This window comes from Notothenia rossii (genome assembly GCF_949606895.1).
Source record: "Notothenia rossii genome assembly, chromosome: 8".
NCBI classification, from domain to species: domain Eukaryota; kingdom Metazoa; phylum Chordata; class Actinopteri; order Perciformes; family Nototheniidae; genus Notothenia; species Notothenia rossii.
Window position 1 is genome coordinate 51,627,468 of NC_136906.1, and position 72,089 is coordinate 51,699,556.

The following is a 72,089-nucleotide window of genomic DNA, read 5'->3' on the forward strand; positions in this document are numbered from 1 at the left end:
GGCCTAATCCAAAATATACGCGCTCTCGCTAAACGGTACTACGACGCGGGTTATCAAGTGGATAGCTCAAGGCAGCAGTGTCCTATCTAGTTAGGTGCGCGTTCACATGAAAGGGGTGGTAATTGGAGCATTCGACCAATCACAAACATAGAGAAGCGTACTGACAGCGCAGCATCATACTTTCTGAATGAAAAGTCAACTATAATATTAGACAAATATGAAGAAGTTAAACTTTAAACATCCATGACTTAAACACTGTATCCAGGATAAAAGCCACATAGTTGCACCTGCAAGGTGAATACAGCTGGTAAAAGAAAAAGTGTTTGAATGTGTACATTAACAGGTTTATGATATCACTGCCCCGTCTAAGACACGATTGGATCTCACTTTAATTACATTTGTCTCGAGTGTTTCGTCAACTTAATGTGTTGCTTAAAATAATACTTCTGCATACAGTATGTGACACTGTTAGTGTTGCACGGCCAGATACGGCTCAGCTGACTCAGATAAGGAAATATATGATACAGATGTGATATGCCGCGGACTGTACTTAATGTTACCCTTATCCGGTTACTTATGTTGTGGCAGATATTTAAGTGAGCTTTCTTAACGCTAATGTTATAATAGTCAGATTGCTCTGAAGATGGGAGGTGATATTCTATTAATGTTCACGTTCACACATTCTGTGATTTTTGCCGGCCGTCTTTCCTGCAATGGCAGCTTATCTGTATTTTCTTTCTCCTGTAACATTACTTGATCGCTTTAAGATCTGCACACTGAGCTCTGATTATCAATACTCATATTGCCCGAGGCTCGGGCCGAGGAGGTGGAGTTGCAGCAATCTTTGACTCAAGTTTACTTATCAATACTAAACAAAAATTAAATTATACCTCCTTTGAAAGCCTCATTTTCAGTCTTACGCATCCGACCTGGAAAACTTTGCAGCCAATCTTATTTGTTACAGTGTACCGTGCACCAGGTCCTTATTCAGAATTCTTATCAGAATTCTCTGAGTTTTTATCAACTTTGGTACTTAAAACAGATAAAGTAATTATCGTAGGTGACTTTAATATTCATGTTGACGATGATAAAAATAGCCTTACTGTTGCATTTAACTCTATATTAGATTCTGTTGGTTTCTGTCAGAGTGTAAATAAACCAACACACTGCTATAATCACACTCTTGACCTTGTTCTGACTTATGGTATTGAAATTGAGCAACTATTAGTCGAACCGCATAATCCTGCTTTATCCGACCATTTCTTAGTAACTTTTGAAGTACTGTTACTAGACTACAAAGCATTAGCCAAAAGCTGTTAGTCTGTTAGTGCTATAGCCAAATTTAAGGAAGAGATTCCGCCAATATTTAACTCGATAGCATGTCTGCATGTAGGGGAGGAAACGTATTCAAAATGTACACCACCCCAAATTGATCATGTTGTTGATAGTGCTACAGATGCGCTGCGAATAAAATTAGACTCTGTTGCTCCTTTGAAAAAGAAGAAAATAAAATAACATAGATTAGCTCCATGGCATAATGCCGAAACCCGCAAAATAAAGCAAAAGTCGAGACAACTTGAGAGGATATGGCGTTCCACTAAACTTGAAGAATCTCGTTTAATTTGGCATATTACTCTCAATGAATATAAGAAAGCACTGCGTAAAGCGAGAGCAGCCTACTACTCTTCATTAATAGATGAGAATAAGAATAATGCAAGATTTCTTTTCAGCACTGTAGCCAGGCTGACAGAGAGCCACAGCTCGACTGAGCCTTCTATTCCCATAGCACTCAGTAATAATGATTTTATGTGCTTTTTTAACGATAAAATTGTTACTCTTAGAAACAAAATCAATGAGCTCTTGCCTTTGACCAGTATAGTGTTATCAACAGCTCCCGGAAACGTAAGTTCTAATATTACACTAGATAGTAAACTAGAATGCTTTTCAGCCATAAACCTTGAACAATTAAATTCAATGATTCTCTCTTCTAAACCATCAACGTGTATCTTAGACCCGATTCCAACTAAGCTGTTAAAATAAGTTTTTCCATTAATTAGCACTTCTTTATTAAATATTATGAATATGTCTTTATTATCAGGCTGTGTTCCACAATCATTCAAAGTAGCAGTGATAAAACCGCTTCTTAAAAAGCACAACCTCGATCCAGAGGTTTTAGCCAACTATAGACCTATTTCTAATCTTCCGTTCCTCTCAAAGATTCTTGAGAAAGCAGTCGCAAAACAGTTGTGTGATTACTTAAAAAACTATGATTTATTTGAAGATTTTCAGTCTGGCTTTAGAACACAACATAGCACAGAGACAGCTCTGGTTAAAGTCACAAATTACATTCTAATAGCCTCAGACAAGGGACTTGTCTCTATTCTTGTCTTGCTCGATCTTAGTGCTGCATTTGATACTATCGACCATGATATCCTATTGCAAAGACTAGAGCACTTAGTTGGCATACAGGGAACTGCTCTAGGCTGGTTTAGGTCCTATCTATCTGAACGCTCTCAGTTTGTACGTGTCAACGATGAATCTTCCATGCAAACCAAAGTTAGCCATGGAGTGCCACAGGGCTCAGTGCTTGGACCTATTTTGTTCACACTATATATGCTTCCGTTAGGCAATATTATAAGGAATCATTCTGTAAACTTTCATTGTTATGCGGATGATACTCAACTATATTTATCAATCAAGCCTGATGAAATTAATCATCTAAATAAAATTCAAGACTGCCTCAAGGACTTAAAAACGTGGATGACCTTACATTTTTTGATGTTAAACACGACCGAAACGGAAGTTATTGTACTTGGCCCGAAGAATCTACGAAACAAATTATCTAAAGATATATTAACTATGGATGGCATTAATTTGGCCTCCAGTGAGACTGTAAGGAATCTTGGTATTATATTTGATCAGGATTTATCCTTTAACACCCACATAAAATCAATTTCAAGGACCGCCTACTTCCATCTACGTAACATTGCAAAAATCAGGCATATCTTGCCTCAAAACGATGCAGAGAAACTAGTCCATGCATTTGTTACTTCAAGGCTGGATTATTGTAACTCCTTATTATCAGGGTGTACCAAGAAGTCAGTCAAGTCGCTTCAGCTGATTCAAAATGCTGCAGCTCGTGTACTAACCAGAGTTAGGAAAAGGGACCACATTACTCCTGTTCTGGCTGCCTTACACTGGCTCCCTATAGAACACAGGATAGAATTTAAAATTCTTCTTCTCGCCTACAAAGCCCTTAATGGGCAGGCGTCATCTTACGTGAAAGAACTCATTATACCCTATTGTCCTACTAGGGCATTGCGTTCCAAGAATGCAGGGTTGTTGGTTGTTCCTAGAGTCTCTAAAAGTACAATGGGAGCCAGAGCCTTTTCTTATCAAGCTCCACTTTTGTGGAATCAGCTTCCAGTTTGTGTTCGGACGGCAGACACCCTATCCGTTTTTAAGAGTGCGCTTAAGACCTTCCTTTTTGATAAAGCTTATAGTTAGGGCTGATTAGATTCAGCCCCTAGTTTTGCTGATATAGGCTTAGTTTGTCGGGGGACATCTTACTTCTTCCTTCTCTCTGTCTATACCTGTGTACTCTCATGTTCCGATTAACCCAGCTTCCCCAAATGTCTTTCTTTTTGGTGTCTATATACGCCGGGATCCGGAGTCATGGATGATCCTGCGGTCCTGTGTCATGGATCGCGAGTCCTGGATCTTGAGTCGTGGCTGTGGTCCTGGATCATAAGTCCTGGATGGATATACTCGTGGATTCATCTTCCTATTATACACACATGCATTTCCAAACATTTGGACTACCTATGTTGCAAATGTATTATCTTTTCAATTTACACACGGCATCTATTGCATGTCTGTCCGTCCTGGGAGAGGGATCCCTCCTCTGTTGCTCTCCCTGAGGTTTCTCCCATTTTTCCCTATAAACTGTGGGTTTTCTCTGGAAGTTTTTCCTTGTACGATGTGAGGGTCTAAAGACAGAGGATGTCGTATTGTCATACTGATATTCTGTACAAACTGTGAAGTCCACTGAGACAAATGTAACATTTGTGATATTGGGCTATATAAATAAACATTGATTGATTGATTGATTGATTGATTGGTCAGCAGGCAGTGCTTTCACTGAGTTGAGCTCTTAGCCTGCAACCTAACCTGCTCCGGGGCAGGTTAGCCGCACAGCCTAAGTTACCATGGAGATCTAGCCCGCTAAAAAGAGAACCAAATTCGTAGGACGTAGGAAACCCAAAGTTTTCCCTGAAGTTAGCCGGATAGCGAAAATCCTGCTTCGTAGTATACCCCCCTGGTCGTGGCTGCTCTTCGCGTTGCGTCCTCCTGCCAGAGAGAGAGAGAGCGAGATCCGGCCCAGTCCTTTATCCGGCTAGCTCCAGCCGCCAGGTGTCCTCAATCCCCGTGAGCACAAACAGAGGAAGAGTCATTAAAGGGCCACACACACACACACACACACACCCACCACCAGAGATAGTGAGGCAGGGGTCGTCACACCCCCCCCCCCCCCTTAAAGTCGGTGTGGCACCACAAACCAACCCCATCCAAAACCAAAGCAAAAAGTAATGGAAAACAAAACCACACATATGGCACTCCCAGGGGCGGATCTAGACAAATATTCATGGGGTGGCAAGAGGGTGGCAGGAGAATTTCAGTGGTGGCATCCCCCTGGCAGAAGTATATGCTGATTTAATCGCAGTCATATCAATCAATGTTAACTTGGAAAGCCACAATATTGATATTTTAACTCAATAACATTAGGTGACATTATTGTGGCACATCAGTAAAGCCTTAAATATAAATATATAAGGTGGCACACGTAATTTTATGAATTTTAACTGAATGAGTTGGTTTAACTCTTAGACCAGCAGGGGTACCAAATATGCAGACTGCTGCAATAAGTACATTAATGAACTGTCTCATCGATGTGTGTCTGTATGAATATGATAATATTAACAATCATATTATTCCTATCAGCTGTCAATCACTGTTATGATTCACATATTCAGTGTTATTATTAAATAAACTATATTTTTTGGAGGAGTTAATGATGAACGTTCCTCAAGATGCTTGCTCACCCTCCTTCAAATTTGAAAGACCAGTAATTACTATCATAATTCAAAAGAATCAAAGGAACAGTTCAGCGCCCCACAACTTCATTGCAAACAGTTACAACCTTGACTTTACATCAGAAAGAACAAACATTAAAGAAATGACTAACTGCATCAGTTAGGGTTAAAAAAAAAACGTGTATTCAGCTAAAACATACATCGCTGCAGTTATTATCCAGTGGAATGCCCGTACCTACTGGCCTAGTTAAATCAAAGTGGTTACTTTTTTTTGGCTGGGCAGTGAAGTTTTACACACCGTCTTATTTGACTTTCTCAGGACTTGAAACCGTTTTTTGGGGGCAGACCCCCACAAAGAAGAAACATATATTTACACATGTAAGGTCATCTTCTTAAACAGTTTATTATTCTCATCGACTCATCCATGAGCAGAGCATCAAGTTGGCATGCCTATAACAGCTGAATGTGGCGATTACCATCTTGATCAGCAAAACGCCACACAAACTTATTAAGATTTAAAGCTATGGTGCGTTTTGATTCAATGCTGAGTACAGCCAAACTTGACAGGCTCTTCTTTGTCATAGTAGACCGCAAACAGTTGCGGCGCCAGAGTATTTTTGTTGGGTAATCTATGGTAGGGCTAACCCATACAGTGGTGGGGCTCAAGTCAGTATTTGCAATGTAATTACATACACGCTCCCCTTGACAGTGAAACGCCACGCGTGAGGTTTAGATTATTTTCCTGTCTCAATCCAAATTGAACTGTATGAAATAAAAAGGCACATTTGTCTTGAAGTAAATAAAAAGGGCGACCTGGAGCCAATCCCGCAATTTCCCCACAGGTGAAAGAGTTGAAAACCCAACCCCTGCAAGGGGGCCTGGGGGGATTCTCCCCCAGGAGATTTTTTGAAATACTAACATCAAATACGCATTCTGGTGCTCTCTTGAGATGAAAAATAAATAAATATTACTACACGACATATTTTAAAAAATGGTTGGTTGTTACTTTGTTCTGAAAGCTGAACCTGCTGCTCCTCACAGAGAGGAGAAGGAAGAGGCTGTGTTAATTACTTTACATTGTGGATAAGGGTGGATAGCCCCCATTGTTCTGTGTGTCAAAATGAAAGACAGCCCACACACCTATCAATCATCAAACCGTGGGGTCTTATAGTTGTACCGATGTATATAGAGATGTACTACAGCAAAAGTATTCTCCGTCGGGACTTCCTGCAACAAGACCACGCCGTTATCGTGATTCTGATTGGCCAGAAGACATTATCAAAGATGTTCTATTGAGAAGACGATCACTACGTGACAAAAGTTTTCAAAACCGTTTCTAGTCTTCGGTATTTCCAGACAAGTGGCTACTGAAATCAATCTTACTATGCTGTCTGTGCAATTTACTCCGCACGAGTTGGCAGACTTTATTTTGCTTACTTTAACATCATTTTTCATGGTGGGGCTAAGCCATTTATTGGTATGGCTGTAGCCTACCCCAGCCATACCCTGACCTCAAATACCTCATTCCTTCTGTCTACTTGTATCCGAAATGCTTCTTGTTTTGCGCTGTCCTCCCTTTCAAATGAAATACTTAGCCTGAAATGGGGAACCAACAATAGGCATAAGTGATATAACCTGGTCACCTGGATTAAACTTCTGTCGTGCCGAACGACGGTCATAAAACTTCTTCATTTTACTTTGAGACACTGACAGCTTTTCCCGTGCCATACTCAAAGCAACAACCAAACGACGTCTGAAGCCATTCACATAATCCACCAAGCTCCGTGGTGGCTCAGTGTCAACACAACCCTCTTTCAGCACTGCCAAGGGACCCTGTACAGCATGTCCGAAAACCAAAAGGTCTTTCAACAAAGAATCCTGACGTTGCTCCTCTCCCACCTCATGGTGTGTAAGTAATACCGAAAACTCAGACAAAGATGGAACCTCTACTGTGTCAGTTGACTTTCCATCTGGTAGCAAGTCATGATCCCTTTTGGCCCGAGCACGTGTGATCACACACGATGCCGTGAAGTCTGGCACCACTGTAGAGCGCTTCTGCTGGTCTGATTGAGTCAGGATCTGAGAAGCGCTCTACAGTGGTGACTAACAACACAGAGGGAACATCAGCCCAGACTCTACCACCTGCCAAATCGTTACCCAGAATGAAATGTATCCCCTCGATTGGAAAAGCTGGACGTACACCAATAGCTACCTCCCCTTTAACAAGGTCACAGTCAAGATACATCTTATGAACAGGAACAGGGAAAACCGTTAATCCCATCCCCCGACTCCGAACCGTGTCACCAGTGTGACTTTCCTCAGACAAAGGCAGAACAGAGTCAACGATAAAGGAGTCAAATGCATGCACCTGTATCCCTCAAAATGTTAATTGGAACTCTGACATTGCTACCCACCAATGACACCAAGCCCTCTCTTATAAAAGGATCCTAGGACGCCAAAACCTCTGATCCCCATAAGTGGTCCATAAGCACCTCGTCAACACAGCAGCTTTTCACAGGAACAGAGCAGAGCAGCTAACCAACGTTTTAAATGAACAGACAAATCCCTCGCCATTTCCACATATGTTTGACCCTGTTTTTTCTCCAAGGACCTAAAACGCTGTCAATAAGCCTCAGGAACGAGTTCATATGCTCTAAGCTCCGCCAATTTTATTTTAACATAGCTAGAGCTATCCTCCGGACATAACACGGAATATGATGACTTTGATCTTCCTGTGAGCACACACTGAAGCATCAGGGCACAGTCTGCATCCAGCCAATCCCGAGCCTTAGCTACCCGTTCAAAAAGCAAAAAAAAAGTGTCAGGATCACTTTCATTAAATTGCGGTAACAAGCGCAAGTTGTTAGCATCGAACCGATGAGGAGACCTGGGCACCTGTTCACCGTGCCGCTCACCCAACACCGCACCATCTCTGACCATATAAAGACGTTGTCCTTCCATATCCAGTTTGGCTTTCTCAGTCTCCTGCCGCATCCGCTCCACTGCTTCCTTTTCAAACTCCATCTCATACCTCATTTTGTCATGACTCAGCTGCAACTAGCCTGCAACAGCGGTTTTAACAACACCCCTCCTTTCTCTGCCGGAAACACTCCGTTTCACCTACAGTAATGCCGACACAATAGTGTCGGCATTAGGTGAAGAGTCTTTTATAGTGCTTTTTAGCCTCTTATCGCCTACGATTTCCACCGAGAAATGTTCAGCAATAACGAGCAGCTGCTCCATTGAGAAATTGCCAAGGGCTTCCTGAGACGGAGCCCTGATAAATGCGTCTACATCCGCCATACTACCACACAACACCGGAGCTTACACTGAGACGAAAGCAAAAATAAATGATTGGAGTTCCCCCACTAACTATGACACCTGCTAACTAATCTCCTCCCTAGTCTTCATGTAGTTACTTGCGGCGGGTACTTATGCACTGGAGACCGCTGGCCCAGCAAAGCGACTAGCAAGCTAGCAACAATACTGCGACCACGGCCATGCCCCCAAGCCGAGGCTTCAGCCACTTTCACCACAACATTAAACACCCCGCCCAACGATCCCAAGGGAACCGTCGCTACAACCTACCAGGGGAACCTCCGCACAAAAAATTAACTAACTCCCAAAACAACCTTACTTTACTGGAATGGACGAGCCCCCAGCTGTCATGGCTTGGCTCTCAGCCACAACAAACACGCGACAGAAACGAGGGCGTGCATAGAAAAAGAGAGTTTATTCACTGCTGTTGAAGGACACAAACAGGCGAAACAAACAACGAAACAAGAGGTCAGCTGGTCGTGGCTGGTCTTCGCGTTGCGTCCTCCTGCCAGAGAGAGAGAGAGCGAGATCCGGCCCAGTCCTTTATCCGGCTAGCTCCAGCCGCCAGGTGTCCTCAATCCCCGTGAGCACAAACAGAGGAAGAGTCATTAAAGGGCCACACACACACACACACACACACACACACACACACACACACACACACACACACACACACACACACACACACACACCCACAACCAGATATAGTGAGGCAGGGTCGTCTCCAAGCGGCAAACTCTGGGGAACAGCCGGGACGCCAATACGGAAGTGCAACACACTGCAGTTCATACATGGGCCGCTAGGGACTGACTGCAGAAAGGAGCAATTTCCATAGACCCCCATGTTAGAATGCCCAACTTTACAGCAGAAAAAAACATGTTTCTACCCATGGATGCAATAAATATTATTATCGATATAGTTAAATTCCACCTTCATGATTATGAATCTGTCAATGAATTGTTTTCTAACACGACCCTTTTATTTATATTAGGTCTTAACGTTTTTGCATAAATTAGGGCGTGGTCACTTTGATGGACATGTACATGCCTCACTGTCAGCTAACAGCAACTTGTCCACTCTGCTGGCTTCAACCATAGAGGCTACAACGTTAGTTAGTCATAGTACTGTACTTGACCCTTTAGCTTTAGCCGTGTTCGTGGTGATTGTGCCTTTTAGGGAATATTGTTACAAATACCAGACAATTAAAATGTTGTGCTGTGCGCTTGAATATACTAACAGAATTTCCATGAAGGTTAAAATGATAATATTATACATGTTAATCCCGTTCGCAGGTGTTTGTGTGCTTGGTAGCTTAGCTTGTTACTTATTAGCCAGCTCAGGACGTAACCCTTTATACATACATATACATTTTAGTTTATGATTCAGCCTTGGGTAAGACTTTTATAGTCTATGGCTATGACGCCCATAATGCTAAACTGGAGCAAATGTTAATAGGGGACCCAATTATCCCAGTGGTGGCCGCCGGAGCTAACGGAGCCGCAGGGGGCTAGCTCCAGCCGGCGTCCCGGAGCTAGCCCACTGCGGCTCCGTTAGGTCCGGGCGATAGAGTCCGTCGTTATAACTGGAGATCAAGGAATGCAGCGAAACGCAGACTTGGTTCGCCTGCTGTAGTATGTTAGAAATTAAAATCAATGTTTTGATGGTATAATGTAGCTTAAACATACCGTCAGTTTAAACGCTCTTTTATACTGAAAAACCAGAAATTCTTGTGCACAAGCAGTTAAGCTTTTATTCTGAAAATCCTTCATCTACGGTTAGCATGTAGCATTTGGCTAATATACGATTTCCTAGAGATGAATTGAGAAGCGAAATGACTTGGTGTGGTGAAAACCGAAACCTACTGATTTAACACTACAACGATAGATGTCGAGGTACTACCATGTTGAATATTAAATGAAAGTACAGTTTATTTGAATACATTATTGTTTACAGACGAGAGTAGCATGTGACAACATCCGGAATGACCGGAAACCAAACGAGCCGAGAAGTATTGTTTAGAGTATTGATTACAGCGTTTAGAATGTGTTAAATGAAAAGTGATGAAAGAGAATATGAGGAGAAACTGCGTGTTAAGCATATATTGAATGTGAAAAGAACCTATCCTCTGTTGAAATGCAATAACGGACATTGGAGACGAGGTGAGCCGGCTGGCGGGGAGGAGCCAGCAGAGGATATATATAGCAGCGCCGGAGGAGAGATCCGCTGTCTTCTTCTTGCTCAGGAGAACCAGATCACAGCTGTTTTCTGCCGGAACAATATTCTGTCTGTAACACTACCGCGCCTTTTTTAATTAAAGTATCCCATTTGAATCTTTTCAGAGACTCCATTTAGTCTCATTTTAAAGCTTCTCTCCTGGACGCGAGAATAAAGAACACATTTAACAATTGGCGAGCTAGCCAGGATCTCGCAAAACCGGGAGAGACTACAGCAGGCTGCTTGCTGGACCCGCTGGCATCCGTTCAGCACACAGAGAGCTCAAATCAACTAGGTATGGAGAAACCTGTTATACCGAATTCTTCAATAGTTAATGTAGGACAATGTTAGTTCTGTGTGTTTGACGGCGGCCAGCGGATCCTGAAAATAGCTGTGCAATTTAAGTTAAAACAAGCCTAAATTGATAAATATTGGTAGCATACCACGTGGCGTTGCTTTGTTACAGGCAGGGTGAGTTCAATTTCTTTTTTTCTATTTAACCCTGCATGCTATTCGTTTGTCTGTTAGTACATGTCGGCTAGAGGCCAATCACTATATGTGTCTTTTGTGGCGTTTTACGTGAATGGTTTTAGGCCATTAAGCAGTCGGGACTGCTTGAGGCAAAGACACAGCCAAAGTTTGAAGCTAAGGTTATTGGAGTGAGTGTTTTGTGTAACAACAGCGTGAGGCTGTTTTAAAAAAGTCCTATTTCAAGGAAAAGGCCTGAGTAGTTTGAAGCTCTCAGTGGTTACACCATTCTGTTTTTCAAGACATTGCGTTGTGGATTACGGCAGGAAGTGCGACATTCGTGCGTTAGATAGACGATATTCTTCTAATTGTGTTTGCTTAGCGTCCTATTTGTCCCATAAATAGCGTGTTTAAACAGAAGAGATGACCATACAGACTCTTAAAGTCAAAACATTTACGTACATGGGTAGAGGGCTATAATGTAAGGGTATGAGGCCCATTTATCATTGTAAACTAAATGGAAATGTTATTTTAAACTACAGTGTTGTGTGTTGAATTTACTAGACAAAATATCACCTCACCAATTTCAACTCCAGGTGTTTTCTCAAATCCCTTTGTTCTTCAGGTCAAAGGTTGGAAAACCAGTTGCCATTTTGTCTTGACCTCATGTTCACGGTGAGCCACACGGCAGTCACCATTTCATGAAATGCTAATTGAAGTACTCTGTTTGCTTTAACACACTGAGGCTAGGCATTCCATCTTCTAAAGAACATCATACTTCTTGTTAGAGTTAGAACTATTGGAAGTATTTCTTCTTTGCAAATGTGTTTTGGCGGTTATGTGTTGTGTTGTTTAACCATAGTGTAAATTCCTATTTTAAAGATATTTTTGAGGAAACTAAGTTTCTCCTTGTTAAAAACGAGTCAGTTTTGAAACAGCTATTCCCTAGTGGATTAAGCTGGAATTTAAAATAGCGCACTCTGGTGGTAGTACAGAATTATTACCCAAATAGCGGAAACACCATAACATTGTGAATATTCTTCTTTGCAAATGTGTTTTGGCGGTTATGTGTTGTGTTGTGTAACCATAGTGTAAATTCCTATTTTAAAGATATTTTTGAGGAAACTAAGTTTCTCCTTGTTAAAAACGAGTCAGTTTTGAAACAGCTATTCCCTAGTGGATTAAGCTGGAATTTAAAATAGCGCACTCTGGTGGTAGTACAGAATTATTACCCAAATAGTGGAAACACCATAACATTGTGAATTTGAACCAAATTCATATTTCAAAGTCAAAACCATACACGGTACAACTTTATTTTAATATTTCATATTTTAATTTTGCATATTTTTTAAACATTAATTAACTTTATTAATATTTTACCTTAAACTTAAAAAAAAAAAAATCTATAAAAATAATAAAACTTTGAGCAAAAAAAAAAAAGAAAAAAAAAAGTTCGGACGAACAGCAACGAAGGTGCTAGTCAGAAGATTAGTGCTTCATCTTTGATAGGTTAATAAATAATTAGAGAACATGTCACCAAAACAAACTAAGTTGAGACTAGACGCAGGGCCAGGCTCAACTGCAGATATCAAGGAAAGGGTAAAAATCAGATCAGATGCCATAACAGCTCCAAATCTTAGACAAAAAACATGGAACCACATGGAGAAACTGTTGGAACAATGGCAAACAAGAGGACTGTATCCAGCTGATGATCAACCAGCACCAACGAAAGCCCATAGAAAAGCAGTAATTGACCATGAAAATGGAGAATACCTGCGAGAATAACAAGCATGGATCAAAGCCGGACAACCCTCTTGGTATGGACCTGTAAACATTGCTATGAACAGAGCTGAAAAAAGAAAAGCTATGGTTGCAAGTCTGGTATTCCATCTGGAAGATGCCAGCCAAGGATTGACAAACAGCTTACATGTGGAAGAACTCGGCAGAATAATGAAAAAGGGACTCACAGAGACATGGAAGCATTAGTGTCAAAGCTACCTCCACTCACGAAAGGAGGTCAGAAGTGGGTGAATGATCTGAAGAGATACACAGCCCAGGACCATCTGTGCTTGGGAGACATGAGGGCCTTGCTCGGACGGATTGAAAGACGACTTGAAGTGAAAGCAATAGATTCCGAGGCCAATTGCACAAATGACCCAGATGACACTCCATTCAACTACATCAGGTCGAATTATTGGGCTGCTATTCGTCACATCTACCCAACAACACGGAGTTTACATGCCCTCAACAGCCTGAGAAAAGAACCGGGGGAAGACATACGCCTTCCTGAAGAGATGTGAAGGAGTGTGGGAGGACTCCACTGGAGAACGACATGACGTTTCACCGTCTGTCGTAATGCTGTGGAAGAACGCGGTCATTAACGCCCTTCCCCAATCAGTGCAGGCAAGCCTGGGAGATGTGGTGGCATTAGACGCTATACCCATTGAAGAATGGAGACAACATCTCATTTACAATGATATGAAATACCAAGCAACCCAGAGATGTCAAAGACGTACAGAATTTCCAAACATGAACCAAATGCCGCAGACAGCCTGGTATCAACCACAACAATGAGGAAGCTTAGAGGACCAGACCATCAGGTGATGCATCTTCAGCACTAGAGTATTTGGAAATCCAGCTACATAGAGCCACATATGTCACCACAGGAGGGAGAGGTTGAATGTTATTTAAAAGATAGTGAGTAGAATATTGCATTTACACAGAGCATCCACAGATTAGAAGTAGCAGAGTAGAACATTTAGTAGACTATTTTTGTAATTATGAGAAGGAAAATACATTACGAGTGATGTTGTTCCCCCACACAGAAAACTATTGTGTCCACACAACTAGTGAGGCCAAGAAGACGGGCTTCCACCCAAAATATGCAAGGGGCGGCGATACACCTGACGTGAAGCTGTCCAGACCTGAAAACAGAAACTCGATTCTGCTGTGGTGAAGTCTGGCTACAAAGGGAGGTGTCCGATAGGGTCGCTTGTCTCAAACCAGTGAAGAAGTCAACAAGAACCCAGCTGAACTAGAGAGTGACTGTTAACGGGAGAACAGTGACGGAGCGACGGAGACTGGCCCAACATTTTCCAGCCAGTACATAGATGGACCCCGTCAGAAGACCGGGGCTGTGTTTAAAGGGGAACTTCATTTATTGTTAGCCAGAAGTGCAGTTTTTAATCAAACAATTATTTGATTTATGGAGTCAGATTACATTTTTCTCATAAACACAATTTTATAATCGGTCTGAAGTATCTGTTTTAAGGCGTGAGCTGCAGATTAAATAACATAACACTGATTGAGAGCTTGGATGAAGAAGTTGTAGGGTTTTTACAACAGTTTCAAGAATCAGTCTTTATTTATTTGTTCTTGAGTAACTTTACTGATTTATAGTGTAGTGCGTAAGGCAATATCTCATTTGAGTGAGGGGCACCAGCCCTTCATGCAGGTCACTCTCTGAGAGAGTAGTTCATATTTTCCCTCCAGTTTGGAGAAATATTATTTTATCATATGTTAGTTCAGCAGTGTCAACCAATCCTCTAATCCTAGAATTATTGAGACGCATTAGCGACACCAGGGGTATTGTTTTTCGCAGCAACGATGATGCATAATGCCATGACAAAAGCCATTATTGAAACAAGTCAACTATTAGAAGTGCTAATTGCTGATTTTTTTTATAGTGAATATGCATTTATACCATCAGAAAACCATAAATCATACGATATTTTTGTACCCCTTGTGGGTACACGGAGAAGTTATATTTATTTAATGCAACGTTATGGGTTTTACATGTCCTGTTCAGAATAGGGTAATCATTGCAATATTAATTGAGCATTTTATGCTCAAAGGAGGGAGTGTCATGATTATACAGATATGTTGATTTCAGTGACGTTGTAGTTAATAAATAATAACATGTAGTCAACAAGAGGTATGCCGAAGCTCGGGCCTTCTCCAAGGAGGGAGTGGTCCAGTTTGAGATATTAGACAAATAGAAGTGGATGAATATGTCAGAACTCTGAGTAATATTATGCAAGTTTTGTCTACACAGCAGGCTAGGAAAACTACAGAGATACCAGACGAGACACCAGAAGAGACTCCTGTTCGGCCAGGTGATTGGGTGAGGGTGAAGGTTCACAAAAGACAGTGGGCTCATCCCCGGTGGACGGAAGCGTGAAAGGTTGTAACAAACTTCACACGCGCTCCGGTTTAAAGGTAAAGAAAAAGGAGCAAATTGACACCACCTCACACATTGTCACCCTTCACTGGCAACTTCCAGAACATTATTGGGAGTTAGGACTGATTTGGCAGAGCTGGAACAAAACAATAAATAGAAATAAGATAAAGATAGAAACAGCTCAAAAGACAAATTGTCTATAGATTTTTATAGATTGTACATTAATGTGAAAACCTATTTTTTGTTTTACATCTGTAAAAAGAGTCCAATTTGTTATGTTATTTTTGTACTCATTATTTAAATTCTGTAACGGACACAACCAGGAATAAAATAGAGATGATGACGAGAACAAAGCCAAACCAATTGTGGGGTCCCCTAGGGATAAGACTCAGAATAGCATTGTTGATTGTGCTCATTACACTTGGCACCTTTCTGGTTGGAAGGGGAGTACAATATTATGTAAGACATGGATCCATTAGTTCACTCATAGAATGCCCACATCACTAACAAGACTCCAGCTGGGTTTCAGAGACTTTCACTTATCCCCAGAGCCAAAAGATCAGCTGAGCAACAAGAGGAGGAGTTAGAAATACTCGGTCCCAAACAAGAGGCGGTTATAATCAAGATGATTCACCCCCTTATATGCAGTTCTTGTATCAAATGATGAGATGGGTTTAAGTGATTGGGATATGTAAGTGATGGGGATTTACAGATTAGGGGAATCTCTAAATACACTGGATCCATGTTTTAGTCTGTACCAGAAACACCCCCTGTTAAGCTATGAACAACCGATCGGTGACCTGAGCACAATTATTGAAAATGATTGTTAGACACAGGCTACTAACCCACAAGTACAGCTTTGTACTTTCAAACTCTATGAACAAGATTCCCCAGCAGATAGTGGCGACATTGCAGATATGTCCAGTCACAAAAGTTACTAAGGTTCTAAATAACAGTGAGATTTAAAGTGATGGAGAAAATATGGAGACGTTCCTTTATAGTGTGTGAAATATGTGGTGCTTGAAACATCTATGTATTTAAATGTATAGAAGAAAATGGTTTCCTGAAAGAGTTAATTGGAATAAACATGTTACAGTGGGTGAAGGCAATGTTTAGGTATATGGTAAAATTATTAGTAGACATGAATTGTGTTTAGATGACATTTAACAACTAAGATGGATAGTAAGATTAGGAAAATAGAGTGGAAAAGGTTGGATTTATTTTACCTCAGTGTGTTAGAATTAACTATAGATAATGCGTCCCGAGATCTCTCTCTCTCTCTCTCCGCCTGTCAGAACGCTACGACCCCATCGTCCAGGCAGACAAAAGACCTCACCACGGAAGACTCCTCCTCCTCCATAGAACAGACAGAGAACCAGAGCTGAACCAACAACTCCAACGCTGCATCCAGAACTATCTCCACCTGAGGCACCAAGAACCAAAACCAGGTGACATAAAAAGGCACACTCTCATCGGTCCCCCACAGGACATGAAGTTCCAAGCTGAGCCACAAGATTTGGGCACAAGAGCAGAGTGTGGGACATGAGAGCGGAATACGCCCTCCATGCAACAAAGTAGAGACTGTAAAGGAGGAGATGAAAAGCAAAGCAGATGGGACACTGAAGAGAGTTACAGCGGAAGGATCCAAGAGCAGATGGACTGAGGAGAAGGTGGACGGAGGAGAGGAAAGAACGGAGGAGTTGGCATGGTCCGGCAGAATATGAGGGGGTCGTGGCTTGACAACCAGAGGGGGAGAGAAGGAAAACGGGAGTGAGTTTACACATAAACACACTTATTCACCAACGAGAAATACGTAAAGAAAAAGATTTATCAGCCATGAATTAATCAATTGGTGAATTTATAAAGAAAAAAGAGGAAACTATTAAATAACCCTAAAAACACACTGAGGGTAGAACATATTATTCAATCTTTTCATCATATGAACAAATTATTCTTTAAGAGTTTTTTTATTCATGTGTGAATTTGGGGAAGATTGAACTTGTTACAGTATAGACCTACAGTTTAAAGGAATGGTTTTAGTAACCACTCTATAAAAGCAGACAAATCTTTATTTGTATGGAAAATGTTAAAGGTAGAGCTAGTACCAAGCCAAAGATGGTATTCCAATCTAGAGTATTGATTTCTCCATTGTGGCATGGTTATTACCTCAGGAGGGAAGATTAAGGTGGAAATAACATTTGTTTTTCGTCCAAGATGTAGAGTTTTAAAATGACACTGGGCAAAGAGCGAAAGCAAAGTTTAATTTAAAAAAAAAAACTAATGTAGTTGGGAGTAATACATGCGGGGCCTTGGATCACTCATTGTGATGGTGCATATTTGTTACAACAAACATCGTTTAGGGAGAAGGGGTCGCTCCTAAAGGTCATCCATTCACCAGATGACCTGACTTTTAGAGATGTTATTTAAAGGAGAAACATATCTGCCATAGGTGTAAATTCCTGAATTAAACTACAAACCATTAATGAAATGAACTTCTGTTTTTAAAATCCTTGTTAAAGGAGGGAGTAATTATCACATGCTCGGGCACCCAAGGTTCCACACACTGTAAAAGGGGTTAGCATAGTTATTTAAGTAGACCATAATTGAAAATAAATTGGTATAATGAGTTATTGATATTCCACAAGTTTTCACACCATTTCAGGGACTTTATCTCTGCATTAGAACAGACCACCCAAAGGTACTGAGTAGGAACTTTTAAGTGATGAAACTCTACAACTGTTGTAACTGACCAAAATCTTCTCCCAGAAATGACTGTCTAGAATGCCGTACCCCAGAGTAGAACGTACCGATTGATCACGACGGCCCCTTCTAGAGAACATATTACTTTCATACCTTAAATGGTATGAAAGGAGGGAGGGTAAATTTCTCAGGAGGAGACGGTTACAAATGCTAGCAGAACAAGACGACCCACCCCGTATACAGATGTGGATGACAATGATGAGTTAGTTTAAATGATACGGATGTTCGGAGATGAGATTGATCAATGAATGTCCAGCCGATGTGATTCTTTAAATGATGAAATCATGTGAAGAAGTGAGCAAAATTAAAATGGAGTGAATCCATTTCAATTTACTTCATACTATTCCAAGATAGTATATTTTTAATATTTTTATTATTCCAATTAATTTTACACTATTCTAAGATAGTCCATTTTATTTGACTTTATTATTTTATACTATTCTAATATGGTAGATTTCATGTTGTATAAATCATTGCTATTCTAAAATGGTTTGTTTCTTTTCACTTTGTAAAAACAAGTGCCTTAACACTGAGCGTGGTATGAGAACGGTTTCTGTGAAAGGAGGGAGGAAGAAATGTTCTGATACCAAGCCATTGCTGCTATTTTGAAGAATGATATTGAATGTAAACACTAGAAGTTATGCACAAGGGAAAACTTTTATGTTTGAACACAGACAAGAATTTATTTTGTATTTTTGTAAAGCCGGCTGTGAAACCATTCCATTCGATTGTATGTTTGTTAATATGAGATATGTAATATGCAAAGTTCAGATGAAGAACTCATTGATTTCAGTATTATACACACCTTTTAGGTGTGTAAGGAGGGACTGTTAGAAATTAAAATCAATGTTTTGATGGTATAATGTAGCTTAAACATACCGTCAGTTTAAACGCTCTTTTATACTGAAAAACCAGAAATTCTTGTGCACAAGCAGTTAAGCTTTTATTCTGAAAATCCTTCATCTACGGTTAGCATGTAGCATGTGGCTAATATACGATTTCCTAGAGATGAATTGAGAAGCGAAATGACTTGGTGTGGTGAAAACCGAAACCTACTGATTTAACACTACAACGATAGATGTCGAGGTACTACCATGTTGAATATTAAATGAAAGTACAGTTTATTTGAATACATTATTGTTTACAGACGAGAGTAGCATGTGACAACATCCGGAATGACCGGAAACCAAACGAGCCGAGAAGTATTGTTTAGAGTATTGATTACAGCGTTTAGAATGTGTTAAATGAAAAGTGATGAAAGAGAATATGAGGAGAAACTGCGTGTTAAGCATATATTGAATGTGAAAAGAACCTATCCTCTGTTGAAATGCAATAACGGACATTGGAGACGAGGTGAGCCGGCTGGCGGGGAGGAGCCAGCAGAGGATATATATAGCAGCGCCGGAGGAGAGATCCGCTGTCTTCTTCTTGCTCAGGAGAACCAGATCACAGCTGTTTTCTGCCGGAACAATATTCTGTCTGTAACACTACCGCGCCTTTTTTAATTAAAGTATCCCATTTGAATCTTTTCAGAGACTCCATTTAGTCTCATTTTAAAGCTTCTCTCCTGGACGCGAGAATAAAGAACACATTTAACAAGTATTAGCTAAATAAATTATGTTGAACAAGGCTTATTAAGCTGAACATCGCCACAATTGTTCTGCTATGTATCGGTACTTCTTTTCTTAACGTGTGAATGACAAGCATTAAGAATAACAAAATATAGCTAATTCTCTTGCAGATTGTCTCATTTGATTATGAATGTAACGTTTATATAGGGGAACTATACTGTTAGCAGTAACTTGATATGCATGTATTTCATGTTGGCTTAGCTTCTTAGCCTGAGCTAGCTCTGTTTACTTCCAGTTCGGAGGCAGCAGGTCCCGCCTCGGCTACGCCTCTTTGCCCTTATTTGGAGCAGGCGGGATTAGACTCTGACGTCGCTGTGGAGCCGTTAGTGGCCGACTCCGCCTACTAAGGGCTTCTCGGCAACTCTGCAGAATGCTATAGGTGACGTCACGGACACTACGTCCATTTATATAGTCTATGGTCGTCACACATGTCACATAACTGCATTAGGTAGACCCTCCAGGAAAACGCGATTCTGCGATCGCAGAATTTACCGCATAATCAGCAAAATGGCGCAGATTTTTAAAAGGCCGCATATTTATCAAAAGGCCGCATAATCCCCGCATTTTTCCACACAAAGTTGAGAAAAAAAAAAGTTAACTCGTCTTGACGTGACGTCATCAGCTCGCGCATCACAGAATGTAAACAACACTGTATAGAGTGAACGTATGGAGCTCACACGATAGAGAAAACACCAAGATGAAAAAATCTAATCCATCTCATTTACAGACGAACATTTCTACTAAAGACCGGGCAAAAAGTGGAGGGAAACTATTCTGCACCCCGTGCAACTGTGTGTTGGAGCATAAGAGAAAACCGACGGTGATGACCCACTTTGATTCATTCAAACATTCGAAAATGCTTTCTGCTGCTGCGGACAAGAAAGCCAAACAACTCACGTTCATCAACCTCCAAAACCATTTCGAGGGCTACAAGAAACGAAGTGAGTAGCCTACAAGATTGAAGCTGGTCAGATAATGAAGGAGTAAATGAAAACAGAATGAGGCGGAGAAGTGTGTGTGTGTGTGTGTGTGTGGGGGGGGGGGGGGGGGGGGGTGAGATTAAAATAGCCCAATTGCTTTTACAATAAATAAACATTGAATGTGTTTAATTGAATAGTAATAATAATAATAATGCATTTTATTTATATAGCGCTTTTCACGACTCAAAGACGCTTTACAATATGAGGGAGGGTAGACAAACAAGGACAGGCAAACAAGTAAGTATAGTAAAATAAATAAAAAGGCAGTCAAGAGGAAATTGATTGAGAGGAGGGGGGCTTATGGGTAGGCAGAGTTGAAAAGATGTGTTTTGAGGCGGGACTGAAAGACTGTGAGGGACTCAGAGTCACGGAGATCTTGGGGGAGGGAATTCCAGAGCCTAGGAGCTGCCACTGAGAAGGCTCTGTCCCCAAAGCTGCAGAGTGTGGATGTGGGAATGGATAGGAGTCCGGCTGCGGTGGATCTGAGGGACCGTGGGGGTTGATAAGGAGTGAGAAGGTTTGTGAGATAAGGGGGGGCCAAATGGTGGAGTGCTTTGTAGGTGAGGACCATCATTTTGTAATTGATGCGATGGGAGACAGGAAGCCAGTGGAGCTCTTTGAGGACTGGGCTGATGTGATGCCATGATTTGGTATGTGTGAGGAGACGTGCAGCTGCATTTTGAACCCGTTGGAGTCTGTTGAGGGATGTAGTGCTGATGCCGTAAAGAAGTGAGTTGCAGTAGTCAAGGCGGGAGGAAATGAAGGCATGGATTAGTCGTTCGGCTGCGGGGTGGGTGAGAGAGGGTAGGATTTTTGCAATATTGCGGAGGTGGAAAAATGAGGTTTTGACTGTTTGGCGGATGTGAGGTTTGAGGGAGAGGGTGGGGTCAAAGATTACGCCAAGGTTGCGTGCCTGATTGGAGGGGGAAACAATGGTGCCATCGATGGTGAGTGTTATGTTAGTGACCTTGCTGAGGGTGGATTTGGAGCCAATTAGGAGGAGTTCTGTTTTGTTGCTGTTCAGTTTGAGGAGGTTATGTTGCATCCAAGTTTTAATAGCTGTCAGACAGGAATCAATGTGGGTAAGGGGTGGGTTATGGAGGGATTTGGTGCTGAGGTAGATCTGAGTGTCATCAGCATAGCAGTGGAAGTCCAGGTTGAAGTGGCGGAGTATCTGACCGAGGGGCAGGATGTAAATGATGAAGAGGAGGGGTCCAAGTACTGATCCTTGAGGAACACCTTGGGTGACTGAAGCTGTGGCAGAGGAGTGGTTGGGGAGGGAGATGAAGTGGGATCGTTCAGTGAGGTAGGACTGGAGCCATCTGAGTGCAATACCTTCAATACCAATGTCCCTGAGTCGGGTGAGCAGGATGTTGTGGCTCACGGTATCGAAGGCTGCACTCAGGTCAAGGAGGATGAGAATATTGAGGGAACCAGTGTCAGCAGAGGTGAGGAGGTCATTGAGGACTTTGACGAGTGCAGTTTCTGTACTGTGGTGAGGACGAAATCCAGACTGAAGGGGTTCATAAAGCTGGTTGGTTTGGAGATGGCAGTGAATTTGATTGGCTACAATGCGTTCAAGAGTTTTTGAGAGGAATGGTAGGTTGGAGATGGGGCGGTAATTAGTGAGGGAGGAGGGATCAAGACCAGGTTTTTTGAGGATTGGAGTAACGGCAGCAATTTTGAAGGCAGAGGGGACGGTTCCATGGGACAGCGAGGAGTTGAAAAGGTTAGCAAGATAGGTTCAGAGGACGGGGAGGCAGGACTTCAGGAGAGGAGTGGGTAGAGGGTCAAGGGAGCAGGTTGTGGGATTTGAGGAACCGATCAGATGGAGTATTTCAATTGGGGTAACAAGGTTGAACTGGGAAAGGCGGCGCTGGGGAGGAGGAGTCAGGAGGTCAAGGGAGATGGGGGGAGAAATGGTAGCGGTGGAGGTTGGGGGAGATGCTTGTATATCAGATGGAGCTGAGAAGGAGTGGTTAATGGCGTTAATTTTGTCTGCGAAAGAATAGTAAAGGGGTTAAACGTTATTGGCAGGTTGTGTGTGAGAGAGAATAAATAAGACAGCCCAATATTTAAAAATTGTTTTATTCTTTTTCCCCGCATATTTAGCATATTTCGCAACTTTCTGCATATTTCGCAATTTCACCGCATAAAATCACATAAAACCCCCGCATGTTTAATCGCATAATCAAGGATTTTAGCCCGCATAATCAAGGAATTTAGCCCGCATAATCAAGGATTTTTGCCCGCGTTTTTCTGGAGGGTCTAATTAGGTTAGTTGAAAACATATTAAGTTCAACCTAATATTATTTTATTTAAAACATGTGTTGACATAAGACATTTAATTAAAGACAACGTTTCCGTTTTTTCAGTGTCGTATGCTAGCACATCTGCCCAAATGTGAGACTTTGAAATCGAATTGAATATACTTTAGATTTAGTAAGAATGAATCTGATTGTGCAGAAGTGAGCATATAACTGGATAAATGAGAGTGTGACTATACTGCAGAATAATAGAACCAATAAAGGTTTAATATGGAAGAATGTAATGGCTTATAACACCATACCAATCTGAGCATTATGGTCCCACATGGAGAGAGAGTTGACGGCACTGCTGGGGTGTACAAAGCTCTGACTTTGTTACTGTTCTTTGTGTCTTTATCTCTCCATCTGATTGGAACTGCCAAGCAGTGTTTATGAGTCGGCGAGGGTCTTATCAGCGTCCTCGCAGCATTGACATACTAGATCTGAATCGATAAACAGAGAGGGTGCTGAGGTGAGCTGAGAAGCCATGCAGCCTAGGCCATGTTTGATTGGGATGGTGGATTGCCTGCATTAGCCTTTGGGAGTCAGCCAGCTTAGATTAGGAACTTTACAATTTGTGAGAGTTTCATATCCTTCACATAAATGGATGTGCAGCAATTCTAGTAGGCAACGTGTTCACAACTGACTGTGTAATTCAGGGGTGTCCTAACATTTTTGGGGCCACATCTAGAAACATATAGGAAGGGGGCCTCTCACTAGAGGTGCATTGCCTCATAAGGTAGGTACCTTATTCTTGATTATTGATTTTGCTTTCAGAGTAAAACAGCCTACATCACAGCTCTCCATAGGGTGTCATTTATTTAGTTACAAACAGCGTTGGCAGCTAAAAATCAGAAGCCTCAGGTTGCTTATAATAAGGGGAAATGTGAAGAGTATATTTCAAGGTTGTAATTTAAATAAGTTATTGGGCTTTTTTATCAACTAAGATTTTTTAGAAAATGTTCTCAACCTTAATGGCTTATTAACACAATAATACATTTGTAAATATTCAAGAAGTACAATATAAGACAAGCACAAGTTTCATGTTCGAGCCATATTCCATTATAATTTGCTTGGCAGTGGACCCCATTAACTTTGATAGTAGCTAGACAGCTAGTTACTATGTCCTGGCATCTTCACACAAGGTGTGTGTGAGATAGACGTTGGGATACAGAGACAAAGCAGAAACGATAAGCAAAGGAAATAATGGGCCGCCTGGTAGAGCTGGAGGCCCATGTATGGGACCTGGGTTTGAGTCCGGGCTGGAACTCAACCCTAGGAACAAAACAGATCAAGCCACTTTAATTAACATTCATTTAAAATCAGATCTGTCAACACTCAAATAATCTATTGCACTGTACAGCCCTCTTCCCTTGCGTTGTTTTTTAATAAGCGTTTCCAGTATTGAAAGCCTTTATGCTGCATGCTTTTTCTCATTGTACCCACTTGTTATTTTAAATGTAAATTGAATTTGTTTATAGGGTGACCTCTCAACATCTGTCAAGGGACAACAAATGAAAAATGCCTTTTATCTAACTGCCGCATTCACGGCAATGTTTATTGATGTGCACTGTCTATGTAAAATAAACTTATAAAATAAAGATAAAATATATTACTTTGTGTCATTCTCTCTCATGACAATCAATCTATGTTAAAGTAAAAACTGGCCAAAATATACATTTTGACCAATCAATAAATATGATTTAGGAGGCACTGGATTATTTGTGTGACATTGTCATACACTGAACACAAATATAAACGCAACACTTTTGTTTTTGCTCCCATTTTTCATGAGCTGAAGTCAAAGATCTAAAACCTTTTTATATGAACACAAATCAATCAATCAATCAATGTTTATGTATATAGCCCAATATCACAAATATTACATTTGTCTCAGTGGACTTCACAGTTTGTACAGAATATCAGTATGACAATATGACACCCTCTGTCCTTAGACCCTCACATCGTACAAGGAAACACTTCCAGAGAAACCCCACAGTTTAAAGGGGAACATGGGAGAAACCTCAGGAAGAGCAACAGAGGAGGGATCCCTCTCCCAGGACGGACAGACGTGCAATAGATGCCGTATATAAATCGAAGAGTTAATACATTTTACAGCGTAGGTAGACCAAATGTTTGGAAAGACCAAATGTTTGGAAATGCATGTGTCTATAATAAGAAGATGAATCCACGAGGATGTCAACAATCTTGTGGGAGCCATCAGGGAAGTAGTATGATGAGGGTCAGGCAGGACCGCAGAGACAGGTTCAGCCACGACTCGAAGTCCACGACTCAGATCCAGTATTCAGGATAGAGGATCCAGGACACACGACCCAGGACTCAGGACTAAGGATCCAGGACTCAGGATCCAGGAATCAGGATCCAGGACACAGGACCCCAGCAACAGGGTCAGCCACGACTCAGGATCCCGGCATTTTTTTGTCATGGCAGCTATTTTCTGCTCTGTAGTTTTTATTTAATCTCAAAGCTGAGATGGAATGAAGGAACCGCTCTCCCGTTGGTTGATTTGGGATGATTCAACAGAAAATAGAGCCAACAGTGTTCCTGTCGTTTTCACTGTTGAGTGTGGTGATTTGTGCTGTTAAAAGATTGTTGAATTGACAGTGAACAGTGAAGTTGACAGAATTCTGATATGAAAGGTGCTAATTTTCAGAAGTAAAGAAAACATTATATCAGCTATTTGAACAGGCACATTCACACCATGCTTTCATGATATGAGCTGAATCACATGAAAGGAGAATCTTATCTAAGACAAATGTTTCACAGTTTCGGAACCCAACTCAAAATCATCCACCTAACCCAATTCAGCTTTAGAAAGAAATACAACTGAATACTTTATTTTACTGATCTAAGAGTTTTACAGCTCAAGTGAGTTGTGTTTTCAATTGATGTTGGTCTGTAATTAATGATACTTATATCAACTTTGATCATTCAGTCGCAGTTATTGCCACCACCCAAACTGAAAGGGAATGGGGGATTACATTCTTTCTAACTGATTACTAGAGACCAGGCCTGGGGAGTAACAGATTACATGTAACAGGATTACTTTGTCAGGAAACAAAACAAAATTAACTATATTCTCTTAAAGTTATATAAAAAAGGAAATGTTCTTAATATTGGGGATTACAAGCAAGATTACAACATTAGTCCCACCTATGGCAGTGATTGGATTGATTTTAAAAACAAGGTTTAGGAATACCGCTGCTACTGATTCATATTTTAGATTTGACATACACAATGGAATATCTGACACTTTTAGCTGTCATACTGCAGAACCCTCTGATTAGACACAAACTCAATGATAATGCTGTGGGCTGACATCCTTCAAAGTGATCTGGAGATACAGTGTGTGTCATTGGCTGTCATTGGCTTTTGCCATTTGAGATACAACAGGGCTACAAGAAGCTGCTGACCTAAGTTTTTTGGTAATTGAAAATACTTTTCATTATCCTGTAAAGCTCTTAGTGCTTTGTAAAAATCCTGGCTACTGTCCTGGGTCTCCTTCAACTCAGATTAAACGGTTGATTCTTTCTTCTCAGGAATCTCATTGATACATTCTGTACAGTCAAGGATGGAAACTGTCATACATTGGCTGTGTGTATTTCAATGACAGTATAAGCCATTATATTGTGCATGTTTTTACACCTTTCTGATACTAATGGCAGTGGATTGCAACATTTGAGAGATAACTAAAAACATTTCAGGAAATGTTTATTAGAAATGTTGTTTCTTTTGCTGTCTTGCAAAATGTCAGCATACATTTCTGAAGAAAAAACGTTCTATGAAATGTCAATGAAGGAGAAATATTTCACTCATTTTTAAAGCAGCAGTTGATGTAATACATTGTGGCAATTCTATTGTGACCACATAGAAATAAAGCCTTCACTACTGTCAGTATTTCATCGTTATACCTCAGCCTTTTATTACAGTATAATGACATGTAATTCAATGCATTCATTTACAATGATGTGACATTTACAATAGTTTACAGAGTTCAGTAAATAGTGTCATTATTCCCATCATTATTATACCTACTGTTGCATAAGGGGACACATACAGCATATATTAGATGATCCTTTTTTTCAAAAAGTTGTCACAAACTTGGATACACAAGGTAAAGGACTCAAATGCACGGCCCGGGAGACAGAGGTAAAGTATGAGTAAATACTTTATTTTCAAAAATAGGAATAAAAAACAAGATTGACACTCTAAAACGAGGTGAAGAAAGGCTCAAAAAGGTACGAAAGAAAATCGCTCACTAAGCGAGAAACAACACTTACAAAGTAAATCAGGAGCATGAATCAGGCTTGAGACAAGCAATGTAATCGCTGGTAAGCAGACTACTAGCATGGAGACAGGACAAGACGAACTGACACAAGACAAAGGAAGGCTCGAGAATTTAAACAAAAGGTAACTGGCACAGGTGGAAACAATCAGGGGCGGGGCTGACGCTGATGAGAGCGGGAGACACACACAAGGATAGGGAGTGAAGGGACCTGGAATGAAACACAAAAGGTGAGTACCAAAATAAGACAGGAAGTGGGAGACAAGAAAAAAAATTGAACAAAAACATGAAACATGACTGAACCCAACACTTTTGACAGGACACAACAAAAGTTAAATGAATAGAAAACTTATGAGCAATTTTTTTTCATGAACTGCCAACCCTGTCTCACATCTAAACGTGTAATAACTACGTTGGTCCACAACTTGAGACGTAGTATTTCTACAAAAACGCCTCTGAAATTGTAGGATCCCTACGTTTTTTAAAAACATTAATTTCCAATGGCTGGCGTCTATGTCACGTGATCTTCAAATGTCTCCCCGTAGAAAAAAGAAACATGGCCGAACTTGGTTTTATTCTCGGTGGAAAATGCCTATTTTAAGGTTAGTTTGGCCATTAAAATGCGTTTTGATGTCATTTGATGCAAGAAATATGAGTTGTTATTTCAGATTATTTGTGCAGTGGATGTACATGGTCTTTAGTTTGCTAGTTATTACGAAGATTACTTCAGGAAAATGTACACATTCAACGTTTTCATTCTCTAAGTTGGTTGCCATGGACGCTGCCATCGAGTGCTGTTGCAACGCTGTATCCTAAAAATGAAGTTCCCACAGAACTAAACTGCCTTCTGTCACAGTCCAAACTGTGTCCCTGTTTGTTCCCCTGTGTGTGTGTGTGGAGAGGGTGTGGTATCCCTTGCAGGCAGCAGCCTGATTGCTCTCACCTGGCCGGCCGACTCAGCTGTCCCTCATCATCTAATCAGGACACAGCTTATCTACTCCAGTCTCCCAGCAACTCACCGCCAGATTGTTTTCTACACCAGTGGTATTACATCCTCCTGGCTGCCCATTCAGTTATCCTGTCTGCGTGTAAATCCGTACTCTTTGTAACTAGTTTCTCTTGTGTTTCCAGTGCAATCCCTCGGCCATCATCCACCAGAGCTTCCAGCCAACCTGCCTGCTTCTTCCTGCATCCTACCTGCCTGCCTGGTAATCAGTCCAGCCTCTCACTGCCTACCTCCACTCCGGACCTCCATAATCACCAAACCTGCCTGAGTCTCCGAAACAATAAACCATTTAAACATCTTCAGTCATTGCCTGCGCCTGGGTCCTGTTTAAAACATAATCCTAACAGAACAATCTGGCCACCATGGACCCAGCAGGCCCGGACCCAATTCGTGAGGCTCTCTCCAACCAAGGCGTCCTCGTGGGCCGGCATGACCAGATGCTCAGAGAGGTTATGGATAACCTCGCATCACTAGCCGCCAATGTAGCACAGATGGGACATCACCTCAACCTGGTTTCAACTCATCTTGCTCCGCCTGCTCCGGAGGATCCAGCTCCCTTAGCACAGGTTCCAGCCCAGCCCGCTCTCCCTTCACGTGAGCCAAACATTCCCACTCCAGAGCGGTACGCAGGTGCCTTAGGGACATGTAACTCTTTCTTAATGCAGTGTTCTCTTGTGTTTGAGCAGCAGCCGTCTACTTATGCTAATGACAGAGCTAAGATTTGTTATATGATAGGTTTACTTACAGGTAGCGCCCTAGCCTGGGCATCAGCTGTATGGGAGAGTCAGTCCAACATCCGTTATTCTTATGCAGAGTTTACAGAAGAAATTAAGAAAGTTTTCCACCACCCCGTCAGCGGTAGGGACGCTACTAAACGCCTCCTCTCACTGCGACAGGTGCTCCCGTAGTGTAGCCGAATACTCAGTGGAATTTAGGACCTTAGCGGCAGAGGCGGGGTGGAATGACACAGCGCTTCAAGGGGTTTTTCAAACCGGGCTAACTGATTCTGTTAAAGATGAGTTAGCAGTCAGGGACGAATCAGCTAACTTGGATGAGTTGGTCTCCCTAGCCATAAGACTGGATAACCGCCTTAGGGAGCGCCGTAGGGAAAGAGCCAGTCGATCTCCTGGGTCACTCCCCTCTCGCCCTGTCTCGTCTCCTCTCGCAAGATTCAGGTCGGAGACTTTCCCAAGTCCTAGTGCTCCATCTGAAGTCTTTTCTCCTCTCCTGTCTTCAGAGGAACCGATGCAGCTAGGCAGAGCCCGACTCACTCCCCAAGAACGACACATGCCCCCAGTGCCCAAAAGAGGGTGCTCGCCAGTAAAGGTGGGGATACTGGTGAGCAAGGCTGTTTCTTCCTCAACCCCCCAGACCCGCAAGCCTCTTGAAGCCACACTGCTGTTAAATCAGCAGTCTCTCTCTCTGCCTGCCCTAGTGGACTCTGGGGCTGATGAGAGTTTTTTGGATGCCCAACTGGTTGCCTCAGCCGGCATCTCAACTCAACCTCTGACAGCTCCTCTCAATGCTCGAGGTCTGAATGGGAAGCTCCTGGCACGCGTTACCCATGTCACCGAACCCCTACATCTCGTCCTGTCCGGTAATCACCATGAAATGATTCAGTTCCACGTCATGTCCTCCCCTCACACACCCCTAGTTCTGGGCCAGCCATGGTTAAGACTGCACAACCCCCACATGGACTGGTCGGAGAATCAAGTAAGGAGTTGGAGTTCCTTTTGTCACTCTTCATGCCTGCGGTCTGCAATTCCCCCAGCAGAGGTCGGTATTCCTCCAGTTCAGCAGGAGCCACTCAACTTGTCCGCTGTCCCTCCGTTTTATCATCGCCTGGGAGAGGTTTTCAGTAAGCAGCGAGCTCTTTTTCTGTACAATAGATCTTCTTCCTGGGGCATCTCTCCCATCCAGTCGCCTGTTTAACTTGTCCCGAACTGAGCGTGAGGCCATGGAGACATACATCAAAGACTCACTGGCTGCTGGCATCATAAGACCCTCTTCTTCTCCCGTCGGAGCAGGCTTCTTCTTTGTATCTAAGAAGGACCGCTCCCTACGCCCCTGCATTGACTACCGGGGCCTTAACAACATCACCATCAAGAACAAGTATCCACTGCCCCTCATCAATTCAGCCTTCGAACCCCTACAGAAGGCCACCATTTTCTCGAAACTCGACCTCAGGAATGCTTACCACCTGGTCCGCATACTTCAAGGAGACGAGTGGAAGACGGCGTTCAACACCCCACTAGGCCATTTCGAGTATCTAGTGATGCCCTTTGGACTCACCAATGCCCCAGCTGTCTTCCAGGCTCTTGTGAACGATGTCCTCCGTGACTTCCTGAACCGTTCAGTATTTGTGTATCTTGATGATATCTTGATATTCTCACAGACCATGGAGGAACACACCCAACATGTGCAGCAGGTTCTACAAAGGCTCCTCGAGAACAAGCTGTTTGTCAAAGTAGAGAAATGCAAATTTCACGTGGATTCAGTGGATTTCCTGGGCTACATCATTGAGCAAGGTCAGCTGAGAACAGACCCAGAGAAGGTACAAGCAGTGGCACAATGGCCCAAGCCTTCCACCAGGAAGCAGCTCCAACGTTTCTTGGGCTTTGCAAATTTCTATCGCCGGTTCATCAGAGACTACAGTCGTGTTGCCGGTCCTCTCAACCAACTCACCTCCCCAGCAATCCCCTTCTCGTGGACTACTCAGGCTGAGGCTGCCTTCTCTGAGCTGAAGAGACGTTTCACCTCGGCTCCTATTCTTATGAACCCTGACTCATCTCTTCAGTTTATTGTTGAGGTTGATGCATCCAACACCGGTGTGGGGGCGGTTCTATCACAACGCTCAGTCTCCGACCAAAAGCTTCACCCTTGTGCTTTTTTTTCCCGACGACTGACAACCCCTGAGCGCAACTATGATGTTGGCAACAGGGAGCTGCTTGCTGTTAAGCTTGCGCTGGAAGAATGGAGGCACTGGCTGGAAGGCTCTGAACATCCATTCATTGTGTGGACAGACCACAGGAACCTGGTCTACATACAAACTGCCAAACGACTAAACTCCCGTCAGGCACGCTGGGCATTGTTTTTTGGGAGGTTCAACTTCACCCTTACCTACCGACCTGGTTCTAGAAACCTTAAACCTGACGCATTGTCCCGGCAGTTTGCAGTGGATCAGGATCCCATAGCTCCTGACACCATAATCCCCGCTACCAGAGTGGTGGGCGCTGTAACATGGGAGATTGAGAACTCAGTGAGGAAGGCACAGAGAGACCATCCAGATCCAGGAAAGGGTCCAGCTAACCGTTTGTTTGTACCTGACTCTGTCCGCTCACAGGTTCTCCTATGGACCCATGCTTCCCGCTTTGCCTGCCACCCGGGTGTGAGTCGGACCCTATCCCTCCTGAGACGACACTTCTGGTGGCCTTCTATGGAAGCGGACTCTCGAGCCTTTGTGCTGGCCTGCACGATTTGCGCCCGTAGCAAGTCTTCACACCAGGCTCCTATCGGTCTACTCCAGCCTCTCCCAGTCCCTAGTCGTCCCTGGAGTCACATCGGCCTAGATTTTGTTACCGGCCTCCCGGTTTCACAGGGTAACTCAACCATTCTCACTATTGTTGATCGCTTTTCCAAAGCAGTTCATTTTGTGCCTCTTCCTAAACTCCCCACAGCCTCTGGAACTGCTGACCTCCTGGTCAATCATGTTGTCCGGCTCAATGGCATTCCAACAGACATTGTTTCCGACAGCGGGCCACAGTTCATATCTCAGGTATGGAAAGCATTCTGTCGAGCACTTGGAGCATCTGTCAGTCTCTCCTCAGGTTATCATCCTCAGACTAACGGGCAGGCCGAAAGAGCCAATCAGGACCTTGGAGCTGCACTTCGCTGTGTCACCTCCCGGAATCCCACCTCCTGGAGCTTACATCTGCCCTGGATTGAATACGCTCATAACTCACTGTCTAGTGCTGCTACCGGTATGTCCCCATTTGAATGTTCTCTTGGATATCAACCCCCTTTGTTCCCAGCCCAAGAGGATGAGATCGCAGTTCCCTCTGCCCAAGCCCATCTCCGTCGTTGTCGTAGGATTTGGAAGGATGCCCGCTCTGCCCTACTCCGCTCCGATGAACGCAATCGGCATATTGCAAACCGCTACCGGACCGCAGCTCCCCAGTTCCAACCAGGTCAGAAAGTTTGGCTTTCTTCAAAGAATATTTCTTTACAAGCTGAGTCTAAGAAGTTGAAACCACGCTTCATTGGCCCCTATGTGATCGAGCGCATAATCAATCCATCTGCTGTTAGGCTCAAGCTGCCTCCCTCCATGAGAATTCACCCAACCTTTCATGTGTCCCAGTTCAAACCAGTGTTGCCCAGCCCTTTGTGCCCTCCAGCCATCTCCCCTCCACCCACCCTTGTTATTGATGACCACCCGGCCTACACGGTCCGACGGCTGTTGGACATTCGCCGCCGGGGCCGTGGGTACCAGTATCTGGTTGATTGGGAGGGTTATGGTCCTGAGGAGAGGAGCTGGGTGTCCCGCAAGCTCATTCTATGTCCCTCTCTCATTCGGGACTTTCGCAGGGACCACCCAGATAAGCCTGGTGGTTCGCCTGGAGGCTCCCGTTGAGGGGGGGGGTACTGTCACAGTCCAAACTGTGTCCCTGTTTGTTCCCCTGTGTGTGTGTGTGGAGAGGGTGTGGTGTCCCTTGCAGGCAGCAGCCTGATTGCTCTCACCTGGCCGGCCGACTCAGCTGTCCCTCATCATCTAATCAGGACACAGCTTATCTACTCCAGTCTCCCAGCAACTCACCGCCAGATTGTTTTCTACACCAGTGGTATTACATCCTCCTGGCTGCCCATTCAGTTATCCTGTCTGCGTGTAAATCCGTACTCTTTGTAACTAGTTTCTCTTGTGTTTCCAGTGCAATCCCTCGGCCATCATCCACCAGAGCTTCCAGCCAACCTGCCTGCTTCTTCCTGCATCCTACCTGCCTGCCTGGTAATCAGTCCAGCCTCTCACTGCCTACCTCCACTCCGGACCTCCATAATCACCAAACCTGCCTGAGTCTCCGAAACAATAAACCATTTAAACATCTTCAGTCATTGCCTGCGCCTGGGTCCTGTTTAAAACATAATCCTAACACCTTCTCCATTAAGTTTAGCTAGAAACGTATTTTCTCCCATGTTACGTTTGTTATGAACGTATCTCAAATACGTTTATTTTCTACATATTTTCTAGAAACATATTTTCTCCCACGTTACGTTTGTTTTTTTCATTTCAAACCTTTATTTATCCAGGTGTATCCCATTGAGATCATTGATCTCCTTTTCAAGGGAGACCTGCTCAGGTAGGTTATGAACGTATCTGAAATACGTTTCTTTTCTACATATCTTTGCCATTTATTGTCTTGCTTATAATAATGAAAATAGTCATTTATAATTATCATTTTAGAGCACACATTTGAAATCGACGATCGGGCTCGATATATGGTTAAATTAAAATAAGTAGGCGAGGCTGTAATTTTGCCAGCTGTTACTCTCATGAGCGAGGCAGAACATAATAGTTTTAACATGCCAAAAAGCTGCTGTGTCGTTTATTGCACCTCAAACATTGAAACAAATCCAGAGTTACGTGTTTCTGTACTTCCTCTAAGAAGAAAGGACAGTAAAAGAAGATCTCTGTGGCTTCAGGCTTGATCGCCGTTCAAATGACAGCGTTGGTTTCCCCAAAAGTGGGCGGGGCTGTAAAGTGCCGTAGATTTTACTGTCATCTATTATTCAAAACCATTATATTTATTCTAACGTAAATTACATGCCAGTGTTTTATCTTTTTATTTAGCGATTTGTTTTTGCATGTTTAACTGGGAATGTTTTCATGTTCTCTGATTTGATGTTTTAGCCGCAATGCCCGTTGGGATATGGTGTTAATTCGATATGATATCCAGACAAAAATTCAGAGTTTAGGATTGCCGAAGACACTACACTACCCATTATCCCCAGCTATCGTTTGGGACTACAGTCCCATTGACAAACCCCGTGATTAATCTTCAAACTCTGGGATTGGATGTTGGAGTGGCAGTGCGCCAAGGTTATGCCGAGCGTCAAGCTCTTAGAAATGGAACGAAACCACGGCAGACTATTCAAAACTAGACTCGAACGCCTCCCCAGAACTACACATACTGGCTATTGTGTTTCGCAACATGGCACGTCTCTACTGGGAATTGTAGTTTTAAAAGACGTTTTAGTTTTTCCCAAAATTAGAAGTTGACGGTATTAACCTGTTAAGCCCGACAGACCCCGGTACCAGGGCACTCCCGCAACATCTTGCATGAAACAGTGTCTGAGGGCATGTTCATTTAATAAACTATGAATGTTTTATATCCATGTAACAGGATGAAACTCATCTAACTGATCATTTAAACATTTTTTTTTTTTTAAAACCCACAATGCTAACGCTGAGCCTCTGAATTAGCAACGAGCGAAAAATGCTAACAGATTACTGCACCGAAATTCACTCACAAAACCTTATTATTTATCTTTTCTGCACATCCAACACATCGTTTCACATCGTGAGATGACAAAGAATCGATGGGTACATACATTATCACTCAATGATATGAACTTGAGACTTTATAAACAAAAACAGACATCAAAACTAAACTTGTGTCCTCGGCTGCCCCGTAGTTTCAGAGCGCATCGAGTTTAAAATACCATCTACAAGCTGATGCTGACAGCCCCGCTCCTGCCTTCCGCTTGCGGCAGAACACACTTCCACGCTCACCGGCAGGCACCGACTGGCCATCGGGAGACCGGGAGGGTGTATGTATGTGTGGCGCGAGAGAGAGACCTTACGTGTATTGTTGTTGTTGTTAGCATCTGGTGCTAGCTAGCTGCGCTAACGGATATAAGCAGCTAGCCAGACAGTGGGACATTGTGGGAAAAATCAGAACGAATAGTGCGCGCAACATGATTGCAGCGTCCAGGCAGTTCCCGTTCGAGCATATGCCTTGAGTTGCACATAGCTCCAACGATCCATCTCTCTCACACACACACACACACACACACACACACACACACACACACACACACACACACACACACACACACACACACACACTATATTGTATTATTGTATGAGAGAGGTTCCAGATTGAATTGAGGCGAACATTTGTAATGTTCAGTGGTTGTTGTGTTTAATATTAATGAGAATATTTGTCATTGTTCAAATGATAATAAACATTTGCACAAAGCATATTTGTCCACTCATGTTGATAAGAGTATAAAAAACTAGAAAAATATTCCTCTAAGGTACATTTAAAACAGATACAAAATGTGCGATTCATTTGCGATTAATCGCGATTAACTATGGACAATCATGCGATTAATCGCGATTAAATATTTTAATCGACTGACAGCCCTCATCAAAACATGTGGCGCTAGGTAGATAAAAACGCTAACATTTGGTTGCATACCAACACAATTAGGAACATGCTCACATCTTACTATGTTGGTCTGAAGAGCTGAAACATTCATACATAAAAACTGTGTTGTCTCATTCTATATCCTGTGAGAAAATGATATACATTTAGCATTAAAAACTCAACATACTATTCCTAGCCTGAGGAAGATCTGAATAATCAACAGAGTAGAATGGAATCTCTAACATTTCCATTTAGAATAAAGACAAAAGAGTGATTATACAAATTACATTTATTGAAATTTGAACCAGAAGAAGAAGTTTCAAATAATGTTTTAAATAAAAGGACATAAAACAAAAAGGTGGATAATAATACAATCTATTAAATATATATGTAAATACATTTGGTCAAATGAAATGACCAAATGACTGGTTCTTCTGGGGGTGTTGTTGGCGCACCGCTGCTGCCTGCACTGTACAATCGCTGGAGGACTGGGCTTTCACTCAAAAACTGAGTAGCCAATGGGGACGCACAAAGTCCCGCCCACCTGGGAGGAATTGTGTCAGAATCTCAAACAAAAAGTGAAGTAGCGCAAATGAGAACAACAACTGCAAACAAAAACCTATGTTAAAACAAAGAAAAAATATTTATAGTTTACATGATTACACAAATGATTTGTTTGCAACTTATAGTTTTATTTTTGAAATTTATTTTATTTTGCTTGACTCAGTTTTTTTTTCTTTTAAACTCATAGTTTTGCTTTATTCTGAGAAAGTGTTCCTTTATCTTTATGATACAAAACTAATCCCATACTGAGGCTCTATCTTCACTGCTGCTAGCGAAAAAAATCTCTAGCGAAGTTGGCAACTGTAAAGTTTTTTTTAGCCATTTTCTCTATCTCTCTCTCTCTCCTCACAGACTAAGGCCCAATCCCAAACCACTCCCTCGACCCTACCCCTCAGTGACGGAGTGAACTCCGTCTGTAGCCACACTCGCAGCTCAACGAGGCTCCCTCCTGTCAGATGGAGGGACTAAATACAGCGGCAAGCTTTGGGACAAACTCCCCTCTCTCCGGCAGAAACCGGAAATGCCGTAACTGTATGTAACAACGGTTTCAAATCAGCATCTCTTTGACAAAAAATGTAAATTAATAACTCAAATAAAACTCCAAACATAATTCATTGTTTTGTAAAGCTCTTTTAGTTTTAAACCTGATGTTTATAAGCTTCTTAGTTTTTGCAACAGTCTGTAAATACACACAACTTTGTAATAAAATGCACACCTTTACCTTTTTCTAGACTAAACACAGGTATGATCCTAAGTTAAAACATGAGGTTGTTAACATCGCAGTTTATCAGTGGATGTTTGCTGGAACTACTTGTAAACAGCGTGTTTCCTGACGGACACACACAGCGTGACTCCGGTCAGGTAGAGACCGGTCTCAAGTCAGCACCGCTGCAGACTCGCTGTTTGAGGGCTGTTAAAGAAAAATGCAAAAAGTTCTGCTGTCTGTTGCACCAGCTATACACAAGTTATTTTAAATGTGCAAAGTACACACTAAACGATACATTGAAACTAGGTAGTTTATTTAATTAAAGCTGTGTCAATATTTGATTACACCACAGAGACACCAGGTTCACGTTAGCTAGTCTGGCGTTAAGTCCACACTTACTAAAGTATTAGTAAATAATCACCAAACATTCAATGTTCAAAGGTGTTATTGTCATATGCACAGCTACAGCATAGTTGTTGGCAATGACAATCTTAACTCTCAGGCTCCTCCAACAATGCAACATACAAACAGTACAAGAAGAAATAAAATAGTGCAAGAAGAAACTAGTCCAACAACGTAGGTGCAAAACTAACATGCAGGAATAAGTCAAATATATACTTATAAAATAGAATAAGATAAGACAGAAAGTAAAATTAAATACTAATATGGGGAGGCATGAATGAAAAGGTTGTATAAACAGATGTGGATATGTATATTATATATGAACAGATAACTAACCAATGCAATATTATGGTATTATACATAATAAATAAATAAATATGTGGGCTTTTAAACAGATTTGTACTACAAACCCTTTGTTGGTTGGACAAGACTCAACCCAGATCAAGAGGAGAACCCTGACACAGCAACACCACCCCAAGACCCACCCAACCAACTGCCCGATAGAAGCTACATCTTAAATTTGGTGCCATGTGATTCATCACTCATCACCCATAACCAGCAACCACAGGAAACAGCAGATCCCCACCCACCACCACACCAGGCTCCAAGCACCCACCCACCACCAAGCTAGGCTCCCAGCACCCACCCACCACCACACCAGACTCCAAGCACCCACCCACCACCAAACCAGGCTCCCAGCACCCACCCACCACCAAGCTAGGCTCCCAGCACCCACCCACCACCACACCAGGCTCCAAGCACCCACCCACCACCAAACCAGGCTCCCAGCACCCACCCACCACCAAACCAGGCTCCCAGCACCCACCCACCACCAAACCAGGCTCCCAGCACCCACCCACCACCATACCAGGCTCCAAGCACCCACCCACCACCAAACCAGGCTCGATTTTTGTAGACGTTCCAAACATTGATTTATTAAAGGCCGGACTCATATTTGCCTTCAAATGTTATGCATGGATGCTATATTTATGTTTCGCACACATGCACATTTTGGAGTTAAAACAAAGACACATCAGAGTAACCTGTATGTATGTTGTCTGATAAGCTGAAGTCACATTCATTAAAACCTTTCTATACTTTATAATTTAATAGAAAGCTTGCACATCATTGCTTAATGTAATATAGTGCTACAGAGCCCAAGTACTAGTGTAATGAATATAAGACTAAAACATATCCACTCAGTAGCAATGTAAGATGTAATAAGTCCATTAACACACACAGCAACATCCCGAAGGAAGGGCAGAGAAGCTAAGATTTTGAATAAAAGCATGTGTAGACTCTTAAACTTCTGTGATTCCTCAGTAGGAAACACTAAATGTGCTTATGTCACAAAGTGGAAATGTTTGTGCATTCTGAGTTGAGCCTTATACAAAATGTACTTTACCTGTTCTGCACATTTATGCAAATAATGTATTCCATACAATTACAGATTGCTCTCACAACCATCTCGAGGTGTTCCGTGTCCGCAAAATAATAAGGACAAGGAACCGAAAGGTAGGATAATGATTACCTTGATGACAGTGTTTGCTGTTGGATAACTTTTCTGAATTTGTATAGCAATTACTTTATCTTACCTTGAAGTAATGCTGTTGTCCGTTTCACAATATTTGTGTAAACATCCTGTAAATCCCTCTAGTCGGTCAGATATTTTTAAATATATGCAAACTATTTGAACAATACATATACAGGACTGTCTCAGAAAATTAGAATATTGTGATAAAGTTCTTTATTTTCTGTAATGCAATTAAAAAAACAAAAATGTCATACATTCTGGATTCATTACAAATCAACTGAAATATTGCAAGCCTTTTATTATTTTAATATTGCTGATTATGGCATACAGCTTAAGAAAACTCAAAAATCCTATCTCAAAAAATTAGAATAGTTCCTCAGACCAAGTAAAAAAAAAAAGATTTATAACAGCAAAACACAATCAAACATTTGAAAATGTCCATTAATGCACTCAGTACTTGGTTGGGAATCCTTTTGCACGGATTACTGCATCAATGCGGCGTGGCATGGAGGCAATCAGCCTGTGGCATTGCTGAGGTGTTATGGATGCCCAGGATGCTTCAATAGCGGCCTTTAGCTCATTAGCATTGTTGGGTCTGGTGTCTTTCAGCTTCTTCTTCACAATACCCCACTTATTCTCTATGGGGTTCAGGTCAGGGGAATTTGCAGGCCAATCGAGGACAGTAATGCCATGGTCAGTACACCAGTTACTGGTGGTTTTGGCACTGTGGGCAGGTGCCAGATCATGCTGGAAAATGAATTCCTCATCTCCATAGAGCTTTTCAGCAGACGGAAGCATGTAGTGCTCTCAAATCTCTTGGTACACAGCTGCATTTACTCTGGGCTTGATGAAACACAGTGGACCAACACCAGCAGCTGACATGGCTCCCCAAACCATCGCTGACTGTGGGAACTTCACACTGGATTTCAAGCAACTTGGATTTTGCTCCTCTCCAGCCTTTCTCCAGACTCTGGCGCCTTGACTTCCAAATGAAATACAAAACTTGCTTTCGTCTGAAAAGAGGACTTTGGACCACTGTGCAACTGTCCAGTGCTTCTTTTCCTTAGCCCAAGTCAGACGCCTCTTCCGTTGTCTTGAGTTCAGAAGTGGCTTGACCATGGGAATACGGCTATTGTAGCCCATTTCCCGGACACGTCTGTGAACAGTGACTTTTGATACCTGGACTCCAGCTTCAGTCCACTGTCTTTGAAGCTCCCCCAAATTCTGGAAGCGACTCTTCTTCACAATGCTGTTAAGGCTGCAGTCATCTCTCTTGGTTGTGCAGCGTTTCCTGCCACATTTCCCCCTTCCAACAGACTTTTTGTGGATGTGCTTTGAAACTGCACTCTGTGAACAGCTTGCTCTTTGAGAAATTTCTTTTTGTGTCTTACCCTCCTGATGGAGGGTGTCAATGACGGTCCTCTGGACAGCAGTCAGATCAGCAGTCTTCCCCATACTTGTGATTTAGTTTACTGAACCAAGCGAGTGTTTTTCAAGGCTCAGGAAACCCTTGCAGGTGTTTCGAGTTAATTAGACGATTCAAGTGATTCGTTGAACACCCTACTAGTATACTTTTTCATGATATTCTAATATTTAGAGATAGGATATTTGAGTTTTCTTAAGCTGTATGCCATAATCAGCAATATTAAAATAATAAAAGGCTTGCAATATTTCAGTTGATTTGTAATGAATCCAGAATGTATGACATTTTTGTTTTTTTAATTGCATTACAGAAAATAAAGAACTTTATCACAATATTCTAATTTTCTGAGACAGTCCTGTATTATAAGTACTTGTGAATGTACAAAGTTCAAAGAGCATACAGATGTACAATGTCTTTGTCTGCCTGCCACAGGGGGGGACGGAGCACCTTTATGACTGGCAGCCCTGCAACATTTGGTATGTTAATTGGCTTTTGTACAATTACATCTATGTGTGCTGTTAACATTTTTGTGGTAATTGTTGGCACGCCATTATCTTAGGTGGCATTTGTTAAAGAAAAATGCAAAAAGTTCTGCTGTCTGTAGCACCAGCTATACACAAGTTATTTTAAATGTGCAAAGTACACACTAAACGATACATTGAAACTAGGTAGTTTATTTAATTAAAGCTGTGTCAATATTTGATTACACCACAGAGACACCAGGTTCACGTTAGCTAGTCTGGCGTTAAGTCCACACTTACTAAAGTATTAGTAAATAATCACCAAACAACAACAGAAATGTAAAGGAACTAGGACAACTAATTATGATTAGACATTCATCTACAGATAGTGCAAATTAACAACAGTGACAATCAAGTGGTGAAAACCTAAACTACAACAAAGGGTAATATATCAGTACCCTATTATTGGGCAGATCAAATTGTAACGTAACAAACGCATCATGATATCATTTCCCCAAGGGGATCTATAGATTGTTTGTTATCTATGAAATGCTATTTTATCCCTTATCTTGGAATACAATGTGCCTTGGAGGAGTTATTATTCACTTGAAATGTTGTGCTGTAAGGCTCTAGGGATGCAATGATTTTACATTTTGATGCTATGATAATAGTCTGAGGAAACATCACCTTTGTCAGGGTTTTACAATGATTACACTAAGGATGGATGAATGTGTTCTTATAATTAGAGGTTTTATAGGATTTTTCCACAACATTTTGGCATTTTCAGCTGCTGTGCCTATTTACCTTTATTAACACGATTAACCCGTTTTCCATATTTTTCAATGAGCAACAGTTGCTGTAATGAACCTTAACGTACCATAATGTAGTTGTTTAGAGAGTGAGAACAAAAACACTCAGTGTAGCTGACCTGTTAAAAGTGACATTGGTTAATCGCTGCATCCATACAGTGGAATACCAAATACTTCATACAACACTGCACTTGTCTTCAAACGTTTCTAAAACAGTATAAACATTTTAAAGTAGCCTAATGAAAATCAATTGAATGTGTATTACTGCTCACTAATTCTTCTTCACCCTCCCTTTATTTTATTTTTTTCTCAGTGGTATGTCCTGGCCTCCATCCTGGCAAGCAGCCTGATTCCCACCCCATGCAAATCCCATTGCCAAACAAAACAATAAATGTTTTGGTGTTTGTATGGAATTAATAAAGTGCAACAGTTTAACAACTGCAACAGACTTAACATTTTTTTGACTTGAAGGATTGTTGCATTGTTTTATGGCCACTGGCAATTAATTTCACAGGTGAATTGAAAATAATGTAAAAGGAAGCTCAGCGCAAGTTCTTTCAGGAAGACTGGGTATATATATATATATATATATATATATATATATATATATATATATATACATTCACTCCGCAGCTGCATATAATCAGCTCATCACAGGCGTTGTCTTTAACATATTACATTTCACCTCATTCTCCAGCAGCCAATCACGGTGCTGCAGCCAAACTTTAAAATGGCAGTCAGCTGTTATTTCAGGTTGTCATGCTGCCGCCCGCCTCCACCCCATCCACCTCCTCTCATCACTTCCACTGCCAGGAGAGCTAATCCAAAGACCTCATCACATCCCCTCTTCATCCCATCTCCTCATCAAATCCAGATCTTCAGCATCATCACCAGTGTCTAGACCCCGGGGGGGGGGGGGGGGGGGGGGGTTCCCTGTATGCTCACGGCTCCATTTCCCCCTTTAGATATACCATTTCAGGATCGGGGTCTAATCGCCAAAGACTTAACATTTATCGTATGTCATGTGTCAATAAATGTTCTTTAAACAAAATGAAGTCTCTCCTGATTGAAATACACAAGGGGTCCTCGAGATGATAGTACATTATTGAAAACATTAATAACAGAATGCTTAATGCACAAAACATCAAGAAATAAGTAGCCAATGCTTCAATCCTTTGAGAATACACTGTATCGGCTATTTTAATTTAATAATACATTACATTTATAAAGCGCTTCTCCTGGTCCTCAAAGCGCTAAGCAAGTAAAACAAAAATAACAAAAGTAGAAAGTGCTAAGCTAGGTGGAATAAGGGAAAGGGGTTAGTTGATTAGGAGTTGAAGGCAAGAGTGAAAAGGTGAGTTTTGAGAGATTGTTTGAATGATGTGAGAGTGTTGGCGGATCTGACGTGGCTGGAGAGGGAGTGGGGGAGGCTGCTGCGAAGGCCCTGTCACCCCAGGTCCGGAGCTTTGTCCTGATGGGCTGCAGTAGGTTAGCTTCAGCTAACATCTGAGGCGACGGGTGGGGGCAAGGTTGTTCAGGGCTTTGAAAGTGAAAAGTAATATTTTAAAGTCAATGCGGTGTTTGATGGGGAGCTCTTGATGGGAGGAATTTAGTGTTATTATTCTTTCCCCAGTTAACTAAGCTATGCTGAAGTGCCAGTAGATAACTTCTAAATACCAGTACAGGGGCTTCAAAGGTTTTTTACTCGTTTTTTTGTGGTCTTTTTGGACATCGGAAGGCTAGATTACCCATGATCCTCAGCCACCGTTGCCGTGGAAACGGAGCCGCTCCACTCTCCGCTACCTGCATAACCCTAATTTATTTCAGATACCAAACACACTCTTTCCGAAGATTGGTGTCACAAATATCAAAACAATATATGTGTCGATAACAAAATACATCCATCATAAACTAAACTGGAAACAGCAGTATAATTTGTCTTGTTAACACTTTAAAGTTGAGGTTTTTTTTATCCGTACCGCCTAGTGGTTAAAGCACATTATTGAATTTTTTTGTTGAATTATGTTATATTTGATGAAACATAAAAATATTAAGAGTACATACATAGGGGGAAAGTAGAAGGTCAATCATAGAAATATAGATGAAAATATTAAGGAGATACTGTTGTGATCTCCACAATAAAACAGTTTAGTGCAGGACGTCCAAAGATATTAATAGGAGGATGTGCAAAACAGACAAACTAAATAGGCTTCATTTAAACATTAAAGAATACTTTAAGTTAAGGTCTTCTTTTAAATAAGAAAAAAGCTTTGGGGGTATCTATCTACTGACAAATATAAAGTCTGACAAAGTACATAACGTCTAATATATTGCATAGTTTGTTTTGGAACTTGATAATCAACTTTCCTGCAATGTTAACTAAGTTGAAGCACTTATTTTAACTGATATTATACATATGTATTATACTCTTATAAGATGTATCTAGATAGTATAAGAAATGTGCAGAATATGACAGTTTAATGTTAAAGTGGAGGTACATACATATCGATATATGTCTTGTAATGCACTGTTGAGGAACCTGCGACCCAAGTTTTTAATCTCTGACCTTTTTCATCTCTGACCTTGTCAGGTATTGCACATCCAATAAATGAGGAACAGAGAATTATTAAATATAAAACTTAGAATTTGTGTGATTATACTAAATGATTTCCAAATAAACACCACTGCATATTTTCCAACTGTTACACATGCTGCTGTAACGAAAAAATGGCCCCGCTTGGGATCAATATATCTTATCTTAAGATGATCGATGGCTACTGCCATATTTGCAAAATGTGCCTCTGAACAAGTGCATGTTTCAAGGCTTAAGACCAGCTGTTAAATAAAGCTCTTCTGACCTTAGCTGTCATGTGGGTATACTAATGCTGCCCATTATGGGCATAAGCAATTTTCACCCATTTATTAATTATATGTTTTAAATGTGATAACACCACTGTGTTTCGTATCCCCTAAACCTCTCGGGGTGCACACAGTTTAATACTGGCAACTTCTTATTATGGGAAATACGAAAACGTCTTTTAAAACTACAATTCCCAGTAGAGACGTGCCATAGAACATGGAAACCTATGTGCGAAAAACACAATAGCCAGCGTGTGTAGTTCTGGTGACAGGGTGGGGGAGGGGGTGGACCCGTCCGACTCCAGTTTTGGACCATGTGCCGTGGTTCCATTCCATTTCAAAGTGCTGTTGGACGCTCGGTGCACTGCCACTCCAACATCCAATCACAGAGCTTGACGACTATCACGGGGTTTGTCCATGGATGGGTTTGTCAAGCAAAGAAGAGAGAATACTTAGTTCCGGGTGTAAAATTCTCTAAAGCAACTACTATGAGCTGCTCCGACCCTCGGTCCTGACGGACTCCAAAAGTCAAGACATTATACAATCAAACAAATAAATAAACACAAGAATAATTGTGTGTTATTGTTGAGTAAATAACACCGTGTGGTTTAGAAAATAATACAAAATTAGAAGTACGAGTTGGGAGTGAGAATGTGTTGGTATTTACCCTGCATTATGCACGATACTAATAAAGAATTATGTTAATGTATGAACTCTATTTACAATGTATTCACATTAATAGTTCATAATCAACGAATGACAAAATGCAGTGACAAGAAAACAACCATTGTATAGCACTTGTTTGAGTAATAAGAGGCAGTTTAATATAAAGGCAAGGCAATTTATTTTCATACACATCAGCAAGTCAAAGCGCTTTAAATAAACAGAAGTACAAAATATAAACACATTTTCACATTACTATGAACTCAGTCGGGCGAAACAAGTGCATAGTTTCATATTGTTCTCATATATAGTGTTTTATAATGTCTTTATTTTGTATGGCTTTAAGTGTGTTTTAAATGTGTTTTGTCATCATTATGGCGCGCGCCAGCGTGTAGACGTGACACGTCGCTTGTGAAAGAGCTCTCCAGTGCATCTGTGTTGCTTGGCAGAAACCTTTACAGGTCTTCTTCCTCAGACTCAGGGCTAGTGTAGTCATTGTCATCCGACTCCTCAATGTCCTGCTGTAATTGAAGATCATGGCATTCCATAGCGGCTACACCGCTGTACGCATGTACAGCCTGTTTGTGTTGGCTTTTGAGGAAGTGCCACCTCCGACTGAGGACACTCTTGAGCCCATGTGCAGCATCCTCTGTCAGGTCACCGAAATCTGTAGAGGAATAATCACACAGAAAAAGGGCTCAATGTAAACAAACCATGACAATTGCAAATCTCTTTGCATTGTACAATGCTGCAAATGTAAAAACACTAGAAAATAGGTAAATCCATCTTAAACTGAAGGATGTTACTATATATTGGGTGCCAAATGGGACATGTTGATTAATGTTTGATATAGTGCTTAACAATTAGTCAATAGACAGAAAATAATCGATTATGATCTTGATAATGAATAGTTTCAGTAATTTACTATTTCACTTCGGCCTGACACAGTGACAGATGTGTTCTACTTATGTAAGACATGCAATGTGTTGAAAAGTGGATGAAAATATTCAAATGTTAAGATCTCAGACATACTGCTGGTTTTGATGCCCTCCAAAGTCTATCCTCTGAGTGCTTCCACTTCTTGCACTTGCTTCAGAAGGAACATGATGTGCTGCGACATCTCTTTCACCAGGATGCTCTGCTCCTCCTCCAAACGTCTGACCAGCATTACCTGGTCAAAGACAGACCTCTTCAACCTGAAGGTGTTGCCTTTAGGTTGAGGAAAGGAATGGAGTAGTGGACAAGGAATATTTATTCATAAATTATATTATTACAGAATGATTTTCATTTCTGAGACACAAATCTTTGTAGCGATAGCATTGGTTCTCTATAATGTAAACTAATAACAAACATTATATATTTGCAGGTATCACCATTGCTTTTTCTGCCCCACGATAAACTGTCATATTTTGGTGTAGACTAAAAAAACAACAAGCCAAACTAGCAATTATCCTACCATTTGCATGCCTCTCCCATGGTAGGATGTAGCTCTCTGTCAGACTGCAAGCCAACTCCTCGTCGATCGGTTCTTCCTGCACTCCTGAGTTGTATTGCACAACTTTTTCGCGAAGCTTCTTCTTCAGCTCTCTCATTCTCTTCCTCTTCCTTTGCCTTGCCTGGTTGCTGTCTGCAAAGTGAAACGGAAACAAAACTGTGTCATGGTGCCAGAATGTTTTTGTTGTTTTTGAAAGGTAATTTCAATAACTACGTTTGACAACAAACCATGCTGACGATACAGATCTTGCTTCCTGCGCAAAAGAGTAACGGTGATGTTCTCAATATCCAGCCTCAGTCCTTCAGTACACCCTGGGGCGTAGACTCTCTCTAAATAGTTGCAAAAAAACAATTGGAGAAGAGATACAATCAGTGACAGTCTCAGTTTCAACATATAGCCAACTTATATTGTGTGTCTAAACTTACAGTAATTAACAGATGTATATATGGAAAACCTGTGTTATGTCTTACCTGTGACCGCCCATTGCCTGACATCATACACCCACTGCTGTATGGTCTCCTGATCAAGGTTGTGCTCCTTTTTGAAGTCGCTGAAGCTGGCAGCTTCCACCTTTGCCTTCTCTGTGATCTTTACAAAAAAAGAAAATGTCAGAGCAAAAGCGCCATGCAACACCATAATGCAAAGAACACCAGTTTTCAGTACAAGACCTTCAGAAGAACAGTTGAAACATTCCATGACACCATCTGACTTGCAAGAGGAAGTGTGGATAAGGGAGAACATAATGTATATAGCCATGAGGTTACATTGCAGACATCCTTCATAAATATGTAATGTCAGATGAGAAGACAATTGTAATTTGCCCTTACTTTGACATATCTGTGGGCTAAAACTTGATGAAGGTTGTCCCTCTTCCTTCTGTTCCAACCCATGGCCTGTTGAGTGAGCATGTTCACTCTTCCTAAAAAAAGACAAAAATATATCCACAAACAAAAAAGTAAGTATTCACATCAAAAAGGCAATACTGAGTGAGAAACCTGATAGACATGACTAAACCCAATCGTTGAAAGGTTGTTGAACTGGTAATTACAGTAAAGTAATACATCAATAATGTTTTTAAGGAGGGAACTCTCTGTAAAATACTTATCAGGGCTGCCTTATCACAGTGTGTAGTGTTAATACCAACCTGCTTTTGTCATGTATTTTGTGACCAGAGCTGCCCTGGAGAGAAAGCTGTTCACCTATAATGAATGTTACAATTAATGTTCGGTCACCATTACATAACAATATCACCTACGCATCATAGATCTTGAACTGGATGGTTTAAGAGAAAACTTGTGTACTGACTTCCTACAATATGCATGCATTTAGTGTTGCTGAACAAATGAGCTGCCTATCTTTCATTTGAACTCAGACATAAAGGATATGCTTTAAACTAATCAACAGGCTTGTCACTGAGATGACACATACATATTTGTACTGCTTTCTATTAAGACTTCTTGTATCCATACAGTTACAATAATGCCATTAATAACATACCTGCTCTACTTCCTCTCCCACTGTGTTTCCTGCTCCATCCTGACTTCTGCCACCGCATCTCACCTGCAACACAGCGCAAGTACTGTTATGTAGCATTTCTTTAGAAGTGTTTGATATCCAATAAGGCATGCCATGCACAACATTTAAAAATCCTTTGCATTAAAGATGTTATGTACCTCGCATTTTGCTGTATGGGCTTTAGCATGCATCACGCTAAGAAATGGCCTCATTTCTGTCAACGGCAGAAGCTCTGGTAATCCCTCGGCTATTTTGTTAAGGTATGGCCAGTACCTAAGAAGCAGGAGCAGCATTTTGTGATTGAGTGTTACAAAGATAAACTTTTAATTGACACGACAACAAAATCAATATCATCTAAAATGACTGCTGAGGCATAGGCCATTTTAAACATTGTTGTGGATGTGCAATATGACGGTGAGGATTACCTGCATGTTACATCCATACAGAAGAAGTCAACATTTGCCTTCTTGGACATCTCTTTTTGGAGAAACATTGGGTAAGCGTATATTTCTCCACGGAAGTGGTTCAGTCCTCGTAACAGAAACCCATGTCTGATTAATCAGAGGAAAATCTAGTTGTTAATAATAAACTGACACAAACCCCCCGGGGGGTCGCGAGATGATTACAAAATAAAAATGAAAAATAAAAAAATAAAAAAGAATAGATTAATTTTTTTTAGATTTTTTTTATTTTTTTATTATTATTAATAATAACGTTTGCAAAGACATTTTCAGGGGCGGACTAGCCATCATACTTTTTTCAATCAGATATGTAAACTTCCCATTCACACTTAATTATGGGAACTACACTATAATGGGACATTGTAATGTAATGTTAATCTTTACATACTTTGTTCACAAAACTGAGACTGGCCATTTTCATCCACCACCACAGCAGTTGTAGGGGGAATGGGCTCCAGAAATCCATTGAACACAGCCTCTCTGTCATGGAAGATATTCCTCTTGTGGGCCTCAATGTCACAGGTTGCAGAGAGGAACTCCATGTCCAGTGGAACACAGTCCAGGCACCTAATAGCCGCTTCTTCTGCACAGCATCTGTGGCACTTCTGAATGGCTATTCTCTCAGCTGAGAGATTTGCATTAAAAAGCATTGGCCTAGCCGTTTTCATTTTCACATCTGTGAGAAGCTGCCTTTGTGCCCAGGCAGAAACCGTTCCGTCTGTTGCCTCCGGAACCTGGACTGCAGTTAGGGTGTCCCTTAACTCTTGGAGATGTGTTTCTAAAAAATAAAACAGCTGTTAAGCCGCCACCCTAAAACTGATATGATGGATATTAAGGTAGTATACTGAAACACTTTTGAGTTTGAAAAATATATGCGTACTAATAATAGCAACATGCTATGAATCATCATATGCATCCAAAGCAATATTAGCAAGTGATACTTATACCAAATATGCATTCACTTGTCATGAAACAGTCAATACTTAATACTTTATTATGATTAACTAGATGAGTATAAAAATGGAAACATTGGGAAAGACTTTAGTGCCAGTCAACTGCTGTTACAATCAATATACTCACCAAGACTACCAAACTCTTGATGTTTTAGCTGAAGGCCTTCCTCATGCACAGGATCGTCTCTTCTGGCTTGTGAAGCTGCAGAGACAGTCATTTTTGCTTAACCCTTCAATCAATCTAAAATTACACCAATTAATTGTAATATGAAAATGTTCTGTAAGGACTGCAGGTAATGAAACTAAGAACATATTACCACAGCATCACAATGACAATTTACATTTGCCATACTTTTATCCAAATTGAGGTACACATGTTCAAAAATACAACACAAGCAAGGATTATCAGTCACAGGCTCTTAAAATATCTTGATTTAATTTGAAAATGTTTTAAACATTGCAACAGATTTGTCAAGAGGTATCTTCAAATTACATAATTTTATACTGTGTACACCAAAATAACTTTGTTATGAATTATCTTTATTCTTAGACTTAGAAATCATGATATAGTAAAGAACAAACCTGATGCGGAGCGATGTGTTTCCCGTTGTCTCTCACGTCTGCGTGTGACCACTGGATTAGAAAGAGGTCTCTTCCTGCTTTTTCTTTTCTTTTTTTTGAGGGATGGCAGGAGTTTCAGTGGCCATGGCAGCCTATATTTTTTCAGAGGTTGAGATCAACAACAAAGTTGTAATACAACATAAGACAGCAGCATTTATATTTGAGCAATTATTTAACGGTTGCATAAAAAGGTGTAACTGACCCTTTACATTACATCAATAAAAATCAATAGCAATGATTATATTACAGACTTGGGTATTTGCTTCAGCCTCACCCTGGCCTCATGGAGATGAGCCTCGCTAATCAATGATGCCATGTGCACCGTGGCCTCATTGGGATACTCAAAGACCCTCACTTCAGGGTTGAGGGACATGGCATACAAATACAAACAATACACAAAATGAAGAGTGAGAGAAAGACAGGAGTGCGATTAAAAGAGAGAGTGATAGAAAGAGAGACAGTGAGAGAGAGAGTGGCTCTTAAAAGTGCCGTTGGTTTTATATGTGTGTGTGTGTGTGTGTGGATATGTGTGTGTTGGAGATATTAAGTGTTGTAATGAAGCTGTAAAACAGGAAAAATAAAAACATGATTAGGATTATTTAGAATAACAGTAACATCTGTGCAATACTCAATGGAATAATAATTAATCTGTGCAATACTCTATGTAATAATAATTCATCTGTGAATTACTCTATATGCAATAATAATTAATCTGAGCAATACTCTGGCATACATTATGCATTTATACTGTGCATATTGTTATATTATGCACAGTATAAATACTTGTTTTTCTTATATCTTCTACTATATATTTTAATTCTACAATGTAAAAATCCCAATTTCCCCCGGAGATCAATTAAGTATTTCTGATTAAGAGTGGGACATTGGGTGGCCAGTCAAATCGTCTGGAAAAACTCCAGTTCCACATTTTTGTTCCACTCCATCGCCGATGCATTAGCCACTATTAAAACTCTGTGTAGAAAACTGTCTTTAAAACACATGTGCAAATACATGCATTTAAACATATTTTTCTAGCACGCATCTCCACTATCCAACTGTGCCGGTGACAGCTAATGTCATTTAGCTGTATAAACTATAAATGCTATCCAGCTAAAAACGTTGACTGGAAGGCCGGAGGCTAGCTGAACGTGGCCGCTAGCTTGCCAATACACAAGTTATTGAGCCGTTTCCGCTCTACATCCTGAACTCCTCCCTTCGATGCAATGCACTTCCGTTTTGGCGGACTGGGTTTGTTTTGCTAGCTAGCTCTGTTGTGCCGACAAAGCACTGATATCGCAGAGACAAAGAGGATATAACAATTACAACATGAAGAAAAGTGGTTCGGGAACTACGTGTGCGGTAGTTGGTTGCAATCACTCGAGAAAGCACCTGAACGAGTGGTTAGATAGAGAGTGCTACGACCACAAACCAGCACCCAGCCATGTTGTTCATTAAATACAGATAAACACAACAAATACTGCATGCATTGTATTTTTTAATATTATATATGAATATTTTCATAGTGATGTAATTGTGTGGGCTGCTTTTATATTTTAATTTGTAATACCTGTTAGGATTAAACATGTGATCTTTCTTGTTGAAGCCATTTCTTTAGTTTCCTCTCAACAATTAATTCATTCAGTGTTATTTATGTACAGTATGAGCTTAATATGAATGATGAACTGTGTTAAAAGAAATTGTAGCACTCTAAGGAACATATGAAATGCAATAATGCAATAACAGTGCAATAATGAAATTAAATTACATCAAACTTTATTTTCACTCAAACAGTACAGGCACATATGATATATTGCACAGCATAAAGAGATCATGTAAATTGTGCATTATGTAAACAACAGACAACTGTTGGCTCCTGTGGGCATGACCTAAATAAGGCAGTTTATTTTGGTTTTAAAATGCTGAGATATTTACTGCAGAACTGTATCCTTCCCTCAACAAAATCGTCAACAATTTTCGGGAGCATGTGGGCAAAGTAGAATGTGCGCAGCCTTATGATATGCCTTCAGACTGTCCATTGCTTTTCCATCTATTGCCATGGATTGAACGAAGTAGGAGCACATTTTGCTGTACGTTATGCTGGGCCACGTCGTCATGTTATCCTCCCAGTTTTGCACTGAATTCGGGTGGGGGAGAGTAACGCCATCTCCAGTCAAAGAAGTAGAATCGTGTTCCCAAGCTAGCATCACTGTTAGCATCGAAATCGCTGTGTTTACACCAGTGCCCGTCTGACTGTTTACACCGGTTTACACCGACAGACGCTGTGCAAAAGACTTCCGGCGGAAATGAAGTGCATTTGTGTAGGGTTATGGCGCTACCCGTGTTTTGGCGCGTAAACTTGTCTATTGTAAAAGCTAAACACACTACAAAACTCAACCTAATATCCAGGAATTAAACACTATAGAGACTGTGCTACAGTGGAGTAAATAAAAGCAATATTATTTCGTGTTTTAAATAAATAAATTCTCCTTGATTTTAGATACTTACTGTAGTCCGTTGTCAGATGAAATTAATGAAAGTGAGGTGATTGTGGGTAACGTAACGTGGCTACGTCACGTTCACGTCAAGCGCGACGTAACGTTGCCGTGGTAACGACGGAATCTTCTGGTTTATTGTTGTTATAATAAAAATGATTATTATTACTATTAAACAAAAAGCATTTAAAATACAGTCAGTAGCCATCGTCATTCCGATGTGGGGGGAGTGGTTTTCAACATCACTATCATCATTATATATTTTTTAAATGACTAATATTGGCCGACAATACCCCTTTATTGATCAAATAGGACAGGGGTCTGCAACCTTTTTGACCAAAAGAGCCATTTTGCTCCTTTTGCCAAAAAGATTAATTGTCTGGAGCCGCAAAACATATTTCATAGCTTGATAGCTAATAAAGTTGTATTTATTGTTATATCAGACAGAAACTACCGTTTTTTTGCATTTATTAGGCTATTTATTACGTTATATAAAACTGTTAACCTCTAATAAGAAACAAAGAACTCCTATAAGGAGAATTAAGAATAATACAGAGGCCTACTTTAAAATAAATTAAACACAGCACTTGGGGAGTCATCTGCACATTTGGAGGAAACAAATATATAATTAAAATAAATAAATAAAACATATAGCTGCACCCTAAAAAGAGTTAACGGGGGGGTAGGTAAGAATGGAGAAACCAGCTCGAGTGCGCTAGAGTTTGAAAATACACCACCGGAAAAAATCTGCCTCTTCCTTCAGACTTTCTTACAGAGTCCCTCCTCCAACACACACAAAAGCGCACATGAACCAATGACTGAGGGCACGAGATACATTTGTGCACAGATGGAAGTCTGACAGGCAGGTAGGCCATCCAGTTATTTTTGCCGGGCCGGCTCAGATGATTGGTCGTGCTTTTTACAGCGCTACGGCTTCCAGAGATTAATTTGTTTATGTATTTATTGTCAAAGCATTTAATAAATTCATTGCTATCGGGACGTTAAGAGCATTCCATGGAATATAAAAAAAAGTGTTTTCTGAAATAAATTACATACCCCATTGAATTATGACTGAAGATCGTCAGCTGTCTTCCTCTTCCGTGTTGTTCCTCGATACGTAAAGGCTGCTGCACCTTTGACAACTTCTCTCTACATATTGAACATACCGGTAAACCAGCATCGTTTGCTGTGAAAGCATATAACTATGTCCACGCAGAATTAAATCCTGTGTTCCTCCGGTACTTTTATTTTCTTTGATTTATCCATAGTTCGCTCATCGAGCCGGGAGTCAGGTTATTCACCCGCAGGAAAAGGCGCTGGCGCGGGACCGTAGCAGGATGTGACGCATATTTTAGTTGACCTAATTAAAACCGTTTTGTTTTTTATTTATGTGTCACAGTATCACCTCAAAATACAAGATACGAAACATTTTCAACCATGCAACAACATTTAAATAGTCCTACAAATACCTTTCTTTTCTTCTTATTTTTGTCTAAGCTCAAGGGAGCCAGAGCAGAGGGCTTAAAGGGCCGCTTGCGGCTCGAGGGCCGCGGGTTGCCGACCCCTGAAATAGGAATATAATTGTCTTTTAAATAACGTAAACTAAAGGGAACAATCTATTTGACACAGCTGAAGCTCTGGCCTTCCTTAAAAAATAAGGAGGTTTTCCTTCTATAAAACAGCTGTGGGCAGCAGTGAGTGTCACATACATGAATTCATAGATCAAGGCAGACAGTAGGCGACACGCCCGTTTTAAGCCGTGTCCCTCCCTCCTCACATCTCAAGCTGCATCCCCAAAAAGTGTATTATGTTGTTACATCTCAGATGTTATGTTTCAGTTGTGCTCTGTCTATGTTCAGTGATGCAAACTTGTCACCTTTTGGCGAAATTCGCCGTTTTGAATCCAAAATAGGTCGTTTGTGTGAGTAGATCTGCAATAAAAATATTTTTGGGGTATGGGGGGGGTCTGGGACCCGGAGTCATCTGCGGCCGTGAGCTGTTATGTGCCATCATGACACGCATGGTGTTCTTTTTTTATATATTATAATGAAGTGTGAGCTGTGTGCTCGAGTCTTCCTGCCTGTCGGCTCTGCTCATGGATGTACGCTCTGCTGCTCCGAGATGATGGTCTAGCTCAGTGGTTCTCAAACTTTTTCTGTCAGGCCCCCCCTTTGGAGAAAAAAAAAAGTCGGGCCCCCCCAAAACGAATAATCAGGCTCAGTGGCGGCGCCAGAGATTTATTTTGGGGGTGCTGTGGGGTAGCTTGACGTTTCATAGAGGGTGCTCAAACATTTAGGGTTTCCCTTTAATGTACCGGTCGCTACAGTGGAATTTTCTACTGCAACAATCCCCACGCAAATACACAACGTACCCGCGACTGTTACAATGAAGGCTCAATATTCAGCTCACGGCATATAGGTGTAAGCAGGGATAAAGTGCTATTTTTATAGGTGATGTGTGGACGTCACATAGGGGGGTCCGGGGGCAAGCTTCCCCGGGAAGATTTATTTTTAAATATTGAAGTTAAAAGCATCAATCTGGTGCACTTTGAGAGCGAAAGGAAGAGATCTATGGATACATCTCTCAACACCCATATGAAACAGAAATGTAAACAGATTTACTTTTTCTTGATGGATATTTTACAAATCACCCTTTTAAACTTTATTCTTGTTTTACTGTCATATAGTATTTCATACCTGTTTTTCATTTATTCTCTTATTTTTTTATAACTATAATGATCATATAAACGTGTGCCTCGGAAATAATTATTTACATTAATGGTGACCAAAACATTTGAGACCCACTGAGATAACACTGAGAGAGTCCTTTAGCTCTCAGTCTGACAGGAGAGGACTCTCCTCCACTTTGTTGTGTAGCTCGCTAGCACCAGAAGCTAACAACAACGATCTCCAGTACCGGTGCGCTCTCTCTCTCTCTCACGCGCACACAAAATGGCTCGTTCCACACACACACACAGAGCCGAGCTTTAATGAAACAGAGACCCAGACGTAATAGTACTGTACTGCATCATATTAGTTTCGAATCAATAATTTTTCAAATTATGATTTTTATTTTTTATTTTTATCTTTTTTTATTTTTTTTTATAACCATTTTTCCTCCTGGTCTCTCGCGCCCCCCCTGGCATGCCTCTGCGCCCACCAGGGGGGGCGCGCCCCCCACTTTGAGAACCACTGGTCTAGCTTCAGCAGCTACATTACCTACGGGCAGAGTCCTTCACCCGGGTTCGGTTCTGGGTAAAACATTACATTTACATTACATTGCATTTAGCTGACGCTTTTATCCAAAGCGACTTACAATAAGTGCATTCGACCAGGAAGATACAACCTTTAAGAAAACAGAATCATATAAGTACATCAGGTTTCATAGAGCCAAACATTTCAAGTGCTACTCAACTGGCATTTAGAAAGCCAGCCCTTTATTAGTATATAAGTGCTTTGTTAGTAATTTTATCGCTCGAAGTGGAGTCTAAAGAGATGAGTTTTCAGTTTGCGTCGGAAGATGTGTAAGCTATCTGCTGTCCTGATTTCAATGGGGAGCTCATTCCACCATTTTGGAGCCAGGATAGCAAACCCACGTGTTTTTGCTGACGGGAACTTGGGTCCCCCTCGGAGTGCGGGTGCAGCGAGCTGTTTGGCTGATGCAGAGCGGAGTGCACGTGCTGGGGTAAAACAAAGATGATGGGGGTCGGGTCGCAGGTGTTGCATAATAAATATATTAAAATAATAATAATTTAGTTTAATGTTTAAATCCTCAGACCTTTCCCCTGCTGGACCGCGCATAATCATAACCTCTGCAGCGCATTAGTCTGCTGCTGAGCTCGCCACATTCGAAATGGCTGAGGTGAAGCTCTCTAGCGGAGAATACAGCATTTTCAATAACACTTCCTCAAGACCGAAATCCAACGTCTGGGAGGCTTTTGGTGTCCTCCTAGATGGAGAAAATAACCAACATCTCACGCTTTTTGAGACAAATATGCAATTGCGTGTGTTAATAATTGCACGTTTTCACTGCTCATATATATGCGGGTTCGGGTCGGGTTGCGGATCCTGTGCCGACGGGTCGGGTAAGGTTGCGGAACTAATTGGCAATATGTGCGGGTAGCGGGGCGGGTTCGGTATTGCACGTCGCGGGTGCGGGGCGGGAGCGGGTCTTGAAAATCAGACCCGTGCAGGACTCTGCCTACGGGTGCGTTCGTTAATATTAACCGTGCGTCCGGAGTCACTGTGGCACAGATTGGACCGCTGGTGAACAGCTGTTAGAACGGGCCGTTCAGGTGTTCAGAGCAGAGCTCCCTGTCGGAGCGGCAGAGCGTGATGTGAACTGAAAAGTTTTTCTGTGGCAATATTATTTAAGGAATCGTTGAGCCAACTAGCTAGCATACATTGTCACTACCTGCTAACATTAGCTTTAGCCTTCTATTTCTAATAGTTTTTTTCATAGGCTATAAACAGAGGAGGTATAAGTATATATATTGTACTTGAGTAAAAGTAGAAATACTCAGATCTTGTACTAGAATAAAAGTAGAAGTACTCAGATCTTGTACTTGAGTAAAAGTAGAAGCACTCAGGTCTTGTACTTGAGTAAAAGTAGAAGCACTCAGGTCTTGTACTTGAGTAAAAGTAGAAGCACACATATCTTGTACTAGAGTAAAAGTAGAAGTACTCAGGTCTTGTACTTGAGTAAAAGTAATAGTACCAGATTGTAGGAATACTCTGTTACAGTAAAAGTCCTGCATTCAAAATGTTCCTCAGGTAAGAGTAGAAAAGTATTATCATCAAAATATAGTGTAGGCCTAAGTAGCGACAGTAAAAGTAGTCATTGTGCAGATCGGTCCATTTCAGAATAATAGATATGATATGTTTTATAATGATTGATCATGAAAGTGTTCTCAAAGCTGGTAAAGGTGCAGCTAGTTTGAATTACTTTGTATACTGCAGGGTAGCTTGTGGATTTGCTCCAGGTGGAACTAAAGTCTTATTTAGCACTTGATTATATTTCACATCATTCATCCACATCTGTAAAGTAACTAAAGGTAATAAATACATGTAGGGGAGTAGAAGTACACCATGTACCTCGGAACTGTGGTGGAGTAGAAAAAAAAGTAGCAAAACATTGAAATACTTAAATATAGTAAAAGTATCTCAAAATTGTGCCCAAGTATAGTATTTGTTGAGTTTATGAACTTAGTTACTTTACACCATGTGGCTATAAAGATAGAAAGACTTAAGCCTTGCACAGAGGCATGAAAATACATTTTCAAAATGCTCAACAGTGCTACCAAAAACTATAAACTGACTGCTACACAATTAAAATAAATGCTTTTATATATTTGTATTAGGTGTGACTCTTTGGCGTTTCTGTTATTATTAACACTGCTGCTTTAGTTGTTCTGACTGCTAAAATCCTCTGTTATTCCGTGGGGTGGGGGAGCCGGGGGCTCGGATCCTTGTCACCTTTTTCATACCTGATGAGTTTGCATCCCTGTATGTTAAAAAGCCTCAGTCACCTTAATTCATGTAATAAAAACATCTCAGGTCAGTAACACTCAAAGCTAAATGTGCAATACCATGTTCAGCTATGTTACTATTTATAATGTTATTGTTGTTACATCAGAAGATGTACATATTGGAATGATTTCTTAACTTACAGTAGACTATTTTTTACAATGTGTGTTGGAAGGATTTATTAAATTACTATGAATATTGTCATTGTTGAAGGCTTTTAGAGAAGGGTGAACTATAAGCCTGAATTACATAACATTTTATACCTAAAAACATAAAAGCCACAATAAATAAATCACAATTATTCTAATTCTTTTTACCTCCCGTATTGTTTTCAACCCACCAGCTGTTATGGTGTTGTTACGTCACTAACTGTAAACTTGTCACATACAGTATGGTCACTCAGAGTAACCTACAGTTAATTTAGCTGCTGGAGAAGAAAGATCAGGGGGGGAGGGGGGGGGGGAGAGAGCTGTGGTTGATGGGCCATTAGTTGTGTAAATACACAGCTGAGAGCTGCAGTTTCATTCAGACTGTTTAAAAACCGGAACAACGGACTATTTTTCTTAGCGGATGCATGTCAATTTAAATCAATACATACAACTATTTTTTAAATCAATACATTTTTTTACTAAATCCATAAAAGCATTTAAATTAATATTGGGAGTCATGTCGTTACTTTGTTGAGAATGTGGCCATGTAATAAGCGGGATAATTTGCAGCGACTTGTTCCTTATGGGTGAAATAACACCCTTCATGCAGATCAGGATCCCTCCGTTAGGCGGGATCCTGATGCCGCCTGTATCAGGATCCCTCCGTTAGGCGGGATCCTGATCTGCCGACGAGGCTCCATTAAAATATAAATATTTTTAGTGAATTACTGAGTTTAGGCACGTTAATAACGTTTTAATGAAGTTGAATACAGTATATTCATAGGTGTCAGTGATTTCATATCAATTCGGCGAACATAAACATAAATGATCGTGGTGAAGGTGATGATTAAATTAGGATTAAAAATCGAGAGCCTGGCTGCATTTCCTCCCGTTCGTTTTTTTCGACTAAACAACATTATTTTGTTTAATACCAACATGGTGATGTTTTGTAAATGATTACATGTCTCTTATTTAGCACAGAGTATGATATCCGTGACATATGCATCTTAACAAAGTTCCGCTGTACATCCAGCGTACTGTATCTGACTTTATTTCACATGAGCTCCAGTGTGGAACCCCACTGCACCCCCTGGTGGATCAATGATCCATTGCAGCTGTCTTCATTATAATTACATTAATTTATCACGGGGGAGGTCTCAAGTCAAGCTGGAGGTTTTCCCTTGAGCGAGGGCAGATCACGTACCAATCACGGCCCTCGCATTTCAAACTGTCTGAAGCGCTACATCTGTATGTAATATTTAATGTAGCCGAACCGTGTGTTACAATGCCGTTATGTGATGACTTTCAAAGAGAAAAGCAAGCACACTCGGAATAAAGTATTATTTTATTTTTAAAAAAAAATTGGATTTCACATCGCATAAACACCATTTCCCAAGGTGCATTGCGGCTAAATCATCCAAATCATCGAGCTTAGGATCTTGCCTACGTCTGTTTCCGGTATTTGTTTATGACGATGTGATGTGAGATGTGAGAATGGGTTGGAGAATTGCACAGGGGAAAATAACGTATCTATGCCACAATTTTAGATGCAGATTTTGTTCGAAACTAATACGTTTGCGCTTTGGACCAACACTATAAATTGACGGGAAGGGGGTAGCAATAAAGATAACACCATTAAACAGTTACACAACATAACAGAAATAATATCGATAGCAGCGTCCCACCTTGGTAACAATGAAAACGTTGTATGGACACAATTTCCGGAAGTAATCTTATTGTAAGTCGCTTTGGATAAAAGCGTCAGCTAAATGCAATGTAATGTAATAATGTAATGGAAGTAATCTTCATAATAACTAGCAAACTAAAGATCATGTGTACATATAATCTGAAATAATAACTCATATTTCTCGCATCAAATGACATCAAAACGCAATTTAATGGCCAAACTAACCTTAAAATAGGCATTTTCCACCGAGAATAAAACGAAGGTCGGACATGTTTTTTTTTTGCAGGGAGAAATTTGAAGATCACGTGACATAGACGCCAGCCATTGGAATGAATGGTGAAAAAAAACGTAGGGATCCTACAATTTCAGAGGCGTTTTTGTAGAAATACTACGTTGTGGACCAACGTATTTATTACATGTTTAGATGTGAGACTGGGTTGGAACTGCATGAAGAAAAGGTTTTATAAATGCAATAATGGTGTGTACCTACCAATACATGCTTAAAAACCATTTTCTAGTCATAAATTATCAATTCTAAAAACTCATTACATTTATAATATATGAACACTTCCACTATGCTTAACATAATGCAACTTTAGAGCAGAGAAGCAGATGGTTTATTTAGTTCCAAAGTTGCAACCGGAACTATGAACATCGCATTATTGTACCTGGACAATGTTTAGATTTCCTGTCTGTATTTTTTATTTTGATTGATATAGCAACAAAAAGCTATAACTAACTAGTGGAGCACGATGGGTCGTTGCATTACATTTTAATTGTTAGACCCTTTTATCCAAAGCGAATTACATACTCAATACTGTGGACAATCCCCACAGGAGCAATTTGGGGTGAAGTGTCTTGCCCAGGGACACAACGACATGCTGACTGCAGTGGGGTTTGAACCTGTGCTCCCCTGATCCCAACACCAACGCACCAGCCTACTGCACCACACGCCTCCTTGCATGACATCAACGACATACAAGGATCAGGCAGAGATGAACAGAATACCATGGACTTAATACAACCTGAAAGAGGTGCAGGTGTACAGGGGGGTGTGGGCTGCAGGGTTGATGGGGAACAGGTGAAACTAAGGTCAGGACAGACGGACAAACATGCGGGAAAACACAAGGGGTAAAAACAGATAGGAATTGGAAAATAACATTTCAAATACAAATAAACTTAAAACCAGGATCATAACAGCATATCTTTTTTGTATAATGTCTACTGGACAAATAAATGTGCCAGAGTGTTCAAATTGCATTGTGTCCATACAGCATACTAACTTAAATGTCACAAAAACGTTTAAGCTGTCAATACTAGATAATTACTTTAAAATCATTATTTCACCTCACACAGAGGGTCTAGCTTAATGGGGTCCTTGATCTCTTGGGTTTCTAAGCCAAAGCTCATTTCATGGGCCAAATCAGTAATCCATCTATGACAATGTTTCTCTAATAAAGCTCTGCCCTATCCCTCTTTACGGCAGTCATCCCTTCAGGCCTTTGCCCTAAATTTGAATGTGTTTTAGTCAGTTTGCCTAGTTAAACAAGGGTTAAAGTGTATTTCAACATGAGCAGGGCCAGCAGCATTGATACAAGTGAAGAACAGACTTATGGATACTTGTGGATCCTCACTGAACATGCTAAAACCTGCTGCATAAATGTATGAGCGAGCATCATCTATATTCATTACACAGTTATAGTGTTTGGCTGGCTGACAACATTGCATTTATATCTTTTCCCTGAAGTGTTTTATCCCATGTTACTCACAATGAATATGGATTGCTGTAATAAATTGCATTTTCATGTAAATGAGCGGTGTAGTGGGTTACAGGTGGAAAGCCAATTGGACTGTCTACACTTCAGTGTGTGCACACCTGGCACATTAAGATGTTTTCAATCAAAGGGGCCAAACTATATGAAATATTCATGTTTTTAACAACAATTTGTCAGTGTCAATTTGTCGAGATTCTGACATTGCCAGCACTGTGAGCTGCTTTACAATATCACTATAGAGTTTTCTTTAAAGGCCATGTAATGCATCTAACACAGGTGTTTTTTAACATGTAGTTTAGATATCACCAGAATAAAAATAAATAAAAATGTTTAAAGTTTCGTCATAATTAAATGACATATACGTTAAAAACCGATGTTGGTTCCGAAGTTTGCCGAGTACGCCCCCGATCCCTCCCGAACGAGCGGTGACGTCACACGTGGCAAACATTGCCATTTGATCAAATCAGTCCAAATGGCAAGCAACGCGATAACTTCAGACAGCGACAGCGACAGCGATCATTCAAGCTCAGATTCGGTGGGTTATCTGGATTCAGTTACAGAAGTAGAGAGTGAACCAGCTAGCCTTTCACTTCAAGGCATCTTGCCTTATAAGTACGAGCCTCCTGCCCAGCAATCGAACAACGAGGCAGAAACTTGTGAAAGAGAAGCGGATTCCGCAGCCGGCGAGACTCGAATCGGCAATACTGAATGGTAAATTCTGTTTTATTTAATTTGACCTGCACTAAATGTCGATCTTAATTTGTCATCTGTTCCTCACACGTCCGGCAGATATTGTTTTGTTTTTTTAATGTTATGTACAATATTCAGGTGTACATGTCAATGCTGTGAAAGCATGCCCACTGCAGATGAATGTGTATGCTGCAGAGAGATCTGGCAGGTGATGGAACAAATAGACAGTTTGCAACCTACTGACCAGATAGCAGAGTCCTGCATCGGGTCGGGTATCCGCGGGTACCCGACGGGTGACCCGCAAAAAAGGTGATTTGCGGGTGGTATTTTTTCAAACGCTTTTTTCCGGGTTCGCTTCTGGGTAAAACAAAGATGATGCGGGTCCGGTTGCGGGTGTTGCATAATAAATATATTTAAACAATAATAATTTAGTTTAATGTTTAAATCCTCAGACCTCTCCTCCGCGGTACCGAGCATAGGCTAATCATAACCTCTGCAGTGCATCTATCTGCTGCTGAGCGCACCACATTCTGAATGGCTGAGGTGAAGCTCTCTATAGCGGAGAATACAGCATTTTCAATAATTCTTCCTCAAGAGCGAAATCCAACGTCTGGGAGGCTTTTGGTGTCATCCTAGATGGAGAAAATAAACAACATCCCAGGCTTTTTGAGCCAAATATGCAACTGCGTGTGTTAATAATTGCACGTTGTCACTGCTTATATATATGCGGGTTCGGGTCGGGTTGCGGATCATGTGCCGGCGGGTCGGGTCGGGTTGCGGAACTAATTGGCAATATGTGCGGGTAGCGGGGCGGGTTCGGTACTGCACGTCACGGGTGCGGGGCGGGAGCGGGTCTTGAAAATCAGACCCGTGCAGGACTCTGCCAGATAGAAGACACCGACGAGAAACCAAGGTGCATTATTAGCCACCCAGGCTTTAGAGAAGGCTGTCTCAGTGTTTGGACACTGAAAATAGCGTATACAAACAACAATACAGAGCAGTTGATGGCCCACTACACCAGTAAGTAAATATTGATTGACCCAACTGCCTATTGCAGCTTTGCTTTCATATAATACTTTTAGTCGCTACAGATATGGTACACTTTTAAAGATACCATTAAACTCTTTCAAGCAGTCAAAAACAGCTTGGCTTTTATTTGTTCTGTGTATGCAAGTTCAATGTATGCTTGGGAAAAGAAACAACTACACATGTGAGGAAATATATAAGAGGTCTATGATTCTGTCAAGCAGTCATGTATAACCTCATATTTATTTTGTACAAGTAAAATACAAATATCATGTCATAAGCCAATTTGTAACCATTGCTACATAATAGTAATACATAACATTTTATTTTTCTCCAAATATATTTATAATCTGTAGCCTATACTTTTTTTTCATTAGGAAGTATCGATATACAGCTTATCGACAGTTTGTACGTTGGTGCTGGGGTGTACTCGGCCCAAAAATCAGAGTCCCGCTGCCTGCATGTGCTGTAACCGAGATACGGAAGACTTACCCTGAACCGGGAGGCCGCTATCAGGGATTTCAATGGCCAAATCTGTAATTTGACATAAGTCATGCAGCTGAACTGGTTAAAATGGTTTGATGTAAATAATTTACAAAGTACATCATTTACAATATTATTTTTCCAAAGAAACATGTAAATATAACAACATTTTCCAAATCGCAAATTTGTAAGATTGTATTAATTTACTGTTTGATAAATAAAAAAGGGTTCTTTTGTTAATTTTTCACTTGTAACATTTTATCTTTATTGCAGTGTACATTAGTCTATTTTGGTATATGTGCGAGCCCACAAATAATTAAAAGTGGTAAAAATAATAAAGATATTCAGACGTAATTCATTTTTGGCCTTACTTATTTCACTTCAACTTTTATATATTTCAGTCACTAGGCAAGTTCACTGTACTCTGGTGACATTTAGCTCAAGCTGGCATAACACCTGTAGTAACTTAATTCTGACCCGAGTTTTGTGCACAATCTTCCAGCACCCATGATCAATGTTTATAGCAATCAGGAAACATTCACAGCTCACAACTACACATCGCTTCCCCATCATGAATTGTTAGATAAAAAAAGTTTAGCGAGGTCCGGTTACACATATGTTGAGCGAAAATAGCGGAAGGATACAAAACAAACAATCCAGACGAGGCTGGTGTTTGCCACGTGTGACGTCACACAGCTGGGTTAATGGCTGGCAAGCTTTTCGCTACCGGAGCGGAATAACACGGGAAAGTGGCACACATTTCATGTTATTTGGGGGGTATTTATGGAAAGAATCATTGATGTTGATATGTCAAATGAAACAGTGGAAAGTGATGAAGCGATTTATTAACACAGAATAACATTTATTTTGGACATTACATGGACTTTAAATTAATTATCAAAAGGCAGGGATGCTTCAAAAAATGTAATCCTTTACTAGTTACCTATGAATAAAAACTAAAAAGTGACTGATTTCAGTATTACAATATAAAAAAAAATGCAACCTTATTACTTTTCGTTACTTTTGGATGAATGAATATCAAATACAATGACAATAAATGAAAGACAAAATAAATACCAATAACATATTTTATCAACAAGTCCTCCAACTAATACGACCAAATAGGTCGATTGTTTTCCTCGTTTTCCGACCCATTAATACGACCCAGAGCAGCGTTTTCAATCAACGGGTGCGTCAGCCTGTATACCTTTACGACCCACGGGCGCGTTTTAAATCAACGGGAGGCGGCGTAATGACGTACAACGTCCTCGACAACTTCTGTTAACAACCATCGTTTTTCAGACACGTACACTCTTCAAAAATCACGGCTTTCTGTCGTAGAACAAAACGTGATCCGCCTCTTAAATTTGTGTCGACCACAGACCTTATTTCGAGCTATTTTCCCAAATCCTATGGAGAAATCTCATTGGTTCTGACGCGAGGGAACCGGAAGTGGTCAAATGCTAACTCACCGGGGTTTTGGACTCGTCACTGCATCAGACAACATCCATTTATTTCCCAGACAAGCTAATAAACGTGAGTAGTCAGATATCAAAAGTATATTCATTTTGGGATATGTATTATGTTGTTTTATTTTGTCGTCTAGTACAGTGACTAAGATTACTATGTTTACCTAGGAATAATGATAGCAAAGCTAAATTAGCCAAAAGTAGAATCAGCTAACGTTAACGTGAGCATGGAAGTTATGTGATCCATCGGTTCATGCGGTTGATCCAAATGTTATCAAACGTCACATTCTTTATAACTATATTAAATACTATTTATCTATTAAGTGAAGAGTGACCAGGGGTGTAATACTGCCGGAACACCGCTCCGGCACCTAAAACGGGGATGGTTGTTAGCATCTGGTGCTAGCTAGCTATGATAACGGATAGGCTAAGAGGCTAATGTACCTAATGTAATGTTTACACAGTTAACTTTAGTCTAAGTTATCTCAGTGGGTCTGAAACAGTTTGGTCACCATATATGGAAATACATATTTCCAAGGCACACTTTTATATTATTGTAATGTTCCACAATAGGAGTCGGAAATTCAAGTTCTTAGGTTCAATAGCTCCTTTGGTAGTATACAAATACAGGTCACAGGTTGCAGGTCGCAGGTTCAACGTCACACAGCACCCTAAAAAAAATCGAATGAATCTAAAACATCGATGAAATCATTACAATTCATACTATTGGACATACAACAAATGCATAAAAAAACAAAACAGTAAATAGTTAAATATGCACAAAGATACATTTTAAAAAAGTATTATTCTTATCATTTTTTTTATTATTGAAATGTATACAGTTAAGTTTCATATGGGTGTTGACAGATGTATCCATAGATTTAGTTAATTTTGCCCTCAAGTGCACAAGATTGATGCATTTAACTTCACGGGGGCCTCCGGACCCCCCTAGAGGACATGAGGTCCACCCCCACTTAAAACATATTCACATGGATAGGATACTAAATACATGTGCACACTTTTTATATAGTAACCTTTGTACCTCAGCAGGAGGGAGTTAGTTTATAAAGGTCCTTCACTGATCACTTAACTATCACGCAGCTGTGTGCAGCATTTAATGTAAGAATCACACATTTATTCAATAATGCAGACTTAATAAATGACCATTCTTTGTTGATTCTGGCTGGAGTGTTAATTGACAGTAGTTACATAAGCTTCAAAACAAGCCACAACTGCGCGTGCACACGTGCAGAACTTATAGAATTAGCAATACACCCCTGGTAATGATGATTTTAGTATTATTTTCTGTGATGATGGAGCATCAACTTTTGGATCAACCAGATATTTACAGATTAGGGTTGTCCATAACAGTCACTTTCAACATGTGACTGACTCTGTATAACATTGTTTTCCTTACTCTTGTGATTTTTGTTCATCCTATCTAAAAGATAAAAAAACATGAGTTCATTGTTTTAACAAGATTTTTCACGATATAATAAAATACATGAATCCTGTAAACATTTGTAGTATAGTATTCTTATTTTTGGTATTCCCTGACATTATCTGTGTTTCTGTTACAGATGCCTACTCAAAAAGTGTGCCAGACATGCTGGCAAAGCATAGGAGTAGCAAGTAAAAAATGCAAACAATGTGGTGCCATCCAACCCTACAAAGAGAAACTCTCCAAGCAAAAAGAAAAGGTTGCACAGGAGTGGAAGGCCACGCAAAAGAAAAACCACAGTGTCAACAAAGTGTATGACTCGACACATTTACTGGTAAGCTTTTTTCTCTTGCAGATGTCAGTTATCATAAAAAAGTGTGTAAATAATCCCTGATCTTAATCTTTTTATACAAATTGTTAAATTACTGAATTGATTTATACTTTCCAACAGTCGCCCTCATTTACTTTTTAAAAATAATCCTAATTTCTTAAGTAAGTTTATGTGAGAAGTACAGACTAGTGCACGATTACTGCACTTAATGTAATGTGTTAAGCAAAATTGTTGTCACCGTTGTATTTAAAGCTGTAAAGGCATAACACATTTTTTCGAACTGATGTTAGATAGTGTTTGTACTTGCAAGCACCCAGTTTTAGTAAAACATTATTTCTTAACCAGAAGTAACATAGTTCAGGCCAGTGGTAATTCCTAGAATCAGAGCTTCAATGTACATGTTTTTCTAATTATATCTTACAAAAAAACCTGCATTTTGGTGTTTTATATTTTATTTTGGAACTTCATAGTATGGAAAACACATAATTATGTGACTATGGTTTCCAAAAGTAAAATAAATGAAATATCATATACATTTTTGAATAAATGGTAAAACCAAGAATGTCACAGAATCAAAACCAGCCCATATTAATATAGTGCTTGAAAGACAATCAAGACCTGGAAAGAGTTAGTATTAATAAAGAGGCCCTTAAAAGCACTTTCATTAAGCTTACCAGAGTCTCTGACTTTGAGCCGTGTTCGAACAGTCATTTCAAAATTCCCCTGTAACACCAGCTTTACATCTGAAGTGCTGTTAATGCAGAACTTTGAACCTGAAATGATATAGGTTATAGCTTGCTGACATGTTTCAAAGCTAAATGTAGCTTATTCAGATATCTGAATGTGAGAGTTAAATGGACCCATATTAGGGATGCCAGAAACTGACCATGATCAAAATCGGACAGCCCTGGCGAATATTAATCGATTATTTGCTGCCGAATTGAAACTAAGCCAGGAAAAAAAAGAAAAACATAAATAATAATAAAAATATATATAAATAAAATCGAATTTTAAAAATAATTTTCGATTATGGAGACTGTAACGAATATTCGAAAAATAGAATAATCGCTGGCATCCCTAACCCATATAAAAATAACTATGCCCATGTAAAAAAAACTCAAAGTGAACCCGAGCTCGATAAACTTCTTTTCTTTTTACAGTTTTTTTTTAGGGGCTCCCCTAAAAGGGGTCTAAAATCACACCTGGTTAATTGTGGGGTGCCTTCCTCAATGTGCACACGTATCACATCAGTGCATTTTTCACTTATGCAAAATAAATGGAGTTATAATGGCTTTAGGTGTGTGAAAATGTTTAGAACTGTTGTGTACATAATATTTCTTGTTTTTTTGTGTCCATTGTGTTCCAGCTTCACAAATGGAAAATGTTAGATCGGCGTCCCATCCTCCTTCTTGCCAAGAGAGGCACAAATGGTTTTTGCCGATTGCATCTGTCCATGGCAAATCGAGACAGAAGATGGTAACAATGCACTTGTTACCATAAAGAGGATTTACGAAAGCCTAATTAATGGTAAAGTATACAAATCTGCATGCTATATTTCAGCAATTTATCTGTTAACATGTTTTGTAAATTAGTTGCTCAGTTATCTGGTTTTAAATGTAAAAAAATGTGAATCACTGTTTACCAAGTAGTACAAATATGTCGTTATGTCTTGTTTTGTCAGTTAAAGGGCCCATGTCATGCTTTTCTGGTTATTACCCGTCCCCTTGTGTGTTATGAAGCTTTTCCTGCATGTGAACAGTCTGCAGAGTCACAAACCCTCAAAGTACACCCTGTAGCGAGTAAAACTCTAACACAGAAAATACCTGTCTATGCTGCTCTTTTTCAATTTTTTTCTTCCTGAGTATAGTGACGTAACGGGCATAGTGACGTACCGGCTCACACACACACACTCACTCAGCCTTATCTTTTCTCAGCCGAGGCTCCGCGGATCTCCTCACGCACACACGCACACACACTCACAGCCTGGATGTGAGTGTGTGTGTGTGTGTGTGCTCAGGCTGAGTTCCTCGCTGTCTCGCAGACCCCACACAGCAACCAGGAAACAACACCAGTAACCCAGCTCACACTGTCTGCTCCTCGAGCCTCAAAGGGCGGAGCAGCGAGCCCCCCAACGTCCCGCCAACACGGCACCCAGACCCCACGCAGCATTCTCATCTGTTTGTCCTTACTGGTGTCATTTCCTGGTTGCTAACAAACGCCATTGTAACACAGAATCACTGATGTTCCGCTGTTTCATTTTTAGCTGTAATTACTCAGATTATAAATGTATATGGCGGATTATACTTGGTCATTTACTCACCATGCGTCTACTTTTTTTTCTTCTCAATAGTGACTTTGGCAGTTGAACCTGAGGGCCCTTGTACCACACAGGCAGAAATGGCCGCAGACCCAGGATCAGACTTGTCTGTACCTCTTACCACCGAGACTGACACTGAGTTCACTCTCTTCCTCACTCCTGTGTCCTCCGGCCTGACTCCTGCTCTCTCCTCCGGGCTGACTCCTGCTCTCTCCTCCGGGCTGACTCGTGCTCTCTCCTCCGGGCTGACTCCTGCTCTCTCCTCCGGGCTGACTCCTGCTCTCTCCTCCGGCCTGACTCCTGCTCTCTCCTCCGGGCTGACTCCTGCTCTCTCCTCAGTGTCTTCCTCACAGAAAAGAAGACCAACGAGGAATAAAGTGGCAATTAATGGTATGTGCGGGTTAATTAGTAATTATCTTATTTACATCGACTGAAACTGTGTTTGATTTTGCACATTGAATTAGTTAAAGAGAGAGAAAACAATCATCGGTACAATTAGAATACACCACCTTTTGTTTTGTTTAAGACTTTGCAGTATCAAAAGTCTCAGTGCCATTTTGAACAGTTTAATTGAGCACAATGTGATGTTAGGCAATGTTTAGGAGGTTATTGCTGAACTTCAACTTATTACCATCTTTTAATTCCTTGCAGAATGTCCCATTCATCAAGGGTCAGACACTTTCCCCTACAAAAAACTACTGAGGGAACGAATCAGGGAGGTTTGTTTAGAAAATATTTTTAAATAAATAAACAATGACAATAATGTTTCCGTGGAACCAAGTCTTATCTTATTGGATTTTCGTATACTTTGTTTAAAAGGAGTGTTTCAGTCTTAAGCATGACTGCTAATGTAAATATTGAAATTACAGTAACAATAATTTATTATTAATTTAAGGTTGAGGTACTTGTGTAATGCTTCATGTCGCATTAATGCATCATGTCCAGCCATTTATTTGTATATTACATTTTTTCTTGTAATCCTTTGTAGGTGAATTCCTATTCTTGGCAGTACAAATATTTTTTTAAATAATAATAGTATTCCAAAATATTAAACTGATGGGGAAAATGCTATTGACTATGTTACAGTCCTTCATATGTTTGAGTTAATCGTACCTACTATTATTTCAAATTATCATTTGATTTCACTGGACTTTTTGTATTTACATGTATGACATTTGAAAAAAATGAAGTTTACCTAAAATCTGTGTTTCTTTACTCAGGGCCATACCGAGGTGTTGGTGCAGTGGCAGTCTTGCTCTGGATGGTATGTATCTAATCTGAAGTTTCCTTCAGTGTAGCTGATGGGTCTGGCAGAACAGGGGCCACAAAGTAGTCTTACCAACCAACTTCATCAACCCTGAGATCACTAACTTAAACATTTTGGGTTCCTCAGCAGTAAATTGAATTTAGTTGATCACATGGGGGTGGGGAGCCATGTCATCAATGGCTCTATCAGACGTTTGCGCCATAAAGTAAGACATCCAAGTTCTCTGCCCTTCGTCATTCAGACATCGCGCCCTAGAAACGCTGTCTGATTGTAACACATAAGCAGGGAAGTAGCCTACATTGAAATAGAAATTAAAATATACAATAGAGTTTATCATTGATCAATATCACTAAAGGTTAAATGATTGATATGTGAGGCTGGATGGTATTTGATCTCTTTTGTAATTACTGACTTGTTACATTTGTTCTTAACAATTATACTATAAGTATAGTTAGTAGTAATAAGTAGTATTATTTCTGTGTGCAGTCTTGCAGGCAGTTGTCTAAGTTTAGTGCTGTATGTTTGGGCATTGATAAGACAGCAAATTCAAAGAATTGGTCAAATGAAACATTGACTTTGAAATAAAAAATGTACCTTGTATTATATATGATGTACGTGTTATATATAAATATATACATTATACTGCACTTTCATCATGATATTTTTGAGTGACTTAGTATATCTTCTCATTTGAAATAGCATTGTCAACATACTGTAGAACTACATATTCCAAAAAGTAATACTTTTTGCTGTGTCAGTATTGTCATACTGATATTCTGTACAAACTGTGAAGTCCATTGAGACAAATGTAACATTTGTGATATTGGGCTATATAAATAAACATTGATTGATTGATTGATTGATTGACTGTTTCTGTTTTACAGTGGGGCGAAGTGGAAAAATTCCTGGGAGCCAAAGGAAAACTTTTCCAGTTAAATATGGCTGACTTTTTTTTTTCTATTTTGGAGTAATAAAATACATATAAAAAAACATCTATGTAAGTGTTGTGCCTATTTGTGTTCTTATGTTATCAGTGAGCTGAAGCCAAGACAAATACAAATATGTTTTAAGTGTATCCATACAAACTCATTCTCTAAAACTGTCATGATTGGTCTGTTGTGAATGACACCCATGAGGAAAAAGGTCCTATACATTATATCACATCGGCAGGGCTGTGATGTGATGAGGCCCTCGCGAGCGTCGACGGGGGGGTGGTGTGTAAACCCTGGACACACCAAGCCGATTACAGCTAGTGGAGCCTCGCAGCAGAAACTGTGGCGCGCTC

At 40.7% G+C, this 72,089-nt stretch overlaps 2 protein-coding genes and 2 long non-coding RNA genes across 6 annotated transcripts; 3 read left to right on the forward strand and 1 right to left on the reverse strand.

The window, feature by feature from the left end:
• The first annotated feature begins 24,097 nt into the window (after nt 1–24,097).
• Nucleotides 24,098–29,545, forward strand: LOC307014864. The gene is made up of 3 exons (XR_013801339.1): nt 24,098–28,300; nt 28,388–28,856; nt 29,500–29,545. It is a non-coding gene; the product is annotated as an uncharacterized lncRNA (long non-coding RNA).
• A 6,496-nt stretch (nt 29,546–36,041) lies between these two features.
• Nucleotides 36,042–42,029, forward strand: LOC307014866. The gene is made up of 4 exons (XR_013801341.1): nt 36,042–36,781; nt 37,754–38,873; nt 40,748–40,791; nt 41,899–42,029. It is a non-coding gene; the product is annotated as an uncharacterized lncRNA (long non-coding RNA).
• Nucleotides 42,030–45,253: 3,224 nt separating this feature from the next.
• LOC307015074 (uncharacterized protein) lies at nt 45,254–52,699 on the reverse strand. 2 transcript variants are annotated; one of them, XM_079643447.1, is made up of 15 exons: nt 52,658–52,699; nt 50,427–50,713; nt 50,114–50,244; nt 49,659–49,733; nt 48,967–49,356; nt 48,543–48,668; nt 48,276–48,390; nt 48,100–48,162; nt 47,747–47,801; nt 47,430–47,521; nt 47,073–47,190; nt 46,830–46,931; nt 46,564–46,734; nt 46,140–46,316; nt 45,254–45,774 (listed from the first exon to the last, which is right to left on the reverse strand). In XM_079643447.1, exons 6-14 carry the CDS (start codon nt 48,608–48,610, stop codon nt 46,165–46,167), a joined length of 936 nt encoding a protein of 311 aa, XP_079499573.1. In that variant the 5' UTR covers nt 48,611–48,668; nt 48,967–49,356; nt 49,659–49,733; nt 50,114–50,244; nt 50,427–50,713; nt 52,658–52,699; the 3' UTR covers nt 45,254–45,774; nt 46,140–46,164. The 2 variants fall into 2 exon arrangements, with proteins under 2 accessions (XP_079499573.1, XP_079499572.1); XM_079643446.1 differs by lacking the exon at nt 52,658–52,699 and having other exon boundaries at nt 50,427–51,720.
• Nucleotides 52,700–65,088: 12,389 nt separating this feature from the next.
• LOC307016688 (uncharacterized protein) lies at nt 65,089–72,005 on the forward strand. Of its 2 annotated transcripts, XM_079645919.1 has the most exons (7): nt 65,091–65,515; nt 67,029–67,223; nt 68,587–68,747; nt 69,571–69,927; nt 70,189–70,256; nt 70,758–70,801; nt 71,689–72,003. In XM_079645919.1, the coding sequence occupies exons 3-7, from the start codon at nt 68,648–68,650 to the stop codon at nt 71,738–71,740; spliced, it is 621 nt and encodes a 206-aa protein (XP_079502045.1). In that variant the 5' UTR covers nt 65,091–65,515; nt 67,029–67,223; nt 68,587–68,647; the 3' UTR covers nt 71,741–72,003. The 2 variants fall into 2 exon arrangements, with proteins under 2 accessions (XP_079502046.1, XP_079502045.1); XM_079645920.1 differs by lacking the exon at nt 70,189–70,256 and having other exon boundaries at nt 65,089–65,515; nt 71,689–72,005.
• Nucleotides 72,006–72,089: the final 84 nt, after the last annotated feature.

Coding starts and splice junctions, on each gene's coding strand:
- LOC307015074 (XM_079643447.1), bottom strand. CDS start 48,610: ATGTTTCTCCAAAAAGAGATGTCCAAGAAGGCAAATGTTGACTTCTTC. Junction 48,391..48,542: donor TGTATGGATGTAACATGCAG/GTAATCCTCACC, acceptor CCTGCTTCTTAG/GTACTGGCCATACCTTAACA. Junction 47,522..47,746: donor AAAATACATGACAAAAGCAG/GTTGGTATTAAC, acceptor GTCTTTTTTTAG/GAAGAGTGAACATGCTCACT.
- LOC307016688 (XM_079645919.1), top strand. CDS start 68,648: ATGGTTTTTGCCGATTGCATCTGTCCATGGCAAATCGAGACAGAAGAT. Junction 70,257..70,757: donor TGAGGGAACGAATCAGGGAG/GTTTGTTTAGAA, acceptor TTCTTTACTCAG/GGCCATACCGAGGTGTTGGT. Junction 70,802..71,688: donor TGGCAGTCTTGCTCTGGATG/GTATGTATCTAA, acceptor TCTGTTTTACAG/TGGGGCGAAGTGGAAAAATT.